General features: G+C 36.5%; 1 protein-coding gene across 2 annotated transcripts; it reads right to left on the reverse strand.

Annotated features, from left to right (window-relative positions):
* Positions 1–14,050: 14,050 nt before the first annotated feature.
* On the reverse strand, positions 14,051–52,868 carry LOC142341617 (uncharacterized). Of its 2 annotated transcripts, none has more exons than XM_075392705.1 (7): positions 52,300–52,868; positions 51,682–52,131; positions 47,467–48,137; positions 46,348–46,658; positions 42,377–42,497; positions 24,652–24,924; positions 14,051–14,482 (listed from the first exon to the last, which is right to left on the reverse strand). In XM_075392705.1, exons 1-7 carry the CDS (start codon positions 52,568–52,570, stop codon positions 14,279–14,281), a joined length of 2,301 nt encoding a protein of 766 aa, XP_075248820.1. In that variant the 5' UTR covers positions 52,571–52,868; the 3' UTR covers positions 14,051–14,278. The 2 variants fall into 2 exon arrangements, 1 of the variants encoding a protein (XP_075248820.1); XR_012759116.1 differs by lacking the exon at positions 14,051–14,482 and adding an exon at positions 38,942–39,062 and having other exon boundaries at positions 24,785–24,924; positions 52,300–52,867.
* Between the last annotated feature and the right edge of the window lie 19,221 nt (positions 52,869–72,089).

The following is a 72,089-nucleotide window of genomic DNA, read 5'->3' on the forward strand; positions in this document are numbered from 1 at the left end:
ATGTTTCCAACAAAAGTTCCATTGGGAAAACATACAAAAATTCAATTATCTCGAGTTACAATAAAAAAATGAAAAATCCGCTTGCATACGATTGTAGCCTAGGGTTTTGTGCAATTAATGAACCTATTCTCATTATCGCAACTTTTATGTGCTAGAAGCGTAAATTATAAAACTTTATAAAAACGTACTTTTATTGAGAAAATTGGTTATTTTCCCGCTGTTGAATTTCAACTCCAGCCCGACAGGTTTGATCTGCAGTCCACATATTCTCTACGCGGTAGAAATTGACTAAATGCAGTTCATTTACTGCTGCACAATCTCTTCCAACACCACGGTGTAACCTCAATTGGAGGTTTTCTAAACAGCATAAAATTGAATTTTCCACCATAATATTCCTATATGCACTTACATATTCCGCTATATCAAATTTTACCCGTTTCTTTATTTCGTTTTTCTTCATATTTGGCTTTCTGACCAGGAAGGAAGAAACTGCGTTTACGATTTTTGCTTGGGCCCGCAGGGCGGCCGCGTTTACTTGTACTAGTGGTAATAACTACATTTTGGCCAGACGAAGCATAAGATTGTAAATGTTCAGTTATTCCACTGTTCTTTCCATGTTGTTTATCTCGAAAGCTACTCCATTCAGTAGCTCCCTTTATGCCATGAATAATAACTAGACTTTTGAAGGCATTGTTCTGCAAACCATTTCCATAATTACTCAGCGTTTCTTGTGCGCGACTAGTATCATTTACGGTATTTGCTTCCCAACCCAAGACAAGTGAAGGACCGGTTGTGAAGGTTAAAACTGCATGCGCGCATAAAGCAGGCTGGCAAAGGAAATGAGATTTGTTTGGAATGTAATAGTACATGGAATGTTTGTATGTATCTGGTCCACTCTTTACAAATTGAATGAAATTCTTGACACTTCTAAGTTGCCTTTCTAACAATACACTTTCTTTACCATGGTTAGAAATTATGAATAACTTTTCACCAACAGGGGTATATGAAATTGAATCCTTACCACCAGTTTCAACGTGACCATCTGTATAATACGGATTAAATTGAAACAAAGCATCAAAATTAGTAAAAGTTAACGATTCAGGAATAGAAAAAGTACATAAATTCAACATAGAAAAACTTACAGAAAACGAATGTTCATTTAAATCAAAATCGGGACATGAATGAGTCTGATAAATTCGTGATTCACGGCAATTGTTTATCACAGTTGAAGGTAGGGTGTAATAATTATCAACAATTTCACGGAATTGATTAGCATTGCTAATGTTCTCCACATCGTTTAGAAAGCAAGTATCAATTTTAAATAACTCGTGATTTGTTATTGCAACGGGTAATTTCATCCAGCCGTTATTTATTAATTTATTGACACCTTGCTCATTAAACTCGGTCATAACATCAGACCAATTTGAAGCACCTTGAACATCAATAATTGGCACAGGTTTCCAGCCGATTGATTGTAAAGTTGATTCATTATAAAAATTGTCCTTAAATAATTTGATTTCTTCGTACAAGGACAGCGAAAAAGTTCGTGTATTTGGCATAGTTTATCTTAAAGAAAGTTATTCATTAAAACAAAAAAAAATATTGCTGTTTACCACTAAACCTCTAGAAAATTTGAGTTCCACTGAAAGATTAAATTTCATAGGTACTTAGCAAAAGTACAACAAAAGGGCAGCAATTAAACATGGCCAGCAGCAGACACACAGAACACAGGCCAGAGAAAGCAACCACAAATACTGCCAGACAGAAGACTCCACTTCCTCTGACACGCAGGGATACTCCACGCTATTCGCGGTGAAGACAACCACCCCAGACTCCAAGACTATAGTTGCATCTTTGCAACACAAAACTTTTGTTTCTTTATCAACGTTAATCTCATTACAGGCCGAAGCCAACATAAAGAAGAACACAAAGAAACGAAACATATTTCAACTGAAAACATACTTACCCTTAGTGATGAATTCAAAATAATTCCATATTTTACGTTACAACACAGAAGACACTGAAAAGAGACGTATTATTCATCAATTAACAAAATATTTGGATTTTTGTGCAAACTACATGTTACAAGGTGAGGTCTTGTCTAGACCAACACTATTCTTAGAATACTACAAAAACAAACACTAAAATTCGCTGATTAAACATCTTCGACGAAACAGCAAAGTTACACGCTACGCTTAAACAAGAGGGCTTTTGGCAAATGGAATGCGAAAAACTAATCCTAGAGCTATTTTGGAAACAAAATTAATACTGCAGGATATTTATTCAAAAAGTCTGATCACCTACAGATGTTATTAACAGAGCCCAGAGATATTTTCTTGAAAGTCTCATAGTTTGAGGTCATTATTTCTAATTAAAATGGCTTGATGAAAACTCAGTAGGTCATAAACTTTTCTTAGCCTGGCCACCTAAGGATCAAATTTAAATCCTACCAAAACACTGTCATAATCTCTCAAAATGGTTTCCATAGTTTACCTGAGTCTAATAGTTACAGCAAATATTTTATCAAGTCATTGCGAATATCAGAACAACGGCATAGAATTTGTTTATCAACAAAAACTTTTGTTAGCTGAAAAATTTATTAACGTTCAATTTTTGGTTCCCTTGCCAAAACTAAATGAAACAATTGACGAGCAAATTAAATATCTAACAACAACATTATCAAATGCTTGGAGCAAATACGAATTCGGTTGCGACTTGTCAAATATGTCAACGAACGATCCCATGGACCACTGAAACGCTATCTAAGGATTTATGAAAATCAATTACAACACGATTGGCATAAGCACATAGATCTAGCAGTATTCCAACATAATACTAGTTACCATACAACTATTGGTTGCCCACCAACTCTACTTTTTCATGGTCGAATACCAATAAACCCAATAGATATTAGGTTTAACAACAGAACATTGTATCATCACAGTAGCAAATATGACTACATATCAGATTTACAGAGCAAAATGATGACACTTTTCGGGCAAACAAAAGAATTACTTGTGAAATCTTTTAATAAGTATAAGGAATACTATGACAGAAAAGCAGCAGCTGTGCCACTCAAATTAAATGACTATTGTGTTATGCTAAGCCCAAAACTGTCTAACGAACACGAGAAAATCAGCAACTTACAATGTAAATGGAATGGATTATACCGCATTGAGAAAGTTTTTTCCAGAAGCAATTATGTAGTCAGAAAAGTTAATACCAACCATACGCAAATAGTCCATAGAGTTCGATTAAAACCTATTATACCACAGTATGAAGTAAAAGACCTTACTAATATTGACAGTAAACAATTTATTCCAGATCCATTAGTGCCTGAAGCATTACGAGAACCAGAACTTTTCGACAATAGTTTAGAAGATATGCTTTATAATCCATGGGATTTAAATAGAGTAACCAAAGTCGAAACAAAAATACCACAACTTAAATTGAATGAGCAACAAAACGAAAACACTCCAGAAAGAAGAACAACTGAATCAAGTGTTTCTAATAGCGCAACACAATCAAGTACTCAATCATCAAATTTAATCTTTAAGACTCCAGAATCAATTGGAAACGATCAAGTTCATTCAACACCAAATTCAGAAATTTCAAGTCCAAAATCGACCAATATTAGAAATATTGTTCCCCCATCTGAACCAAAAGCACCTGTATCGAATTTGTCTAAAATAATTGCAGAAAAAAGAGCTGAAAGAGCAGCGCAGTCGAGTAGTAGTAATTCAACTGTACTTACAACAGCCCAAAAACCAGTTCAAACAACTGTATCAGTACAAGTTCAACAACCATCACCACAAGTTGCAAACACAGTTTCACAATATGGTCGTGTCAGGAAGCAGACACAACATTTTCAATCTAGTTAAGACGTTTTTCTTACAAATACTTATCCTATTTTCATTACTATAACATTATTTCTATAAAACACTGAATAATTTGAAAACGACTATGTTCATATATTCCTTTCCTCAATTAACTATTTTGCACACTGAATGAACACCAACCATTCCAAACTTGCCTCCGGCAAAACTATGCATTTAACACTTTGAAAGGAAAGTTATCGACATTATTATCCCTGATTATTCATGTTTCCAACAAAAGTTCCATTGGGAAAACATACAAAAATTCAATTATCTCGAGTTACAATAAAAAAAATGAAAAATCCGCCTGCATACGATTGTAGCCTAGGGTTTTGTGCAATTAATGAACCTATTCTCATTATCGCAACTTTTATGTGCTAGAAGCGTAAATTATAAAACTTTATAAAAACGTACTTTTATTGAGAAAATTGGTTATTTTCCCGCTGTTGAATTTCAACTCCAGCCCGACAGGTTTGATCTGCAGTCCACATATTCTCTACGCGGTAGAAATTGACTAAATGCAGTTCATTTACTGCTGCACAATCTCTTCCAACACCACGGTGTAACCTCAATTGGAGGTTTTCTAAACAGCATAAAATTGAATTTTCCACCATAATATTCCTATATGCACTTACATATTCCGCTATATCAAATTTTACCCGTTTCTTTATTTCGTTTTTCTTCATATTTGGCTTTCTGACCAGGAAGGAAGAAACTGCGTTTACGATTTTTGCTTGGGCCCGCAGGGCGGCCGCGTTTACTTGTACTAGTGGTAATAACTACATTTTGGCCAGACGAAGCATAAGATTGTAAATGTTCAGTTATTCCACTGTTCTTTCCATGTTGTTTATCTCGAAAGCTACTCCATTCAGCAGCTCCCTTTATGCCATGAATAATAACTAGACTTTTGAAGGCATTGTTCTGCAAACCATTTCCATAATTACTCAGCGTTTCTTGTGCGCGACTAGTATCATTTACGTTATTTGCTTCCCAACCCAAGACAAGTGAAGGACCGGTTGTGAAGGTTAAAACTGCATGCGCGCATAAAGCAGGCTGGCAAAGGAAATGAGATTTGTTTGGAATGTAATAGTACATGGAATGTTTGTATGTATCTGGTCCACTCTTTACAAATTGAATGAAATTCTTGACACTTCTAAGTTGCCTTTCTAACAATACACTTTCTTTACCATGGTTAGAAATTATGAATAACTTTTCACCAACAGGGGTATATGAAATTGAATCCTTACCACCAGTTTCAACGTGACTATCTGTATAATACGGATTAAATTGAAACAAAGCATCAAAATTAGTAAAAGTTAACGATTCAGGAATAGAAAAAGTACATAAATTCAACATAGAAAAACTTACAGAAAACGAATGTTCATTTAAATCAAAATCGGGACATGAATGAGTCTGATAAATTCGTGATTCACGGCAATTGTTTATCACAGTTGAAGGTAGGGTGTAATAATTATCAACAATTTCACGGAATTGATTAGCATTGCTAATGTTCTCCACATCGTTTAGAAAGCAATTATCAATTTTAAATAACTCGTGATTTGTTATTGCAACGGGTAATTTCATCCAGCCGTTATTTATTAAATTATTGACACCTTGCTCATTAAACTCGGTCATAACATCAGACCAATTTGAAGCACCTTGAACATCAATAATTGGCACAGGTTTCCAGCAGATTGATTGTAAAGTTGATTCATTATAAAAATTGTCCTTAAATAATTTGATTTCTTCGTACGAGGACAGCGAAAAAGTTCGTGTATTTGGCATAGTTTATCTTAAAGAAAATTATTCATTAATACAAAAAAAATATTGCTGTTTACCACTAAACCTCTAGAAATTTTGAGTTCCACTGAAAGATTAAATTTCATAGGTACTTAGCAAAAATACAACAAAAGGGCAGCAATTAAACATGGCCAGCAGCAGACACACAGAACACAGGCCAGAGAAAGCAACCACAAATACTGCCAGACAGAAGACTCCACTTCCTCTGACACGCAGGGATACTCCACGCTATTCGCGGTGAAGACAACCACCCCAGACTCCAAGACTATAGTTGCATCTTTGCAACACAAAATTTTTGTTTCTTTATCAACGTTAATCTCATTACAGGCCGAAGCCAACATAAAGAAGAACACAAAGAAACGAAACATATTTCAACTGAAAACATACTTACCCTTAGTGATGAATTCAAAATAATTCCATATTTTACGTTACAACACAGAAGACACTGAAAAGAGACGTATTATTCATCAATTAACAAAATATTTGGATTTTTGTGCAAACTACATGTTACAAGGTGAGGTCTTGTCTAGACCAACACTATTCTTAGAATACTACAAAAACAAACACTAAAATTCGCTGATTAAACATCTTCGACGAAACAGCAAAGTTACACGCTACGCTTAAACAAGAGGGCTTTTGGCAAATGGAATGCGAAAAACTAATCCTAGAGCTATTTTGGAAACAAAATTAATACTGCAGGATATTTATTCAAAAAGTCTGATCACCTACAGATGTTATTAACAGAGCCCAGAGATATTTTCTTGAAAGTCTCATAGTTTGAGGTCATTATTTCTAATTAAAATGGCTTGATGAAAACTCAGTAGGTCATAAACTTTTCTTAGCCTGGCCACCTAAGGATCAAATTTAAATCCTACCAAAACACTGTCATAATCTCTCAAAATGGTTTCCATAGTTTACCTGAGTCTAATAGTTACAGCAAATATTTTATCAAGTCATTGCGAATATCAGAACAACGGCATAGAATTTGTTTATCAACAAAAACTTTTGTTAGCTGAAAAACTATTAACGTTCAATTTTTGGTTCCCTTGCCAAAACTAAATGAAACAATTGACGAGCAAATTAAATATCTAACAACAACATTATCAAATGCTTGGAGCAAATACGAATTCGGTTGCGACTTGTCAAATAGGTCAACGAACGAAACATCGCTCAACTTTGAATTAATTTCAAAACACGTTGAAAAACAATTACTAGCAGCCAAAGTCGACATAAAAGAACTTCAGGAAGAACTTTTCGAAACGATGGGATCAACTAAAACAATGAGGAATTACTCAGCTAATAGAAACAAGAGAGGAGCTGGCTTAATAGCATTTGAAGCATTAACTGCATTATCAGCAGGGGCAGGCATTGCATGTTCATTAGGGTCAATATTTGGAGGTTGCGGAGGATCAAGTCACAGTCAAGATGATATTGACTATGCCTTGCAGGAATTAGAAGAAAATAAATACCGCTGGACTGAGGTCAACTCAAAATTGAACGAAAAATTTTTCATAATTGCTTCGCAAATGAAAGATATACAGAAAACGCAATCACTTCTTATTGAAACACAGAAAAACCATACCATAACTTTAAACAGTGCCATCGATCTACTAAACAACAACACGAGACGCTTAATGGCGTGCAATCAGTATTTCTACGCACGAGACGAGATGCTACAAGTTCAAACAAATTTGGCAGCTTCACTTCTTGCAATTAACAATGAAATTAAAGCTTACAGAGTTGCTGTTTACGCCTACAAACTAAATTTACTGAATTCTGTCATGTCAATGGTTAACAAAGTGATACCGATGTCTTTACTACCGCGATCGATGCTATTTGAAATTCTTCAAAAAGTAGCTTTAACCCAAGTTCACCAAACAGACAGATTGACACTTGCTATTCCAACGAATCAGATTCGCACGTATTACGAGACAAAAATTTTAACAAATGTTGCTGTAGTCAATTCAGGAATGATTTTCACCTTAGCAGTACCTTTGGCATCTGGTTCGACAGCTCTCAACTTATATAGAGCAACCCCAGTGCCAATGCCCAACGGAGGAGAAGATGGTTACGCGTCTCAGTACGAATTGGAATCAAATTACATTGCAATAGCTGAATCTACAAACCGCATAGCATTACTCTCACAGCCACAAATTGACAATTGTGTGGGCTCCAGTAGTTTTCCTGTATGCATAAATGGATTCTCATTGGAAACCGCAGAAAACACGTGTCTAGGTTCACTATTAATTGGCAATCAGTTCTCAGCGTTACAAAACTAATATCTTAACGGTCAAACTCCCTATTAAAGAAAAAGCAAAGAATCTTGGCAATGGTAAATGGCTGATAACATCTTCCAGCAAAAACTTTGATATTTTTCTCAGCGATTTGAAAAATACCAATCATCTTAAACGAACAAAGCTTCCTGGATGTCAACTATGTGTGTTAGAATTGAAATGTGGAACAAAAATCGAGACTAGTTCAATGGAACTGAGAGCAGATATGTTTTCTTGCAAAAACGATAGTGCGATAAAAATCGACATTAAACTAGCAGATCCTCTGCAGCATCTCTTCAGTAAGCTACCAGATTTAACAGAACTTCCACATACTTCATCAATGTCTGAAGCTCGCAAACAAATTATTGAAGAAGTTCAATTAGAAATGTTAATGGTGCCCGAATGTCACAGAAAATCGCTTGTCAAATTAGACGAAATCTCTGAACCTATTATTCAAAACATGAAGAACTTGAGACCAAGTATTCAGAACAAATTTCGAGAAGCTGGAACTTGGAAAAAGTCCTTAGCGATTGGGTTCTGTTCTTTCTGTATTTCATTACTATTGCACTTCGGACTCACGTATGCTTTACAATGTTATCGTCAACGCTATGCTAGAGTTATTACATCGGTGGTTGGTGAAAAGAGAATTGAATCAAAACCGATTTTGGTTGTCTCTGCAGCAGACCATCAGTATTTACAATTACATCCTATGAGTAAACTTGCAAACAACAATATTGTTTTGAGTGAACAACAGTTGAAACAACTCTTTAATCTGACAAATCAAGAGAGTGCTCCAGTAGACTTAGACAATATGCAACTTGCTTGTAAACAAATCGCGCGAAGCCTTAATACGCAATTCTGATTAATAACCGTTAACTTATTAAAAATTATAGATACCCATTGCATGCGAAAATTTTGTACACAAACCATAACACAAAAAGCCGTCCTGTTAATGTGGTTTCAAATTCTTTAATGAAGGAATTTATAAATTAATAAGCAGTGTAACATCAAAATTAAAGAAGCGCAGAGTAATGTCTAAACTTTGATTGGATGTAAAGTTAAGCCATTTCTATTTAAACTTAGTTAAATCTTATTGGTGGAAAAATGCATGAATTATTATTGAATGAAAAGCTTACCATTAGAAGGATTGGATTAGAAGTGAAGTTGTAGAAAGATATTGTTTAATTTGAAAGAAGAAAGTTTAGATGGAATGTAGAAGAGAATTGATTAATAGAATTCGTTGTTTTGGGAAACTGCAGGAACCACATCCGAAGACCTGAAATATATTCTTAATAATATCAGATACTTAACAAAAATTTAGTTTATTATTGCGAATATAAGTGTCGGTCACACACCTTACCTCTCGGCTATCACGCCACTGTTGGCTATCACGCCACTCCCGAAACACTCTTGAACTATAAGATCACAGTCAAGTAACACCTATGATAACCAGGTTTGCAATAATTTTTTAGCAAACTGTTTCAAAATAGCAGTACGTGAACAAGGCTTTGCAGCAGGTAGAAAAAACTGCCTATCCACCAGTTTTTCACTTTCTATTTATAGTCATTCCTTCCAAATACTTAACTTCCAGTTTCCGTTTAATTGGTGTTATCAGTGTTCTCGGTGTGTTATCGGTGTGATCAACATCGCCATTCGGAGATCTCTGCAAAAAGCAACACTAATAATAGAAAATTAGTCAGAAGTCTGGCACGGATTCCCGCCCACCCAAATACCCCTCCCACCACCATTTTCTCCTACACCCCCAATATCAAAAAGCCTAATTGCCTTTACTTTTTTAGGTTCAACACAAAGGCATTGGAATTAAAAATTGAAAAATACTAAGTTTGTATTTAAATCCGTAGTACCTTTGACATGACAGAAACAAAAACTTTTCGACTTTTACTACGTCAGAAGGCTTGTGAAGAGCATTCTATAACAAAATTTGGGAAAAGGCATTTATCTCCTGAAGTACTTCTATATTGCCGAGAGATGTCGTGACCAAGCGTGTCGTCCATTTTAAAAATACAAAGTTGCTTGAACTGCCTACCAAATACCTAACTTGAAAAGAACCCCCTTGGGTTTCATACAAGATAGAAAAGATTTTAAAAGTCGAAGGTGCGAGCTAATTTTATTGATTTTGTATTCAGCCGAACCCTAGTTTCTTAATGAGAGATTGGGGTTTCACAAATGTTGATTCCGTTTCTATGACTGATTGTTTTTTGATATTGACTCCGTTCAGTTGCAAACGCTTCGCTGAGAAACTCTTGTTTAAAAGCACTTTGAGCAGAAGGAGCCATAGCTGACAGATTCTCGGAATATAGCTGCACTAGCTTCCTAGACCTGTAGCCTCAAAAAGCAAATAAAAAGATGAGGCCGAAGAGAAATTTCATTTTTCCTAATTTCCGAAAATTCCTAATTCGTATAATATTTCTTGTATAATGTACCTGCTGTTTCTATTAGATGCCCTCAAATAACATGATATTAGAGTGACAAACACTAAGTTGACCTTATCTCCTTCAATTAAATTTAGCAAAAATCAATTTGAGACAGAATAGGTGATTTTTAGACTAATATATGTCACGAAGATCAGAAAGTTAGTCACGCGAATGAAGAAAACTCTCTTCACTAAAATGCAAAATAACGTCACGAAAGACCAGTCTAACTTTTATGACTGAATTTCAAAAAAAAATTAAAATTGAAGTGATCGTGACGTCACGTGGTCGTAACAAAAATCTTGACGACGAAAGAACATAGCAATACAAAAAAAACTAGAACTGGAAATGCATAGGAATTGATTTAGAAAACTATTTGGAGAACTGTCAGAAAATTTGAAAAATCAGAAGTCAAATTGCCGCGCGTCAACAAATCACAATCAAGGAAGCGAATCTGTGCTCAAACTTAGTCCTATCTCTCTACTTTGAAATAAGAGTGAATTAATTTTACGCCCTATAATTTTACGCCCTATAACTTCCTGCTTTACCACTCCACTTCCTATATCGGCGTAACCAATTCACCACAACTAGCAGGTCTGTACAGACTATCTGAATGCATATCTTGAAACTTAACGATTCATATTTTCATTGAAAACTTATTCGTGATAACTGGTGTACATGAAATCGTTACCAAATTTTTTTTGCAAAACTAATTTAGACGAGAACCAAATATGTCAAAGAAAGGTTTTATGCGACTTAGAGTTATAGACGTTCTCACAGAGCATTAAAAAATCAAAACAGATAGAATGAGGTATAAAATGGGACAGAAAGAGATCGATAGTAGCAGAAATGTATTATGAATCGGAGAGCAAGTAAATTTAATAACACGAAAAAAATCGAAAAAACAGAACAAAAGGCAGCTGAAAGCATAGAAGGAAAACAGAAAAAATAAGAGTTTGGGAGAAAGCCAACGTGAGAGAAAAGCGAAAAAAGGAATTAACGGGAAAAAGAGAAGGTAAAATCAAAATTGATGAGACAGAAGAACAGAGAATACAATGCATCAAAAACCATGAGAACACCAGGACCTGACCGTAAGAAAAACAATAGAAAGCAAAAAATTAAATCAAAAACAGACAAATAGAGAGAAGAAGTTAGTAAAGAACAAAGAAAAGAAAGAGAGAGAAAGCAGGAAAAAGGAAAGTGAGCGAGAGAACGAACGCGAAAAAACAAGAGCGATAGAATGAAGGCAAATGGATCAGCAAAAAGAAAGAAGCCGAAATTATGAGAGAAAGAAAAAACAAAATAGAAGATCGCACAAAAGAAAAGAAGCTAGAGAAACTGAAGAGAGGGAGAGATGCAACAGTTCAAAAAAAGAGAAAACAGATCCTAGGTGAAACAATGAATTCCAGTTCTCAAAAAAGATGAATGTGCTAATGAGAACACGATGGATGTGACTAAGACGAGGAAGAGGCTAATAAAAAAGAATCTCTGGAAGGCCTTTGCGAAAGACTTTAAGAAGTCAACAAACACAGAACTGAGTTAAAGAACTGGTTAAGCCACCAACAATATTTTCTTCGAAAAACTTAAAGAAGGAAAATTATATGCCCATCATGTTTTGTGTGCAGTAATTTATATCAGCCCTTAACATGAAAAAGTCCTCCACTGAGCGCTAAAGAATTTTTACTTAATTCAAGACCTCAGTTTTGTCATATATAATTTTTTGGCACATAACTTTGGTTTTTGCATTGGGACCTATTGGGTCTTTTACGCTTCACGAATTGTAATCGCTGAATTCTTCTGCATTAAAAAACCTTTCGTACAGTGAAACTTTGGCAAAACAAATTACCATCATTCACCTTTTAATCATTGACGGTTTCGGTGACTTTTCCTTCACACATTTTCAAGACAACCTTTTTCGTGAACATTAATTTTTTGACAATTAAGTACGACACAATATCATAAACCCTCTTTGTTTTGACACAATTTTGATAATTTACCTTTTCAGTAACAAAAGCTTTTCGGTCACGGAACGTTTTCTGAAGAAGTTTCTGCTCAGAGACCCTTCTCTTAACAACTAATCGGCCAATGATTTTTCGACACTATTGTTTTTGTTTATTGAAACACCGATTATTGTCTGTTTCTCTAGCAAAAAAAATTACATTAACAGGCTTTATCGCAAAGCATTTTTCAGTAGATGACAACCTCTTGGCAAAATTTTGGGTCAATGACCTTTTGGCAACACTTTTTGGTCAATGACCTTTTTGTAACATCTTTCGGTCAATGAGCTTTTAGAATTATTAATCGATCAATGACCTTAAAGCACACTTTTTCGGTCATTAACCTCCGATTAAGCAACCACTTTACCGTGCTCTTCGGTAGTACTGTTAAAACATGCTGCTCAGTGATGCCCTTAAAACATGCCGCCTTAAGTATTCACACAATTATTATATAGATTTGACTTCAAAAGTCACAAAAATATGTGAATAGATCATAACAAAACGATAGCCGCAAGAATTCCGGAACCGACTTGAGTCTTCTTCCCAAAAACCGGCCAAAGGAAAAAAAACAGATATCCCAGAACAACACAAGACAACTGGAATTTACTTAAAAATTAAGAACAAAGATTTTTTTCGAATAGAAAAAAGGCAGATAACAAACAAAAAGCTTTCCTGCACTCAATCTCAATCAATGATTGACCAACTCAAAAAGCTCTAACAATTGCGAAAAACATTAAATTTTCAAAAAAACTTTTCAAAATTTTTAAAACAATTTACGCAACCCTTGTTTCATAGATTAGTCTTTAAAGCAGAAAACAATGGTTATATCATAACCCACTAACGTCGGCCGAATCGCTCTCCAACGAACGCCCAGCGGTTGGTTTTGTAAGTAGTCAGGTACGGTTTATTGAGGCTAGCTTTGGCTTAATTGAAGGGAGGTGAGGCGAGCGCAGCGGGGGGTGGCACGACCTTAGTATACATCTCCAAAACAGTTACTGTAAATCGCATACTTGCAGACTAGTGAGCTGAAAGGCTCTAAGATAACTTATTGCTCTCTTGGCTACCTATTTATCCCATTTTTGAGGACGTAAAGTCAAATGGGTCAGAGGAAAGATCGTTCAAGCGAAAAATCGCATGAAAAGACCACAGGACTAACATAATTGCTGCAAACTAAGCAATTAAACACAAAAACTGCTGGAAAAAGCCGCACTTGAACAAAATATTTGCCCTCTGGGAAAAGAAAAATTGTTTACATCAATTTCTTGCTCTCTCAAAACAGGAAGTATGAAAAGGAAATCACTTTTTCTCCGCTCTTCACAAATGATCAGCAGTAAAACATCGTTTTTCACCCATTTCAATCCCTATATCAATTTCACTCCAGATTATTTCTTAAAATATATTTTAAAAAGACACTTTTCGAACACTCCTCTTCGAGGCGTAAAAAGACAGCGCCCCAACACTTGAACTGTGAAAATTGAAGAGGCCGATAATAGCCCCATCTATTGCTTTGAGGCTAGTAAAAGACAAACAATATCCAAATAATTGCTAAAAACTCATCGGCGTTGTATCACTTCCGGTTAAAACAATAAGCTCAATTGTTTTGCTGACACCTTTTGGGTTTAAACAAACAGATTTACAGGTAGTTAAAGCTGGGCATCATTATTATGGGAAAACAAGTTTTTATAATTTCAAATTGATAGTGAGCAGTATAAAAACACAATTTTCACATATTTTCAGCATTCAACATCACTAGAAGCGGCAGTACCAATATTTTCTTTGCTTATTGGTTGAAGTGATACATCAAGATACTTGATAGTAGACGACTACCTCAAAATTTCCTTCTTCCAGAAAACAATCAAACAATCAGTCAAGTTCTAATTCAACAACGCAATTATTCTAAATCAGTTCGCACTAATGACGACGTTTCTCAGATAGGGAAACCTCTCGAGGTACTTGTCCAGTTTGAGGAACTTAACTTGGACCTTTTCGCCATTGTACTTCTGCTCGTAAAACACCCTGTAGATATCAGCTGCTTGTGCTTTGTCCATGCAACAGATGTATACAGCTGATTCCTCGCTTTTGTGATCATAGTCAACGCTGTATACCTGAACAAATTAATCGCTGACAAATTATTCTCCGATACTAAGCAAAGTAATGAGCCGCATATTTGTAAAATGACAAACATGACCAACTAACGTCGAGCGAATTGCTCTCAAACGACCGGCGAGCGGTTGGCTTCGTCAGTAGCTAGCCACGGTATAGTGAGGCTAGTTTTAGCTTAATTGAAGGTGCGTGAGGTGAGGGTAATTGAAGATGACATCACGCCGCATAACAGCAGCTGAAGTGCGGCATCAAAAGAGTCAAGGAAAGAGATAGAATGTGCGAGAGATAAGCGTGAACGAGAAAGAGAAAAAAACCCAACCAACACAGAGAGAGAGAGCTGGAAATATTTTCCGTGATGATATTCGATTCTGCAACTTCTATTTTTCTAGCATTGTTAGTAATTAAATCATGGAAAAAAACTGAAGGTGCAAAATTTTAAAAAAAAGTTTCCACATTTCGCAGTTAAAAACATAGCCGGCAGATTGCCGGAAAATAGCCGCGATAGACGCTTGGGTCCTTCCATGAATTCAAACAACTAAAGAGATTAGATAGACAGATCGACCACCAGTCCTTTAATAGACCACTAGACTTTTTGGGTTAGCTTTGGACAGTCATTTTTATGAGACACATAAGCTCTATAAGGAGAAAGCCCTAATAGGGCTTTTCAAAAATAGGATCTTTCAAGTTTGTGCCCCCTCGGCTTGGTGGGCGCATATTATTTGCAAACCTCAGATGCACGTGCAATAATTTTTACAGAATGACTTGCTATGTAATGGCTCGTGATGAGTAACTAGGTGGGGGGGGGGGGGGGGGGGGCGCATAACGTACTGGGGGCACAAACGGAGAAGATCCCAATATTAATATTCGAAATCAAAAACTCAGGACTCTAATAATCAAGACTTAGGGCATATATGTTTGACAATACTTAGATGCACACTATTGACCTTTAACAAGTAAATGTTCATAAAATTTAAAGTTCCATAAGTGAGTTCCGAATTCATTTTTGTGAGTGGGGTAAGTCATTGAAAAAGTCAATTCCAAGAAGTCAGGGTAAGACGAAACACAAATCTGTTAGACGAAGTAAAAAAAAATTGATGAGCGCTATAATAGCCGCCTGGAACTGAGGACGCGGCTGTTAAAATAAAACACAACCATTTTTGTCTCTCGATTGCAGTCATATTTTCCATGATGAGATTCGAATCTGCAACTTCTAGTTTTCTAGCCTTGTTAGAAATTAAACCATATAGAACACAACTGAAAGTGCAAAACTCAAAAAAAAGTTTCCACATTTCGCAGTGAAAAAGAAATCAAAACCTTGGCCAGTAATGATCGATACACCCAGATAAGGACAAAAATTTTAAAAACAATTGCAAATTTAAACAAAATCTTGCTAAAATTCGTGATATTCATTTCTTCAGAAGCATTTGATTGTCTTAAGAGACTATCCATGGTCCCTATTTCAAGCCTCAAACAGTTTCAATGGCTCATAAAGATCCATAAATTGGAACCTGATACTAATTTTTCGAAAAATTAAAAAATTAAATTTTATCAAAAAATTGCTAAACTCGAATCATTAGAATACTGATAACAATTTATTAACTCTAGAAAATATGCAGCAGCTTATTATCAAACCTCGAAGGAGATCTCTGATGCGAGAAAAATAAAAAAAATCCCAAAATTCCGGCAAATATGTTTAAAAATTGTTAACTCGTGATATTAAAATCTTGACAAACAGCAATTACAACTAGAAACTATGCAGTAATCTATTATTAAAACCACCTAAAGGAGATTTTTTGGCTCTGGAGGCTCGAGAAACCTTAAGATGATGAACAAGTTCAAAAAACTTATAAAATTGCAAATATTTTTTTGAAAAAATGCTTAAATTCGGGATATTAAAATCCTGAAAAACATTCCACTACATCTAGAAACTATGCATTAGCCTATTATCAAACCCAGTAGCCGAACAGGTTCCTTGGCTCTCAGGCCGTATAAACTTAAAAAATAACAAAAATTTTTAAACTAAAAAAAATTGGGAAGTGTTATTTTAAAAAATTGCTAAAATTTGTGATATTAAAAAGTTGAAACCAGTTCCATTGCCAATAACAATTTTACAGTAGATTAGTATCAAACCTTCAAGGAGCTTTTCTGAGCCCTAAAGCTGAGAAAACCTGAATAATGACAAAAAACTTAAGAAAAATTGAAAATTGCAAGTTTTATAAATAAAAAATGCTAAAATTCGTGAGCTTAAAATCTTAAAAACCATCAATTACATCTAGAAATATTGCTTAAATTTGTGATATTAAAAAATTTGAAATCTACTTTGTGACCATTAAACATTTTTCAGTAACTTATTGTCAAACCCTTACGGAGGTTTTCTTGCCCCTGAGTCTGGAAAAACTAATGACAACAAATGTCAAAAAAAACGAAAAAAATGCAAGTATTGTCAAAAAAATGCTAAAATTCGTAAAGCTAAAATGTTGAAAACCATTCAATTACCACTAGAAACTGTGCTGCAATCTATTGAAGGAGATTTCTTCACAACTAAAGCTGGAAAAACTTAAAAAAAATGACAAAAATTTACTAAAAAGCTGGAAAAAAATTGTGAAGATTAGTGTAATTTTCGTGTTTTTTGGATTACCAAAACACATAGCTCTTAAAATGGTCATAAAAAGTACTTATGTGTTGCAAAAGACCTTTATCAACTTTAACCAGCCTCAATTTTTGCCCGTTCCAACAAAAAATTTAAAAAAAACGACGATAAAAACAATAAAATTTGCAAGAATTTGGGGTGGAAAAATCCTAAAAATGACCTTTTAACTTTAAACTACGGCCTTCCTAGTAGCTTCACCACAGCAAGCACTTGTATGAATACTAAACAAGGCTAAGGAAGGGCTCTAATGAAACTCAATGCTCGCTGGGCGCTACCTGTTTATCCCATATATAAGGACGAAAATTCAAATGGGTTAAATGGGACGAAAGGTCAAAAATGAATGCACATTGCGGGCAGACTGACAAAAAATAGCCGCGATAGCATCATAGATCTGCAGTGTCAAAATATATTAAAAACATAACTGACTGACGTCGGGCGAATTGCTATCAAACGATTGGCAAGCAGTTCAATTCGTCAGTAACTAGCTTTAGCGTAACTGAGGGGGCGCGTGAAGAGGGTAGGCGAGCGCGGTGGGTTTCGGGTGGAAAGACGTGCAGGGGTGGGGATTGTAGTGGGGGTGAACTGGGGGGACTGGGGGGAAGTGAGGGGATGGGGGTTAAGTGGGGGGAGGGGTCAAACTCAAAGAACCGCCCTTCTCATATTTATGTCTCTCAAACAGTTTCGGTGAACGGCATACCAAGAGATTCTATTGAGCCGAAAAGCTCTAAGAGAACTTAATGACCTCCGGGTGTTACCTGTTTATCCTATTTTGGAAGACAAAAAGTCAAAACAGTCAGGCGGAAAATCGGTCAAGCAAAAAAAAAACTAATAAAAAAGACCACAGGACAATTATAAATGCTTCAGACTTCGTTTGAGAGCAACTAAAAACATAGCCGGCAGATTGCCGGAAAATAGCCACGATAGACCCTTGGGGCCTTCCATGAATTGAAACAACTAAAGAGATTAGATAGACAGATCGACCACCAGCCCTTTAATTGACCACTAGCACTAGACTTTTTGGGTTAGTTTTGGACTGTCATTTTTATGAGACACATAAGCTCTAAGGAGAAAGCGCTAATAGGGCTTTTCAAAATTAGGATCTTTTCCGTTTGTGCCCCCTCAGCTTAGTGGGGGCATATTATTTGCACCCCTGAGATACACGTGCAAAAATATTTACATAATGACTTACTATGTAATGGCACATGCTCTGTAACTGGGGGGGGGGGGGGGGGGGGCGCATAACGTACTGGGGGCACAAACGGAGAAGATCCCAAAATTAAAATTCGAAATCGAAAACTCAAGACCCTAATAATCAAGAATTAGGGCATATAGGTTTGGCACTACTTAGATGCACTTTATTGACCTTTCACAAGTAAATGTTCATAAAAGTTCCATAAGTGAGTTCAGAAGTCATTTTTTTGAGTGAGGTAAGTCATTGAAAAGTCAATTCCAAGAAGTCAGGGTAAGACAAAAAAAAATCCGTTAGACGAAAATAAAAAGTTGGAGCGCTATAATAGCCGCCTGGAATTGAGGACGCGGCAGGACGCGGTTATTAAACAGACCGAAACAGAAATTTCTCTTCTTGTTATTAATTGCTTCTGATTATTAAGAATCCACATTTTGATGAAAAATCTGTATGACTCCTGGAACTCAAAAACTTAATGACGCAAATGAATACAAAAAACACTCCACTAAGAGTGCAAGATGACGTCGTACACTCAATTCAGTCAAACTGCATGAATGACTGAACAAAAAGGTGATTTGAAGTTATGTTGACGTCATATGGTTGTAACAAAAATCTTTCCGATGAATTGAAAAAAAAAAACAACACAGCCAGAAGAATTTCAGAAGCACCTCGAAGCGTCCTATCAACCAAAAACACCCATCAACCATGCATGCAGGGAACGCTCAAATAAATACAACTGAGCTCCAACTATTATTCAAATTAGTTGAACAAAAAACAATCGAGCAAAAGTTGAATTCGAAAAGTAAACGTTATTGCAGTCAAAGCCAAACTTTTTGTCCCCAGAAAACGCCCTCTGCTACACCAATTGCTAAAAGAGGTACTTTTTTGTCAGGCATAAAAAAGCATCAAAGCAGGCCAATACTGAAAATTAAAAAAAAAACATTAACATGGTCGCAAACTCTACAGAAATGAGGTACAAACTAATGAAATTGAAAGAGTTTACAAGGTTAAAGATTCTCCAGAGACCAGATCTCGAAACTCAGATCCCCTAACTCCAGAACACAGTTATGGAACTTCAGAACTGCAACCCGAAAGCTACATAAGAAAAGCAGAGCTTGAGTGAAGTTCAATCGAAGGGAATTTCACTTAAATCAATAGAAAAAACAAACCGACAAAAGGAGAGCGCCTAAATAATAGCCGTTTGATAGGCTGACGGCGGCTATTAATCACTCAAAAATGAAGAACGAAAGCGTGAAAAAGCCACTTGACAAGTCAAAGAAAGTTCTAGAAGAAAAATGCAATTTGGTCAAGCGAAAAATTTGCATACAGAAAAGACCAACACGTTTACAATAATTGCTATGAACTTCGTTCAAGAGCAATTAAACACATTTTTTGGACCAAAACTGCTATTATTGAAAATTTAACAGGAAAAGTATTTCCGTTTTAACTTCAAAACATCTCAAACGCTTTAATAAAAGTTCCCTCTTAGAAGAAAACGTTGATGAAACGATTTCTCTTGCAAAATTCAAATATATCAGCAAAAGATTAAGGACAAAGATTGAAACTCCACATCAAAGAAGTTCCACACCCAAGAAAATTTTCATAATGTAAATCGCCTCCATTTCTTATTAATAAAATCTTGAAAAATGTAACGCATAAAGGCATACCTAAAATAACTGGAAAAAAGGCCACCAATTGTTAAGAGAATTTACTCGGAACAGAAATGTGCCAAAAGCAAGAGTACAATCAGCATGAAGTAACAAAAAAGCACAAAAAAGGTAGCCAATTGGCAAATTCATAATTTAAAAAAAAACATTAATAAAATTCAAAAAAGTACAAAAAAAAATACAAAATTCACTTATTGGCCTCGACAATATCTTAACAACGTCGAGACATTTGCCTTTCTAAGTAAAACCTTGAAGATTAAGTTAAAAAATTGAAAACATAACCGACTAACGTCGGGCGAATTAGTCTCAAACGACCGGCGAGCGGTTGGCTTCGTCAGTAGCTAGCCACGGGGGGGGGGGGGGGGGGTGCACCGGGGGCTGATGGGGGCAACACTGGGTTGGGGTGGGGGCAACAGCGCGGTGGGGGTGGAGGCAATAGTGGGGGTGAGGGTCAACAGGGGGGGGGGTGTCTCAACCTCTAAGAACCGCCCTTCACACCATAAGTATAAGTCTCCAAAACAGTTTGAGCTGAAACAGCTGAAAGGCTCTAAGAGCACTTAATGCCCGCTCGGCGCTACCTGTTTATCCCGTCAGACGTAGAATCGGTCAAGCGAAATATCGCATAAAAAAGACCGACAGGACTAATATAATTGCTACAAAATTCGTTTGAGAGCAATTAAACATCTGAAATCTTTTGCTAAAATATTGAAAATGTTTCAAAATTACAATTTTGAAACAAAATTTTTCTTGAACTTAAAGAACTTGAAGCTATAAAATAATACAATTACCAATAACACAGAATGCATAACCCTAAGTTCTAACAAAAAGATTTATTACATTTAAACATAGCAAAACCTAAAGAAAGAGAAGAATTTGAACAAAACAGCCAAAAATCGAAGCCGTAAATACAGTTTTACAAGAAGAACACAAGAGTCAATTAAAGACCAATATTATAAACAGTGGTCACGACGAGACATTTGCCTTTCTAAGTAAAACCTTGAAGATTAAGTTAAAAAATTGAAAACATAACCGACTAACGTCGGGCGAATTAGTCTCAAACGACCGGCGAGCGGTTGGCTTCGTCAGTAGCTAGCCACGGGGGGGGGGGGGGGGGGTGCACCGGGGGCTGATGGGGGCAACACTGGGTTGGGGTGGGGGCAACAGCGCGGTGGGGGTGGAGGCAATAGTGGGGGTGAGGGTCAACAGGGGGGGGTGTCTCAACCTCTAAGAACCGCCCTTCACACCATAAGTATAAGTCTCCAAAACAGTTTAAGCTGAAACAGCTGAAAGGCTCTAAGAGCACTTAATGCCCGCTCGGCGCTACCTGTTTATCCCGTCAGACGTAGAATCGGTCAAGCGAAATATCGCATAAAAAAGACCGACAGGACTAATATAATTGCTACAAAATTCGTTTGAGAGCAATTAAACATCTGAAATCTTTTGCTAAAATATTGAAAATGTTTCAAAATTACAATTTTGAAACAAAATTTTTCTTGAACTTAAAGAACTTGAAGCTATAAAATAATACAATTACCAATAACACAGAATGCATAACCCTAAGTTCTAACAAAAAGATTTATTACATTTAAACATAGCAAAACCCAAAGAAAGAGAAGAATTTGAACAAAACAGCCAAAATCGAAGCCGTAAATACAGTTTTACAAGAAGAACACAAGAGTCAATTAAAGACCAATATTATAAACAGTGGTCACATGGAAGTCCACTCAAAGCTTCAAAGCAATGCTCTTTTTTGAGACGTTAAAACCAGGAGAAGGTCAATATTAGCCCCAGCTATCACTTCGCAGCTATTAATAAAATTTTGATCTCCAAATAGACATTGTTCAGAGGCACAACGCTTTGAAATCGCGTTTGAAATTACAAAACAAAGATTACCGAAAAAGCCGCCACTGATTCCGAAAAGCCCGATTGAGACTGAAAGAAAAAAATTCCGAATTATTTTAATGTCATTCGGTAGAGGAGTGTTGATTTTAAGATTAAGAACCGCCTTAGACACCGTGATGTTTAAGGGTCGGACAAAAATTGGTTAAGCGAAAAATCGCATTAATAAAGGAGATTATTATGTGCACCAAACTTAAGCATATAAAATATTGATTTTAGTACTAAAATATTTTGAAGCCCGAACTATAGAGATGCAATTCCGTAGTTACACATACTTCTATTCTTTAATGAGGCGAGAGATGAGCTAGTAACAATACCAATAAGCATTAGAGATGTTACTAAGACCTATAAGAAGAGTTCACATAGCGGACGTCTAAAATTGCGCTCTGGGTTTATCGTTTTAACGATTTCGTTCACTTTAGAATGCGCTTTCAACTTTAGATTAACAAAAAAAAACTAGCCTAGAAAATTCAAAAGAATTTACGCAAAAAGTTGAAAGAACTAAGACTTACAGCGAAGCGGAACAAACTTTTATTGGATGAATTAAAAAGAAACAGACAAAAGACTCCAGAATTGCAACGCAAATGATATTCACTTAGGTGCGAGATATCTACCCGCTTAACAAAATTAACCGCTTACTATAATACATTAATAATTTTGAAACAAAACAGAAAATTTAATTTGAGAAAAGCCAAATTTGATAACAAATACTGATAAATAATCTGAAACACTGCCTTCAAGTCTCTACTCAAGATTCTCTAACACATTTTTAGAAGTTGAGTCATAGATTTTTAGAAGTTGAGAAACAAAAATTGTAAAATCGCCTCAAATTTAAAAAAAAAATTTGATTAATCGATGCTAGAACTTTTCTTAGACTTAAAAAAATGCCACGAAATTGAAATACATGCTGTCAAAACGTATTTGACTATCAATATTCACACCTAAATAGTTGACGTCTTTGACAGATTTGATTGACTATGAAGAGTGAATTCTCAAATTCAGAATTACGATGGCCAATACAAAGCATGTTTTTCGTTTTCTGTGCGTTCAAAAGTAACTTGTTCTCTTTTATCCAATTTTTCAGTTATTCTAGTGCTAATTGATGATTACTGACGCTTTTTCTTGTTTCCTGTTACAATCGCTGTGCCATCAGCATTGAAAACCAGTTCTGAGTCCTTGTTTTGATTTCATGTTATAGATGAGAAATAGGATTGCCAAAAATCAACCCTAGAAACATACCTGATTCGACTACATGCAGCAAGGATTTTTTAGTTCCAAATTTGATGCATTGTTCTTGGGTTTTTGAGCTCAAACTAGCTTTTACAATTACTTGCAAAAACAATAACGATAACAAATTTGAGTTCAAACTCCATGATCTACGGTGTCAAATGCTTTCCTTAACTCAAGGAATGTGCACCAAGGCGTATTAATTCTGCTTGTCAAGCTTAACCAGTAGCAATGGCGTCAACCGCGCTCCATATGTTTCGAAAACTGGAATGATATTCACTTCTGAAAAAGATCAAGGAACTGCAATATTGATATATTGATTTTCAAACACTCAAACATTTTCCCAATTGTTAGTAATAGCGAGAACTGCCTATAGTTAGAAGGTTCTTGTTTTCCACCCTCCTTGTGCAGGGGTACCAATTTTGCAATCTTCAAACCATTGGGAAAAATAAGCATTAATAATGCATCTATGAAAGAAGTCTTCCAAATAAATTGCAACAAGAGCTGACATTTTCTTCACGAAGATATAATTCAGGCCGTAGCAATCCAAACAATACTAAGAGCAAGTTGAATGCAAGGCCTCTTCTATTTGTTTCTCGGTAATTTTACAGCAGAATGAAGACGGCTATTAATTACAAGATAAAACTATTTAGCTGAAATCAAATTTGAACTCTTTATTCAATATCTGAGTGATCGCTCGATTGATTATACACTATGGAAACCAAAAAGTCACGTACAGCACAATTTGTGCTCTTTAACTGTTACTTCTGATGAAAACATTTGATTTACGTTAAGGCGCGAAAAAATGCGAGAATTGAGATTTTAAACGAGATTTTAATCTCACTTTTTCCGCTTACACAGAAAAGATAGTTAAGCGGTTCTTTGTTACTTTGTTCTTTTACGCTTGCCACGCTGTTGCGACTTGTAATGTTGGAGTTTATTGAACAAAAAGCAAAATCAACCCAGCTTAAAATCAAAATTTCGTGAACAGTAAGTATGCAAACAAACTATGAAAAAAGTCACAGGATCACGGCGTCTCCAGTGAAGGAATTATGCAAGTTTATCAAAGAAAGGGAACGATTTTTTGACAAAAACAACAAAGCCGAGTTCGGAAAATCCATCACTTATGTTTTGGAGTAAAATACAATAAGATGGGTGAAACTGTGTGAGAGTTTTCAAGATGTTGCTCCTGTGAATAAATTGAAGTTTGTCAGCAATTTTTTCGACGAAAAAGAGGGAGAAGAACCGGAATGGTCAGCAAATAGTCCCGATCTGCTACAATTACGGAAGACAGTTCTTCGGAAAAATTTGAAAATGTCGGAAACTTGACTCAGATGACGTGAGAAACTTGTGCGAAAACTATACAAACCGACTAGTTGAAAGTTAAAACGTAATGAATGGTTGCTAGAGAACGGATACGTGCCGCTTTTTTAAAAATTTTCTAGGTGTACGTAGCTTTTTGGTACCATAGTGTATTACCTTTTACACAATGTTTTTTTGTTTTTGCGGGACTAGTTAACGAAGCATAACTTTGTGGAGTACCTGAAACCCATATTGCTGGAGTCTGGAAATGACACTCTGCTTTGCCGCATCCAACCCAGCATTGCCAGTGCACTCCAGAGCCAAATCCTTCAGTTTAAGACACTGCGTAGGAGGTATGATCTCCACAGTCGATCGCTCGTAGTTGGACCAACCGGAACCTGGGCCCAATTTGATGGACCTCCGGCCACGAGAGTCGGATCTCGATCGAGCCCTGTTACCAGCAGCCGAATCACCTGTCGCGAAACCGTTCTCATCCCGTGAAGGCATTCTTGACTGAAAAACGTCACTTCAACAATCTAACAGAAACACAACCTACTCAGTTTAAAACAAAAATAACTGGCAGATTGCCAGAAAATTGCCGCAATAGCTTCGTAGATCTGCAGTCTCAAAACGATGGTAAGAGAAACAGACTAAAAAAAATTTCATTTAATTATATGATGAGATGTTAGATTTTGATTAACAATCTGTATAACTTACTGCTGCTTCTATTAACTGCCCTCAAACACCCTTCAATTAGAGTGGCAGGCACTCACTTGGCCTTATCTCTTTGAGTTAAAGTAAAAAAAAGTCAATTTCAAAGTGAGGAAGTCGTTTTTGAGAATGAGGCAAGTCACAAGCGACCACAAAGTTAATCACGCGAATGAACAAAAAACTCTCCACTAATAGTGAATAACACTTAAGAGTGAATAACGCAATTCGGATCTTTTCGGTTTGTGCTCCCCAGCTTAGTGGGAGCATATTATTTGCACCCCAAACCCACGTGCCATATTTTAACATAATAATTTACTATGTAATAGCACGTGCTCTGTAACTGGGCGGGCGCATAGCGTACTGTGGGGTGGGGCGCAAACGGAAAAGATCCCGCAATTCAATTGAAGTTGCATGAATGAAAGAAAAAAGCAGATTTGAAGTGGTGATTGTGACGTCATATGTTTGGTCGTAACAAAAATCCTGTCAAAATAAAAAAAAACAGGACAAGTCCTGACCTACAATTCAGAGAATTTTCACGGACTAAACAAGAAAATCTAGTCCTAGAAATGATTATGACAAGATTGGGAAAACCATTTAGATAAAAATCTTACCAAAAAAAACATACCCGGCAGATTGCCGGAAAATAGCCGCCGTTGATTCCAATAAGCATGATTGGGATTGAAATAACAGAAGACATTGAAAAAAAAAGATTTTTGTACAAAAACATTTTTTCAAGTCCGATTTATTTTGATGGCATTTCGTAGTTGAACATACTTCTGTTTCTTAGAGAGAGGCTACAGGGGCTACTATCAATAACAATAAGCATTAGAAATGGTAAATAAGACTTAAAGGAACGACGTTCAAATAGCGGGCATCTAAAACTGGGCTTTATGGGTTTATCCCGTTTCTATTTCTGACATCCATTTTTGTACTAACTCTGTTCATTTTGAATTGCTTTGCTGAGCAACTGATGTTCAAAATCACTTTTAGCAGAATGAGAGAAGAGAGAAACTAGCCTAGAGAAGTCAAAAAGATTTCACGCAAAATGTTGAAACGGCGGCAAAATGGGGTAAAGCAAAACATTTTTTTATTCGACGAAGTAAAAAAATATATAGCAGGACAAGTCCTGACGTACAATTCAAAGAATTTTTATTGACTAAACAGAAAACTAGACATAGAACGGACTATGAATGGATTGGGAAAACCATTTAGAAAAAAATCCGATCCAAAAAATTGAAAAGATAGTAAAAATCAAAGTGAAATTGCCGCATGTGAACAAAAAACCACTATCGAGAAAGCGATATTTTGTTCAAACACCGTTTTCTCACTCCACTTTAAATTTAGAGCAAAAACATTTCACACCGCAACACCACTCACTTTTTCGCTCCACTTCCTGTTTCGGCGTGACCAAAATCACTACTCCAATTTGACTTCAAAAATCATGAAAATGTGTGAACAGATCTTTAAAAAAAAGACAGCTCCCCAATACAATTCAAATTCTTTGAATTGTAAAAAAAATACGAGCGCTAAAATAGCCGGCTGAGAAGAAGATGAGGGCGGCTATTAACCAGTAAAATTCGAAGCGAAAACGCCGCATGCGAACAAAAAACCACTAGCGAGAAAGCGAATATTTCTTCATACACCGTTCTCTCACTCTATTTACAAATTAGATTAAAAACTTTTACGCCGCAAACCAGCACGCTTTTTCGCTCCACTTACTGTTTCGGCGTGACTAAAAATCATCGCTTCAAATTGATTCAAAAATCATAAAAAGGTGTGAACAGATCTTTAAAAAACCTAGCCCGGAGAATTCCGGACGGAAACGACTCTGAATATAAAAGTGACAGTCCTCACTGATCTTAACCTCCTCCTACTTGATTACACTGAACATTTTGAAAACAAAATGACAAAAAAAAACATCTGATAAATTTTTCTTGCTAAAATAAAACTAATCAAATTGATAGACAACCAGGAAGTCTAGAACAACTGGTTTAAACCACAGAACACCTAAAATCTCATTAAAAATTGAAGAAGGATAAAAATTGCTCAAAAAACTTAAAAAACCAAGGCAAAAAGGGAAAAATAGATAAAAATTGACACCAAAAGTGTAAAACTCACTTCAGATCGTCAAAAACGCTTCCAAACGCACTTTTAATAGTTAAGATAATTGAGCGAAACACCTTTGACTGCTAACTTTCAGTTAGAACTATAAAAACTGCTTTCAAAAAGCCGCCCGTGATCAAAAATTTCTTCTCGCTCAGTGAAAATTTTGATACACCTACTTTTCTCGCTCGCTCTCGTCCTCTCTCTCTCTCTCTCTCTCTCTCTCTCAAATAATCCAATAAATCAATCTTTCAGCGAATTGAATTATACGCTTTGTTTTCACGCATTTCACTTCTTGTTTCAATTACACTCCGACAAAAATTACCACTCAAAAAAGACGCTTCAACATTCTCATCTTCGAGTCATAAAAAGACAGCATTCCAATACAATTCAAATTCTTTGAATTGTAAAAAATCAGGAGAAGGCCAATAATAGCCTAAGATGTCGCTTTGCGACTTTTAATCGATCAAAAAAAAAAAACTTCAAAACTACTCCTTATGACATAAGCATGATATATTGACCTTATAATGAGAAATATTGAGCTTCACGCCATTTCCAGTAAGAGTATTTAAGATTATTTGAGGAATTATGCATGCCTCCTATGAACAAACTAAAACTTTCAAACTTTTGAAAACCAAGATTACGCCTATTTCACGTGGCGATGATAACTTGGAAATGCTCTTTTAGGCTCCCGAGAGTTAAAATTCAAAAATCTGATTAGAGCCAATTAACAAAAAACTTTAAAAATGCGGCTGCTCTCTTAACACGGAGCAAAAAAATTCTCATTAGTTAAAACTAAATTACAAAAAATAGCCGACTATCTTTGAAAGAATAGCTGCTCTCAACCAAGGACCGGATGCTAAATTGATCCTGTATCCTCTCACTAAGAAACAAGAGTATGGTCAACAACGAAATGACAGCAAAATAGTTTGCACTTCAAAAATGTAGTACAAAAATCAATTTTTTGCATTATTTTCTTCTGTTCTTTCAATCCAAATCGTGGTTATCAACGGCGGCTATTTTCCGGCAATCTGCATGGTATTTTTTTTTTATTTCTTCACAGTTATTTTTGTTTTGAAATCTGGACGTCATGCTTGCTTCAAATCTGATTTTTTCATTCATTCATGCAATTTTGGGACTGAATTGGGTGGGCGACATCATTTGCAACATTGGATTTTTTCTCTGTTCATTTGCGTGAATATTTTTTTTGTTTTGCTAGACTGGCTTGAATTCTGAATTTGACTTCTCTTTATTAGGTTTTTAGACAATTTTGGGGCGTGTCTTCATTCGCTTCTTGACGTGTATTATCGATTCAATTATTTAATCAGCATTGTAATCAAGCATGACGAAATCTCCTTGACGAAACCTGTTTTATTTATTCGGGGGTTTTATTCAATTGAAATTGAAGATGGACCAAATTTGATAATTATAGGAGTCTCCTCCTTGAAAAACATTGTTTGATTTTGTGTACAATTTCACATAAAAATAAGATCAGAGTTCTATATCTGCATGTTTTATAGAACACTAATTTTGTCTGTGGTCTCCATGGTTCCGTACAACTGAGCATCCGGTCCTTGGTTGAGAGCCATTCTTCCGACAATAATCGGTTATTTTTTAAATTTGGTTATAGCTGACGAGAATTTTTTTGCTCCGAGTTAAGAGAACAGTCGCATTTTTAAAGAGTAAAAAAAATAGCAGAGTAAGAGAAGAGTAAAACTAGCCTGAGGAAGTCAATAAAATTTCATGCAAAATGTCAAAAAATCGGCAAACTGATGTAAAGCGAACAAATTTTTGTTCAACGAAGTAAACAAAATTGAGAGCGCTATAATAGCCGGCTGAGAACATGAGGGCGGCTATTAAAAAACATCAGGAGAAGGCCAAGCATACCTCCGCTCACCTATCGCTATCGCATCTATGAATAAAAAATTATGTCGTTGTTTCAATTCTACATTTTAACACAAAAAATCTCCAGTTCAAATCAATAGGCTGCTTAACAGGAAACAACTTTTTCACTTCAGAAACCAAGGGGTACGAATAATACAAAAAATGACAAAAAAAAGTTATTTTTACATTTTACACGAGACTATTCTGAAAAACTTGGGTTCATAAACCTATAAAATATATAAAGCAAATAACAGATCAAAAACATATTAGACTAATGCCAAACAGAATTACCTTCAATAAACAACAGACAGTCAAAATTTAATTGAAGAACCTAAATGACGCACCCTTCTTTTTAAAAAATGATTTTGCTGTTTCTTGGTTTCAACTTTAAAAAAGGCTATTTTGCGTCGAAAACAAACTGGTTCGTGGACAAGAAGTTGTTGATCAGGAACGAAGAGAAAAATCAATAAAGACAGGACCCAAAATAAACTTCATCATCTTTTTCTTTTGATGATTTCAAATTGAAAACAGCCAAAATCTACAAAAAAGTAGAATTAATAGCTAATACAAAAGCTGTTCAGTGATTCCCCATTAACTGATTAAAATACTGAGTTTTACAACAGAGTAAAAAAAACTGATATTTCTAAAAAAGTAAAAAAAAATCATGAAAAAACATGAAATAAATCTACCAAAAATGAGGCAAAAAGTTTGAGCGGTTTGGAAAAAGAAAACCAACTACATACTTAAAAATCCACTCACGTCTTCCTTTATTCCATCAAAAAAGCGCAAAAATTAACGTAGCTGCTATAACTTCATAGACCTATAGTCTCAAAAAACAATAAAAATTTGAGAGTTAAAACACATTTTTTATAGTTTCAATTGATGTGATAAAGCTGCCCGCAATTAATCTTCAATTGGAGATATCCTTAATCTTCAATAAAATATCCTCACTTGATCTGAAATCTTCAAAAATAGTGGGCAAAATAAGAGGCAAAGACCAAGAGAAGGCCCAAAATAGCTCCGGTCAGCTATGGCCATTCCAGCAATTAAAATACCTGAATAACTAACTCTCAACTAAAAACGTAGCTATATGTTTCTCAATTTGAAAAAAATAATATTGAGCTACAGTTCAAATCAATAATCTGGTTAGTACGGAATGCTTTGCCATCCCCAGAATCCAAGAGATGAAAAGAAGACGAAAATTAGATATTTGACAAGAAAGTTGTTCTTCAGATTTGACGCAAGACCAATATAAGAGCACCCTGAAATTTTCTGCCTCGAATCAGAATAAAAAATAGAAGATTTCTTCCAAATAATGACCTTCAAAAAACTACAGGTCAGAAAAAATTTATTAAAAGAAGCTGCATGACTTCTATTTTAGCAATGAGTTCGCTTTGCCTTGTTTATTATTCAAAAAAGACTTATTTCACCCGAAAGTTGACTGGGTCATAGACAACAATTCGATTATCCTCAGAAACCAAAGGCAAAAACACAAAAATTAAAGACATTACCAATAATTCATTGTTCTAAATTTCATAAATCTTTTACTGTCTATGATTTTCGAAAAGAATTCTGCCAAATCAATTATACAAAAAGTAGAACTAATCGCTAATGTAAAAGCTGTTTATTGATTCCACGACTTGATTCAATAATCAAAAATATCAAGAGATTTATAATCAAGGAAATAAACTTGGAATCAGAAAAAATATAAAAGATCTAACAAACGGAGAAAAATTGAGAAAAGAAAATAGAAAAATTGAAAATATTTACCTCCAAATAGAGGAAAGAAAAGAGAAACATTGAAAACATTTACCTTCGTAACAATATATTTTTGTGCACGTTAATTCCAGTTAATTCCAGTAGCTGCTGCAGCTTCATAAATCTGTTAAAAATACGACCGAAAAATGAGACTTAGAACGAAACTTTTTGTAGGACTTAAGTAATGTAGGACTTTAAAAAACTATTCACGCCAATAGACAATAGAAACTCGCTCCAATAAGCGCTCTAATAAAGTCATCAATGCAACTCAGTCCAAAAATGGCAGGAATGAATGAAAAAATCTGATTACAAGAGAGCTTGACGTCATGGTTTTAAAAATCTTTATCACAAAAAAACCAGAAACCATCTTTATCACAAAACCAGGATCGCTATTGCAGCTGTTTGAAAACTTGGGTCACGCACCTCAAACATGGAGTTCTTTGATTCATGTCTACAAAAAGAAAAAGCAGCAGTTCAACTCAATGGGCCGGTTAGGGAACCTTTTCATTCCCAAAAACAAACATAGACCGACTGATGTCAGAAGAATTGCTCTTGAACGAAAGGCGAGGAATTTTAATTCAGGGGCTGTAGCCCAGATTAACTTTTCTTTATGGGTGTAAAAAACCTTTCCCCCACCGGATTCGAACCACTGACCTCCGGATCCACAATCACACGCACTAACCACTGGGCTACGAATCACTTACCTCTGCTATTCTGCAACCGATATTAAATTAGCAACACGCTTTACTTCGGAGCAACAGAGATCACTCAAAAATGAAGAACGAAAGCGTGAAAAAATCACTTGAGAAGTCAAAGATTGTTCTAGAAGAAAAGCGCAAAATTGTCAAGCGAAAAATTTGCATAGAAAAAGGACACGTTTACAATAATTGCTATGAACTTCGTTCAAGAGCAATTAAACAGGTAAAGAGGGCAACAAAAAGAGGTATGACAGAAAATTTTTTCGTCACCTTGACCCCCACTCCGCTCAATACCCTACTTTCTGTACTTTTTTCATATAGCTTTTATACTGATGTTTATACTTCTTTTCTCTTTTTCTGTGTTACCAAAGCCAGCTTGCTACCGCCCTAAGGAACTTTGATAACCAAGTAAATAAAATTACGATCATGGAGAAAATAAAAGATCGAACAAAGAGAAAACTGAGACCAAAGACAAAAAAAATCAATTACTCTCTGTTTAAATTGCATACGAAAGATCATTAACGATTAAAGACAGCCACGTGATATGATGATCTGTCTTCACCATTTTGTCCTTTCTAAAACCTCAAACACACCATAAAGGAGGCCTGGTCGAAATGAAAGAAAACTTACCTAAAGCTGAGAACGGATCACCTAAAACTAATCCTAACACAACCTAATTAGATAACTAATTCCCAAGAAATTCGGCCGATAAATTCAAATCATTGGCAAAAAAGTCAGATTTCCGCACTAAACAGAAAAATTGCTCTCGAACTCTAAATTTGATTCAGCACCACTTCTCGCCAGAAAACGAGAGTGAAAAAAGTCATGTAACCAATCAACTGCTCTACTTCCTACATCGACGTAATCAAAACCACCACCTGAAAATTACTTCAAAAATTCAAAAGACGGACCTGGGAAATATAGCTAAAATTGCAAAAAATCGCATGGCAGTTTGAGATAATTAATTAACAAAACATTGCAAAACAGCTACCATCTAGAATTTCAGCTCATGAGATATACATGAAGTGTCTTAGTGCTTAAAAGTTTCCAATGCAATTTAAATCATTTAAGTACAAAACTGTATTTTTTATGATTCTGATTCCTTTTAATTTTCTGTGAATTCTTTATAATTAAGAGCTTCATTTTAAATAGGTCCTAAAGAGGTCATTTATTGGCATTGAAATGTCATTGAAAAAATCACTAATATTAATGCTAAAAGTCACTTAGAGTGAAGTGAATCAATTTCTGATCACAAGACAAGTGTAAGAAATTACATCAGACAACTACAGTAAACGTTTGAAATGAAAACTGGCGGCTTTAATGTTTGCATGGACAACACAAAACATACCCGACTAACGTCGGAATAATTGCTCCCAAAATACTTGTGGGAGCTCGAAAAAAATATTGTAGGCTACTTCAGTCGCGGGGGAGAAAATCACTAAATTTACTAAATTGTTTCAACTGAAGTCACTGAGAATATTGTATAGCAATGACATACTCGCCAGATTGTCTAAAATAGCTACCAGTGACTCCTATAGCCACGATCGGGACTGAAAGAACCAAAAAACAACAAAAACAAGATGCCTTCTGTAGTAGCCAGCTGAGCTTAGGTATGCTAGCATTAGGGTGCGGTAAACGGAGCGGGTGGTGGGAGGGTGTCAAGCGTTGGGGCTTGTTTGGGAGCAATTGAAAAAAAGATTTTCGTTTTATAAAAATTTTGAAGCGTGAATTATATAGACGTCATTCCGTAGTTGAACATTATACTGTTTCTAAATTAGGGGCGCTAGTATCAATAATCGAAGAAAGAAATTGGCCTAAAGAAGTCAAAACAACTCACTCAAAACGTTGAACAATCTGTGACCTACGGTAGAGCGAAGCCATTTTTTATTCGACGGAGTAAAAAAAAATAGGACAGCTATAATAGCCGACTGCGAAGAGGAGGCCGTTTTTAATTTCTTTAAAATGAATATAGCAAAAATTAAGGAAATTTTTTTAATTTCGCAAAACAAAAATTTAAACTTGTATCATGTAACCCATCTGAAGGACTTCAAAAAGATTCGCTGGCCCCTGGAGACCGTTAAAAATTAGAAAATGACAAAATTTCAAAAACTTAAAAACAATTGCAAGTTTAAACAAAATCTAGCTAAATTTGCGATATTAATACCTTCAGAACCCTTTCCGTGTCTCCAGAGACTATCTATTATCCCTGTTTCAATCCATAAATACTTTCATTGGTTCATAAAGGTCGATAAAATCGAACAAGATGAATAACACTAGTTTTGACGATTTTTTGATAAAATTTATTTTATCAAAAAATAGCCAAAACTAGTGTTATTAAAGCATTTACAATCATTCAATTAAAACTATCTACTATGCAGTAACTTATTATCAAACCCTAGAGGGGATTCCTGTTCCCATGGCAATGGAAAAACTCTGCTGTTGAAAAATATTCAAAAAGCTACCAAAAAAACTCAAGTTTTGTTAAGAAAAACTGCTAATATTAGTGACATTAAAAACTCTTTCATTGTCACTAGAACCTGTGCAGTAACATATGATCAAAACCTAGAGGCGGTTCCTTGGCTCTTGAGGCCGGAAAAGTCTAAAAAATGACAAATTTTCAAAAAAACTCGAAAAAAATTTGTACATGTCATCAGAGACTTTAGGCCACCGCGTTCTGCAGTTGGCGAGCGATCGATGTGTCTAAAACAACAATTATAACCTGGTTCATTAAATGTTGGGTCCTCAATTCAATAGGTTTTCTAAATGCTTAGAGGAACCTTGCAAATAGTTGCTCAAAAAATTTATTGAAATTTTTAGGAAACAGACTACTGTCAATGCAGCTGACGTCTCACATGGTTAAAACAATTCACAAAAATGAATTCAATAAAAAACCCGGCAGATCGCCGGAAAATAGCCGCCGTTGATTCCCATAACCAAGATTGAGTTTGAAAGAAGAGAAAAAACTATTGACAAAATTATTTGTACAAACAATTTCAAAGTGCGAACTATTTTGATGGCCAGTTCGGAGCTGAACAAACCCCTTATTCGTAGTGAGACGACACATTAGCTAGTATCAATACCAATAATCATTAGAGATGGTAACAAAGAACAAAGTTCTAGTAACAGTCAATGAAAATTGGGCCTTTTGGGTTTTCCCGTTTCTATTTCTGATTTCGTTTTTTGATACCGACTCTGTTCATTTTGAATTGCTTTGCTGAGCAACTGCTGTCTATAAACACTTTTAGCAGAATGAGAGAGAAGTATAATTACCCTAGAAGTCAAAAGATTTAACGCAAATTGTTGAACAAGCAGCGAACTAAGGTAAAGCAAAAAAATTTTTTCCGAAGAAGAAAAAACATAGCAGGACAAATCCTGACGTACAATTCAAAGAATTTTCATTGACTAAACAAAAAAATAGACCTAGAACGGACTATTAGTGAATTGGGAAAACCATTTCTAAAAAAAATCAGATCAGAAACACTTAAAAAGAAAATCAATGTCAAAACAACGCATGTGGACAAAAACCACAAGCGAAAAATAGAAATTTGGTTGAAACAAAAAGACTAGTTCTAGATAGAACTATGAATGGATTCGAAAAACCATTTAGAAAACAATCCGATCCAAACAATAGAAAAAACAGTAAAAAACACAACCAACTAACGTCGGGCGAATTGCTCTCAAACGACCGTCGAGCGGTTGCCTTCGTCAGTAGCTAGCCACGGTTTAGTGAGGCTAGTTTTAGCTTAATTGAAGGTGCGTTAGGTGAGGGTAATTGATGATGACATCACGCCACATAACAGCAGCTGAAGTGCGGCATCAAAAGAGTTAAGGAAAGAGATAGAATGTGCGAGAGATAAGCGTGAACGAGAAAGAGAAACATAGCTGGCAGATTGCCAGAAAATAGCCGCAATAGATTCGTAGATCGGCAGTCTAAAAAAAACAGACCAAAAAAATTCGTCTTTTCATTGAAGGCTGATCTGTTATATTTTGATTGAAAATCTGTATAAGTTATTGCTGCCTCTATTAGCTGATCTCAAATAACCTTCATTTAGATTGACACACACCCATTTGACCTTATCTCTTTGAATTAAAGTAAATAAAAGTCAATTTCAAAGTGAGAAAGTCATTTTTGAGAGTGAGGTCAGTCAAGTATGACCAAAAATTTAATCACGCGCATGAACAAAAAAACTCGCTTCACTAAGAGCGAAAAATGACGTCACACATGCAATTCAGTTGAAATTGCATGAACGAATGAACAAAAAGTGGCTGTGACGTCATATGGTCGTAACAAAAATCATGACGACGAAATAAAAAAAACCAAGAGAAGGCCAATAATAGCCCCAGCTATCGCTGTGCGGCTATTAAAAACCCAACCAACAGAGAGAGAGAGAGCTGAAAATATTTTCCGTGATGAGATTCGATTCTGCAACTTCTATTTCTCTAGCATTGTTAGTAATTAAATCATGGAAAAAACTGAAGGTGCAAAATTAAAAAGAAAGTTTCCACATTTCGCAGTTAAAAACATAGCCGGCAGATTGCCGGAAAATAGCCGCGATAGACGCTTGGGGCCTTCCATGAATTCAAACCGCTAAAGAGATTTGATTCGACTATGCAAGTTTTAGTTTTCTAGCCTTGATAGTAAATAAGTCAAATTTTCAAAATTTGTAAAATATTGCAAAATTTAAAAGCTTCCAGATTTTGCAGTGAAAATCATCAAAACTATTTTTTGTCTCTGGAGTTATGTCAAGTAACCCATCTGCAAGACTTGAAAAGCTTCGTTGGCCAGTAATGATCATTAAACTCAGAAAAGGACAAAAATATTCAACTTGGAATATAAAAATTTTCCGAAAGTTTGAAAAATTAAATTTTGTCGGAAAAATTGCTTAGTCGGAGCCATTAAAATATAGACAACCACTCCATTAACTCTAAAAACTATACGACAGCTTATCATCAAACCTTGGAGGAGGTCCCTAGGGCCCTGGTAGAGAAAATAGAAAGAATTCAAAAGATTCAGAGATTCCACAACCACACGCACTAACCACTGCGCTACGAATCACTTACATCTGCTATTCTGCAACCGATTTTATATTACCAACAAGCTTTACATCGGAGCAAAAGAGATCACTCAAAAATAAAGAACCAAATCGTGAAAAAGTCACTTGAGAAGTCAAAGAAACTAGAAAAGCGCAAAATTGTCAAGCGAAAAAGTTGCATAGAAAAAGGACACAAGTTTACAATAATTGCTATGAACTTCGTTTAGGAGGAATTAAACAGGTAAAGAGGGCAACAAATAGAGGTATGATAGAAAATTTTTCGTCACCATGACCCCATTCCGCTCAATACCCTACTTTCTGTACTTTTTTCATATAGCACTTTTATACTGATGTTTAAACTTCTTTTCTCTTTTTCTTTGTTACCAAAGCCAGTTTGCAACCGCACTAATGATCTTTGATAACCAAGTAAATAAAATTACAATGATGAAAAAAAAGATTGAACAAAGAGAAAACTGAGACCAAAGACAAAAAAAATCAATTACTCTCTGTTTAAAATGCATACGAAAGATCATTAACGATTAAAGACAGTCACGTGTTATGATGATCTGTCTTCACCATTTTGTCCTGTTCTAAGACCTCAAACTGACCATAAAGGAGGCCTGGTTGAATTGAAAGAAAACTTACCTAAAACTGAGAACTGATCACCTAAAACTAATCCTAACACAACCTAATTAGATAACTAATTCCCAAGAAATTCGGCCGATGAATTCAAATCATTGGCAAAAAGTCAGATTTCCGCACTGAACAGAAAAATTGCTCTCGAACTCTAATAAATTTGTTTCAACACCATTTCTCGCCTGAAAACGAGAGTGAAAAAAGTCACGTAACAAAACCAATCACCTGCTCTACTTCCTACATCGACGTAATCAAAACCACCACCTGAAAATTACTTCAAAAATTCAAAAGACGGACCTGGGAAATATAGCTAAAAATGCAAAGAATCGCATGGCAGTTTGAGATAATTAATTGCCCAAACATTGCAAAACAGCTACCATCTAGATTTTCAGCTCATGAGATATACATAAAATGACTTAGTGCTTAAAAGTTTCCAATGCAATTTAAATCATTTAAGTACAAAACTGTATTTTTTATGATTCTGATTCCTTTTATTTTTGTGGGATTTCTTTATAATTAAGAGATTCTTTTTAAAGAGGTCCTAAAGAGGTCATTTATTAGCATTGAAATGTTATTGAAAGAATCACTTTAATAATAGTGCTAAAAGTCACTTAGAGAGAAGTGAATCAATTTCTGATCGCAAGACAATTGTAAGAAATTACAGCCGACAAATGCAGTGAACGTTTGAAATGAAAACTGGCGGCTTTAAGGTTTGCATGGACAATGCAAAACATATCCGACTAACGTCGGAAGAATTGCTCCCAAAATACTAGTGGGAGCTCGAATCAAATATTGTAGGCTACTTCAGTCGCGGGGGAGGCGGACATAACTAAATTCCCTAAAGACTGTTTCAACTGAAGTCACTGAGGATATTATATACCACTGACATACTCGCCAGATTGTCAAAATTAGCTACCATTGACTCCTGTAGCCACGACCGGGACTGAAAGAACCAAAAAACCCGACAAAACATAACCAACTCAAGTCGGGCCGAACTGCTCTCAATCAAGCAGATGCCTTCTGCAGTAGCCAGCTGGGGCTTAGGTATGCTAGCAATAGGGTGCGGTAACCGGGGGGGGGGGGTTGGAAGGCTGGACGAGAAACGGGAAGGGGTGGACAAGGGGAGTATTAAAATTGAGAACCGCCCTGAACACAATGAAATATTCTAAGGGTCGGATGAAAAATCGGTCAAGCAAAAACTCGCATAAAATAAAAAATCTAAGGATTAATATATGTGCTCAAAACTTTTTTGGGATCAATTAAAATACTGATTTTCGTTTTATAAAAATTTTGAAGCGCGAACTATATAGACGTGATTCCATAGTTAGACATACTACTGTTTCTCAATTGAGGGTGCTAGTATCAATGAGCCAAGCATAAAATTAGCCTAAAGAAGTCAAAATAACTCACTCAAAACGTTGAACAATCTGTGACCTACGGTAGAGCGAAGCCATTTTTTATTCGACTGAGTAAAAAAACAGGACAGCTATAATAGCCGACTGCGAAGAGGAGGGCGGCTTTTAATTACCACTACTGAAATTTGGTGAAAAAAGTACAATAATTTCGGCTGAATTTCGGCACAATGAGAGAGAAATTTAGATCAAGCAAAACAACGTTACTCGAAAAGTCAAATGTTCTTCGAGAGCAAAAAGAACACCTAGCAGCCAGTGTACGACTTAATTAGACTTTACATTAGATCCAACTGACCTCACGAGAAGGTGCTCTTGAAGATTCCCCACTGTGCACTTCAGCTGACTCTGCCTCAGAACCTGAAGTCATCAGAGACTTTGGTCCACCGCGTTCTGCACTTGGCGAGCGATCGAGGTATCTGAAATAACAATTATGACCTGGTTCATTAAATGTTGGATCCTCAATTCCATAGCTTTTCTAAATACTTAGAGGAACCTTGCAACTAGGCGCTCAAAAATTTTGTTGAAATTTTTAGGAAACAGACTACTGTCAATGCAGCTGACGTCTCACATGGTTAAAAAAATTCACAAAAATGAATTCTAAAACATACCCGGCAGATCGCTTTCGTTTTTTGATACTGACTCTGTTCATTTTGAATTGCTTTGCTGAGCAACTGCTGTCTATAAACACTTTTAGCAGAATGAGAGAGAAGTAAAATTAACCTAGAGAAGTCGAAAAGATTTCACGTAAATTGTTAAACAAGCTGTGAACTAAGGCAAAACAAAAAATTTATATCCGAAGAAGTAAAAAACGTAGCAGGACAAATCCTGACGTACAATTCAAAAAATTTTCATCGACGAAACAAAAAACTAGACCAAGAACGGACTATGAGTGAATTGGGAAAAACATTTCTAAAAAATCAGATCAGAAACACTTAAAAAGAAAATTAATGTCAAAACAACGCATGTGGACAAAAGCTACCGGCGAGAAATAGAAATTTGGTTGAAACAAAAAGACGGCTTAGAATGAACTATGGATGGATTGGAAAAACCATCTAGAAAACAATCAGATCCAAACAATCGAAAAAACAGTAAAAAACACAACCAACTAACGTCGGGCGAATTGCTTTCAAACGAATTGCAGTGAAATACTTCAAAACTATTTTTTGTCTCTGAAGTAATGTCAAGTAACCCATCTGCAAGAATTGCAAAGCTTCGTTGGCCAGTAACGATCGTTAAAACTCAGAGAAGGACAAAAAACATTCAAAAAAAATTGAAAACAATCGCAAATTTCAGCAAAATCTTGCTAAAATTCAAGCTACAAAAAACTACAAAACCATTTCATTGTCTCAGGAGACTATCCAGTATCCCTACTTCAAGCTTTAAATAGTTTCAATGGCTCAAAAAGATCCATAAACTTGAAACATCAAAATTTACCAAAAATTTGAAAAAAAAATTGAAATTTGAAAAAAAAATTGAAAGTCACTTGAGAAGTCAAAGAAACTAGAAGAAAAGCGCAAAATTGTCAAGCAAAAAATTTGCATAGAAAAAGGACACACGTTTACAATAATTGCTATGAACTTCGTTCAGGAGGAATTAAACCAGGTAAAGAGGGCAACAAATAGAGGTATGACAGAAAATTTTTCGTCACCATGACCCCATTCCGCTCAATACCCTACTTTCTGTACTTTTTTCATATAGCACTTTTATACTGATGTTTAAACTTCTTTTCTCTTTTTCTTTGTTACCAAAGCCAGTTTGCAACCGCCCTAATGATCTTTGATAACCAAGTAAATAAAATTACAATCATGAAAAAAAATAAAAGATTGAACAAAGAGAAAACTGAGACCAAAGACAAAAAAAAATCAATTACTCTCTGTTTAAAATGCATACGAAAGATCATTAACGATTAAAGACAGTCACGTGTTATGATGATCTGTCTTCACCATTTTGTCCTGTTCTAAGACCTCAAACTGACCATAAAGGAGGCCTGGTTGAATTGAAAGAAAACTTACCTAAAGCTGAGAACGGATCACCTAAAACTAATCCTAACACAACCTAATTAGATAACTAATTCCCAAGAAATTCGGCCGATGAATTCAAATCATTGGCAAAAAGTCAGATTTCCGCACTGAACAGAAAAATTGCTCTCGAACTCTAATAAATTTGTTTCAACACCATTTCTCGCCTGAAAACGAGAGTGAAAAAAGTCACGTAACAAAACCAATCACCTGCTCTACTTCCTACATCGACGTAATCAAAACCACCACCTGAAAATTACTTCAAAAATTCAAAAGACGGACCTGGGAAATATAGCTAAAAATGCAAAGAATCGCATGGCAGTTTGAGATAATTAATTGCCCAAACATTGCAAAACAGCTACCATCTAGATTTTCAGCTCATGAGATATACATAAAATGACTTAGTGCTTAAAAGTTTCCAATGCAATTTAAATCATTTAAGTACAAAACTGTATTTTTTATGATTCTGATTCCTTTTATTTTTGTGGGATTTCTTTATAATTAAGAGATTCTTTTTAAAGAGGTCCTAAAGAGGTCATTTATTAGCATTGAAATGTTATTGAAAGAATCACTTTAATAATAGTGCTAAAAGTCACTTAGAGAGAAGTGAATCAATTTCTGATCGCAAGACAATTGTAAGAAATTACAGCCGACAAATGCAGTGAACGTTTGAAATGAAAACTGGCGGCTTTAAGGTTTGCATGGACAATGCAAAACATATCCGACTAACGTCGGAAGAATTTCTCCCAAATACTAGTGGGAGCTCGAATCAAATATTGTAGGCTACTTCAGTCGCGGGGGAGGCGGACATAACTAAATTCCCTAAAGACTGTTTCAACTGAAGTCACTGAGGATATTATATACCACTGACATACTCGCCAGATTGTCAAAATTAGCTACCATTGACTCCTGTAGCCACGACCGGGACTGAAAGAACCAAAAAACCCGACAAAACATAACCAACTCAAGTCGGGCCGAACTGCTCTCATCAAGCAGATGCCTTCTGCAGTAGCCAGCTGGGGCTTAGGTATGCTAGCAATAGGGTGCGGTAACCGGGGGGGGGGGGGGGGGGGGGGGGGGGGGGGGGGTTGGAAGGCTGGACGAGAAACGGGAAGGGGTGGACAAGGGGAGTATTAAAATTGAGAACCGCCCTGAACACAATGAAATATTCTAAGGGTCGGATGAAAAATCGGTCAAGCAAAAACTCGCATAAAATAAAAAATCTAAGGATTAATATATGTGCTCAAAACTTTTTTGGGAGCAATTAAAATACTGATTTTCGTTTTATAAAAATTTTGAAGCGCGAACTATATAGACGTAATTCCATAGTTAGACATACTACTGTTTCTCAATTAGGGGTGCTAGTATCAATGAGCCAAGCATAAAATTAGCCTAAAGAAGTCAAAATAACTCACTCAAAACGTTGAACAATCTGTGACCTACGGTAGAGCGAAGCCATTTTTTATTCGACTGAGTAAAAAAACAGGACAGCTATAATAGCCGACTGCGAAGAGGAGGGCGGCTTTTAATTACCACTACTGAAATTTGGTGAAAAAAATACAATAATTTCGGCTTAATTTCGGCACAATGAGAGAGAAATTTAGATCAAGCAAAACAACGTTACTCGAAAAGTCAAATGTTCTTCGAGAGCAAAAAGAACACCTAGCAGCCAGTGTACGACTTAATTAGACTTTACATTAGATCCAACTGACCTCACGAGAAGGTGCTCTTGAAGATTCCCCACTGTGCACTTCAGCTGACTCTGCCTCAGAACCTGATGTCATCAGAGACTTTGGGCCACCGCGTTCTGCACTTGGCGAGCGATCGAGGTGTCTAAAATAACAATTATAACCTGGTTCATTAAATGTTGGATCCTCAATTCAATAGCTTTTCTAAATACTTAGAGGAACCTTGCAACTAGGCGCTCAAAAATTTTGTTGAAATTTTTAGGAAACAGACTACTGTCAATGCAGCTGACGTCTCACATGGTTAAAAAAATTCACAAAAAAGAATCCTAAAACATACCCGGCAGATCGCTTTCGTTTTTTGATACTGACTCTGTTCATTTTGAATTGCTTTGCTGAGCAACTGCTGTCTATAAACACTTTTAGCAGAATGAGAGAGAAGTAAAATTACCCTAGAGAAGTCGAAAAGATTTCACGTAAATTGTTAAACAAGCTGTGAACTAAGGCAAAACAAAAAATTTTTATCCGAAGAAGTAAAAAACGTAGCAGGACAAATCCTGACGTACAATTCAAAGAATTTTCATTGACGAAACAAAAAACTAGACCAAGAACGGACTATGAGTGAATTGGGAAAAACATTTCTAAAAAATCAGATCAGAAACAACGCATGTGGACAAAAGCTACCGGCGAGAAATAGAAAATTGGTTGAAACAAAAAGACGGCTTAGAATGAACTATGGATGGATTGGAAAAACCATTTAGAAAACAATCAGATCCAAACAATCGAGAAAACAGTAAAAAACACAACCAACTAACGTCGGGCGAATTGCTTTCAAACGAATTGCAGTGAAAATCTTCAAAACTATTTTTTGTCTCTGAAGTAATGTCAAGTAACCCATCTGCAAGAATTGCAAAGATTCGTTGGCCAGTAACGATCGTTAACTCAGAAAAGGACAAAAACATTCAAAAAAATTTGAAAACAATCGCAAATTTCAGCAAAATCTTGCTAAAATTCAAGCTATAAAAAACTACAAAACCATTTCATTGTCTCAGGAGACGATCCAGTATCCCTACTTCAAGCTTTAAAAAGTTTCAATGGCTCAAAAAGATCCATAAACTTGAAACATAAAAATTTACCGAAAATTTGAAAAAAAATTGAATTTTATCGTACAAATTGCTTAGAGTTGGAGCCACTAAAATACAGACAACCGCTCCATTAACTCTAAAAACTATACGACAGCTTATCCTCAAACCTTGGAGGAGGTCCCTAGGGCCATGGTGCAGGAAAAAATGATAAAAAAAAATTCAAAAGAATCAGAGATTTTAAAAAATTGCAAAAATGTTTAAAAATTGCTAATATTAAAATACATCCCATCACAAAAAGAAGCTTTGCAGTAAGCTATAATCAATAAGTAACCTTAGATGACGTTATTTGCCTCTCGAGAAAACTAAAAATTGACAAAAACTTGAAAATGCAGGCTGCATGAAAAACTGCTAAAATTTATGATAATAAAAGTTGAAGACTAATCCAGGGCCAAAGAACATTTCCAATAACTTATTAACAAACCCTAACGGAGATTTTCTGTTAGGCCGAAAAACCCTTATACTGACAAAAAAATGTCCAAAAAAATTGAAAGAATTGCAAGTTTTGTAAAAAAAAACTGCTAAAATTCGTGTTGAAATCTTGAAAAACATTCCATTACATTGAACAACTATAAAGTGAATTATCGTCAAACCCTAGAGCAGATTCCTCGAAACTGGAGCCTACCAAAACCTAAAAATCGACAAAAATTTTCAAAAAAAATTGAAAAAAGACTTGTTAAAGGTTTAATCATAAAATTTGCAAAAATTTGTCATATTAAAAAATTGAAAGCTTCTCCATGGCAAATAAAGTTTTTTCAAAAAATTATCATCAAACCCCTAAGGAAGTTTTTTGGCCCCTGCGTCTGGAAAAACGTGAATAATAAAAAAGTCAAAAAATTGCACGTTTTGTCAAAAAAAATGCTAAAACTCGTGATGTTAAAATGTTTAAACCATTCCACTACAAGAAACTATGCAGTAACCTACTATAAAACAGTAGAGGAAGTTCCTTAACATCTAGGGCTGAAAGAACTCAAAAAACGACAAAAAAGTTTCAAAAAGCTAGAAAATTGTGAAAATTAGTATAAAATTGCGTTTTTAGCGATCGGTTGTTCGTGAGTATACACGGGGGGATGGGCAGGGAGAGGGGTGGGCAACAGTGGGGTGGGCGATCAACAGCGAGGTGGGGTGGGGGCAATAGCGCGGGTCAACAAGGGGGGTGTCTTCAACCTCTAACAACCACCCTTCACACCATAAGTGTAAGTCTCCAAAACAGTTCCAGCTGAAACAGAGCTGTAAGGCTTTAAGAGCACTTAACGCCCGCTGGGCGCTACCTGCTTATCCCATTTTTAAGGACGAAAAGTCAAAGCGTCAGACGAAAAATCGGTCAAGTGAAGAATCGCATTAAGAAAAAGACAAACAGGACTAATATAATTGCAACAACCTTTTTTTGAGAGCAATTAATCAAAATGAAATTGCCGCATGTGAACAAAAACCACTAGTGAGAAAGGGAATTTTTGTTCAAACACCGTTTTCTCACTCTACTTTAAAATTAGAGCGAAAAATTGCACGCCGCAAAACCACTCGCTTTTTTGCTCCACTTACTGTTTCGGCGTGACCAAAATCACTACTCCAAATTGAAGTCAATAATCATAAGGATGTGTGAATAGATCTTAAAAAAAGACAGCGCCCCAATACAATTCAAATTCTGTCAATTGTAAAAAAAAACATAGCCGGAAGAATTCCGAAACTACTCGGAGAAAAATGCCTATAAATATGACCAAACAACTAGAACGACTATTGTGAACCGTAAACCACCACAGATGCCATAAAAAATTTCAGGAACGACAGAAATGGAATTCAAAAACAAATTGAACCAAAAAAACTAGAAAAACTTGAGTGTTTTTTTTAACTTGAGTTTTTTTTAATAGTACCAGGAAACATAAAGCCGAATAAAGTTCCTTTGCAATTAGAGCAATGAGAAGCTCGCAAAACAATGGACAAGTCATAATAGGCCAAGAAACTTGTCTAAGAATTAAAAAAAACTGCAAGAAAAAAATAAGAAAAATGGTTTTAAAACTTCTCAATTTTTCTGTCAATTTTCCTAAGAAAAAATGATTTATACCAAGAAAACTTTAGTCAATTGGTATCTGAATATTCTTTAGGTAACAAGCTTCTATTCAAATAAATCCATTTATACCAAGAAAAGTTTAGTCAATTGGTATCTAAATATTCTTTAAGTAACAAGCTTCTATTCAAATCTCCCTCAAAGCAGTAAACCAAAAAAAACAGGTAAAAATCATTAAATTTCGTCTAAAAAATCAGCAAAACTGATCAAGAACCTCCAAATTAGCATTAAACTCAAATTGACTACTTGAAACCTTCAATTCCTATCAAAACAAGCCTAAAACTAATAAAATATCATAATCAAACCTCATAACCATCAAAAGTTGCAAAAAACTGCTTTTAAAAGCCGCACGTGAACAAAATTTTGCTCGCTTCGAGAAAATTTTTTCACATATCAATTTCTTGCTCTCTCAAAAACAGCGGTATGAACAAAACCCACTCTTTTTGCTCCCCTCTTCACTTTTGTTCAGCACCAAAATCACTCCCAATTTTTCACGCGTTTCATTTCCCACTTCAAAAATCACTCCAATAAAATTGATTAAAAAAGACTTCTCCAATACTCCTCTTCGAGTTGTAAAAATTGGGAGCGCCGGCTATAATAGCCGGCTGAAAAGCTGAGGCGACTATTAACAAGGAAAATAAATCCATTTACTTGTAACAATGGTTTCGGTCAACAACTATCAGTTCTCAAAAATAGAGTAAGACGTATTTCATGATACGCTTCATCAAATCTACAGGCATATTCATTTGCATTAGCCTTAAATTTTATCATTAGTCTTAAAACCTATTAACCTCAATCTTGAAGCTGCCGCACTCGGAACATAATTTGAAGATGAAGTTGTCTTTGCAATGATTGTTCCACCAGACATCGGTGAACCACCACAGGCATAGTAAGTTATGGACACCCATCGCCACACCAAATGTTCTTCCCCTTTTATAATCTGGTTCTCAGTTCTCAGTCTGGACTCGGACAGACCCAGCTTGTGCACTGCTTTCTCCCACCTTTTACTGCGCCCTTTGATTCCTCCACTCTTTTGAGAAGGAAGCGAAAGGAGAGAGTCACGTACGTGTGCAATGGGAATATACGGTGGGTTCTTGTGGGCCTGCAAAAGTATATCACAAAATTGACGTCATTCGAATTACGTCATATCAATTATTGTCTTCCAGTAAAATACTGAACGGCAAAAAACTTACCCCTATTTTCACGAGTTAAAAAATCAGTGTTTGAGGTAATATTGCTCCAGCTTAAAATTACATTTTTAAAACAATTTTTGCACCATTGATCCCCTACACTAGTCCTCTGGCCTACCTGTGAAATTCAGATCAAACGCAACGCTCACTCAACAGAAATTCTAATGCAAAGTTGATGAACTTCGTCGAAGTTTCACAGTAAAAAGTAAGTTGTCACAAGATAACAATTTAATAACATCTCTCTCTCTCTCTCTCTCTCTCTCTCTCTCTCTCTCTCTCTAATATTTAAAACAAGTGCAAACCGAGCCATAGTTGAACATACCTGAAAACATATCACATCTTGTGATTACTCTTTTTCTGTGAAACTTGTATGGAGTTCATCAACTTTAAATTGGGGCTTCTGATAAGTGAACGTTTCGTTTTATCTGAATTTCATAGGTAGGCAGGCCAGAGGACTAGTGTAGGGGATCAATGGCGTAAAAATTGTTTTCAAAATGGGATTTAAAGTTAGAGTAATATTACCTCAAAAATTGATTCTTTACTTCGTAAAACCAGGGGGGTGTTAACTTACTTTTGATGTTAAGTATAATAGTTTTAAAAATTAAATAAGATTTTTTGAAATTCATATTGACTTCGTTTAAACAAAATGCTTTAAAATCACCAATCTCTCAACTGAATAGAAATATTTCTCAATTTGATGAGAAAATTAGCGAAAAGTACCTGTTGCTTCACCATCTCCAGAATGCCTTCAACCAACTCGTTCACTAACTTTGCCTCTTTCTTCCTGCTGTACATATAAACTCTCAGCGTGATCAACATTCCAATAATACCAAAAACTCCCATGATAAGATAAAGCAGCGCCTGTGTGACCATTGTTAGAGACTGTTTAATTCTACATGGCAGTGACTTCAGAGCTATTGAGCTCATAACTTTAGATGCTTTTACAATTTCAGATTCAGTAATCACTTCTCGGCCGGAATCGTCTAGAATTTGGAACGAAAGATTGGGTTGTTTAAGACCAAATTTCAAAACTTCTTTCGGATCAGGATCGAAAGTCATGTCAACAACTCTTAGATAGGGACTTTCTACATCACCACACTGGTGTTTGCCAGTAACAATGGCAGCATTTTTTGCCATAACTTTCAAACGGTCTTCTACTTTTGTAAATGTAGCGCAATGATCACCGATACATGGACGATAGAAATAAAGTGCAGATCCAATTGACACAAAAATAACTAGCACACAAACAATTGTTAGCACACGATTCCACCATAAGGGTGACTGTAACGTTGGGCTGCTAGTTCTAACTGACACTTTCTTCGTTGAAGTAGATTTCACGTCTTTCTGGACATCTGTACCGGCATTTTCTCGATAGTTATTGAACTGGGTGCCTGAAAGCAAGCAAAAATGTTAACAAAACTTGCAGGATCGTTGTCAACTTTTCAACAATAATTGCTTTTCCTTCATGAAATTGTGACGGACAACCCTGAACAACCTTCAATGCACACCATAGCTATTGATGTGCAATCCTCAGATTGAATTGACAATTTCTTGTAATTGCAGCCTCTGAAAATGGGATTTTATCCAATTAGATTCCAAAAGTTTCTTCAATTATGTATCGAGCCTAGTACCGCCTTAACCATTAAACTTTGGTGGTGAGAGCGGTGGGCGCGAGGTTTTGGAGTTACACGTGGAATGAGGACAGAGTAGAGGTGGTAGGGCGGAGGATGTGAGGTAGGGGAGTTTAAATGGTAGGTGAGTAAAGAATGAGGGGTCAAAGAACCACCCGTCACATCATAAAATCATGTCTCTTAAATTGCTTCGGTGTATCACATACTTAGAGAATAGTGAGCCATAAAGTTCTAAGAGAACTTAATGCCTCGGGCTTTACCTGTTTATCAGCAAATCCGGTGTTCCGAAAACAGACCACAACACTAATTTATTTGCTAACCTTCGTTTGAGAGCAAGGAAAAACATTGAACTCTGTGCAGACTCAGCGTTCTCTGATTATTCAATGAAAAACCTTGACCACTAACTCTCTGAACCCGAAAACCCTTTTCTACCTGAAGACAGAGAAAACGAACAAGAATGATCTATTCAAATAAGTGCGCCCTTACAGAATCATATCGCTGTAGATGCAGATTTTTCATCAGGAAAGAATCCTTCAGAAAATCAAAGTCAGAAACAAGCGCGAGCGAAAAAAATGGCGCTGAAAGCTCTCATCAATGCAAAAGATGCACATTCTCTAGAGTTGGCTATAGAAAAAGGAGTGTCATGCTGGCTAAACAAACTTCCAGTGGAAACATCTCATTTAAACTTAAGGGAGTGTTTAGAGATGGAATTGCCCTTATATATGGAAAGGATCCCGAAACAGTGCCATCATCAAGCGCATGTGGAGAACATTTTAATAAACTGCACACTCTAAATTGCCCAAAAATTGGCTATACACACATCAGACACAATGACATAAGTGACTCTTTTGCCAACCTGCTCAATGAGGTTTGCGATGATGTCGGAATAGAGCCGTCTTGTCTGTGATGAAGACGCTCGACTAGATATCAAAGTCAATGGCTTTTTCGAATCACGTTTCATCAGAACGTTCTTCGATGTCATTTTATTTTATTCCGTACGCTAAGAGTTGGCCAAGAATTATACCAGATTCCTGCAAGTCATGAGTCCATATAAAGGCTGAAATACGACCGAGGGACAATCGAAGTCGAGAACGCTACCTTCTGTCTATTAATTTTCTTCAGTACAGGAGCTGGTCCGTCCGCATTGAAAGCAGTTGAGACTGGCTGCTGTCCTAGATGTTTCTATAAACTTATTCGAGATATTGATTCAAAATCACATTTTATAACATAGCTGACAGATTGCCAGAAAATAGCCGCAATAGCTTCATAGATCGTAGTCTCAAAAAGAAAGTAAGACAGACCAAAAAAGAAACTTTCCCTTTTCATTAAGGGCTGAGACGTTAAATTTCGATTGAGAATCTGTATAACTTATAGCTGTTTCTATTAGCTACTCTTAAATAACCTTCAATTATAGTGACAAGCACCCCTTTGACCTTTTCTCTTTGAATTAAAGCAAAGAAAATTCAATTTCACAGTGAGGAAAACATTTTTGAGAGTGAGGCAAGTCACGTGTGACCAAAAATTTAATCACGCGAATGAACAAAAAAACTCACTCCACTAAGAGTGAAAAATGACGTCACTCACGCAATTCAGTTGAAATTGCATGAACGAATGAACAAAAAGCAGATTTGAAGTGATTGTGACGTCATATGGTTATAACAAAAATCTTGACGACGAAATAAAAAAACCAAGAGAAGGCCAATAATAGCCTCACTATGGCTTCGCGGCTATTAATAATGATTTCTGATTCTCATATCTATTTTGTTCGTAATTCTGCTGTCTTTCTCGCTTTTGATGCTTTAATTTTTTTACTAATGTCACGAATCATAAATGTATATGTTTACTTGCCGCCCCCGAGATGACCGATACGTGAGGGGCTTTCTTTTAATTGGCCCTTTTTTCTTTTGTGCAAAACACAAATGAACATCCTCCCTAGAATTGAAGATCTCGTATAACGCATTTTTTGTGGCAATTCTGTATGCAACTTTACATAATGCTTTCATCAGATGGGTTGAAGATGATTTGTACGGTGTTAATGATCGTCTATATTCTCACTCATTGAGACCGGATGGACCATGACATCCATTTGTTTTCATTGTGGCCCCCTATATTTCAGGAATTTATTTTATTGGATCAGTTAATGAACCAATTTCTATCTACAAATTTTTGTCCCATTATTTTTATCCTTTAGATGTCTATCTACAAATTTTTGTCCCACTATTTTTATCCTTTAGATGTCACAACCTTGCCCACTTGGTGCATCAGACAAAACCTTAAAAATCGGGAAAAAAATTAATACAGAGTCCAAAAGCGTCAAGTATCTTGGGGTACATATTGACAAAAATTTCAGTTTCCAAGACGAATTAAAGCACCTTTTAAAGAAAATGGCGCGTGGAATAAAAACAATTTATACACTCCGTAATCGGAGAGCAACGTTTCTAATGAAAACGGTTCTGAACGCATTTGTTATCAGCCATCTACACTATTCATTACTGTTAATCCAATCAACAGACAAAAACTTGCTTATATCGCCTGAAAAGCAACAAAATTGGGCCATTCGTGCTTGTTACTCTAGAAATAGAATGGACTCAACAAAAGATCTGAAGACAAAGCATTCTATTCTCCCTGTTGAATATTTAATCAAATTGAAAAGAACCACTTATGTGGAAACTGAGAAACTGTCTTTTACCCGCGTTTAATTCTTTAGGTGTCACAACCTTGCCCACTTGGTGCATCCGACAAAACCTTAGAAGCTGTGACATATTTTTTGATTCTATATGTCACACTCAAAAATTAGAACGTTCAATTATAAAAACTGCATCAAAGGATTGGAACTAAGGGGTTTGGAAAAGAAAAAAACCTTCCCAAAAGAATTGAAAAAATTTTATATTAAATCTTTTTCTGATAGTAAACAATATACAACTTATGGGTCGGTTAGTTGGAAATCTATCAGATTTAAAAAAGTTTACTAAACCACGACTCATGAGTCAACACTACCTGGTCGAGCTAAGAATTAATTTAATTTAATTTAATTACACTCATATACTGAAATAAATAACCACACTCCAGGCAGTATTATAACAATTGTCAAACTCTCTGTTACTTGTTATGACTGCTATGGTTAATAAAGTGTTCTTTTTTATCTCTTTGGAATGCCATGTGCAACTGATCTTGCAGTGCATCAATTATGAGCAGTTCCTTAAGCATATGCAACTGCTACTACAACACGGGAATTGTACAAGAACTAAAAACATATTAGAGCATTTTCTGCCACACAAACCATTAAGAGAAATCTTGCTCCTACCTGAAGTAGCTAAAATACTTCGACTATGTTCGCTATCACCTCTGCTCGCTCTACCAGACTGCATTCGACGTTCACGCACACTAATGCGGCCTGTAGAAGCAACCTCCGGTAGCACATTTGAGGTCTCGAAGCTCAAATCATTATCGATTTCTTTTGGTGTTTTCAGTTCGAACCTGGAAAAGCTACCGCGATCCGTTGTTCTGTCATGTCTACTGTATGTCTCAGGAGGATCAAATACAGTTTCATCTAAATTATAACTCGTATTCGCTCCGAATGATCGTCGGCTTCGATTCAACGAAGAATTGGGGCTCCTTGTTATCGAATGCGGTTCGGAAGTTTCATCTAGGTGGTAACTGGTGTTCACAGCAGCAACTTTCTGTCGAGAACTGCGTCGGTTCCGAGAAGGACTTTTGTCGATATCTGAGTCGGAAAACTCTGTTGTTCCATGAGCTAAAACGATCATATCTTCTTTAAAGGTTATCATGGTCTCACAAAAAGGCGCTAAACTTTTGAACGCTTAGTTTACTGATCAATCGACCAGGCAGAATGCTTAGTTTAAAGAAAGATGCAACACGTCAGGCATACATGTGCATACTGGCCATGAAATAACATACTAACCATTCGAAAAAGATATTTTGGAAAAAGAGCGACTGGGGCTTGCGGGTCTTCCCCTTCGAGGTGATCTAGCTTTCGCAGCAGCCGCAGCCTTTTCCTTTTCCTCTGCCTCTTTCTCTTTTTTCCACTTCCTCGCTAGGTGATGGTTCAATTTCTTTTCCATGATCAACCGATTTTTTGCAGTGACAGCCTTGTAGTTGGTATCACCGAACTCCTTTAGCTTAGCAAGCAGTTGCTCATCACTGAGCAATTTGGTGCTTTCACCATCAATCATTGAATCTGCTATACAAAGAAAACTGTCGGCATAGAAACAGTTGCCAACTTATGAACTGTTATTTGTACGATGGATTTCTCAAAAAAATAACCCGAAAACAAACGTACAGAAAATATGTCTAGAGAAAATGCCATGAAATTCAGAAGAGCGCCAGAAAAGCTATCGAATAGACTGTAGCTTTTTGGACTGGACAAAAAAAGACATCTGAAAAAGCATATTAGACTGTCAGGCGAATGTGGATACATCCCACCCACCCATCAGTCTTTTAGCGTACCACAGAATTCTACTTCGGCTTCTTAGGAATATATATTCGCTGCTGGCAATTTCACGACTGAATTAACGTTTACAGCCCTAAATCGAGAGTAGCTTAGAAATCCCTGGTTTATAAAATCACATGCGTTTTCATCAATTCTAGCCCCACCACATACTAGTTTAAAAGAAAGTAAATTGTAGTTATCCGTTAAAAACATGTGAGTTAAAAGAAAGCCCCACCCCTAAAAGGGTAGTCGGTCAAATCAGGAGCAGCAAGTCAACTCCTATGTATATATATGTTTCCTGACAGTAGTCAATAATGGAAGTACTAGAACCGAAAAATAGTGGAAGCATCAGAAATATAATCAAAATGGATACGATAAATGGCAATAGAAAAAATGTGTAGTGATATTGAATCAGAAAAAATTATCTATAATTATTAAGGACAACAGCTTGCTTCCTCTACAACGGTTCCTAATGACGCTTTTACTACAGTTTTCCGGTGCATGGAGTCTGCGCCACGGAGGCAGAGGATAGAGCTACGCAAAAGCACGGAATTTTTTGTCCGAATATAGTGATCACATCAGAATATGAATCTTCTTTCTTATCAAAGATCCTGGAAGCCAATATCTGTAGGGCTCTTGATGCTGATGAACCGGCTCCTCTTGTACAAGAAAAGATTAACGGACAGAAGACCGTTTTGAGAGAGAGAGAGAGAGAGAGAGAGAGAGAGTTTAGGCTTCTGTGGGTCTTTCCACATGGGTTTGCACCCTTCATATAGCGACTGAGCTGAGCTTCTGCACCGGGTTACAATGTCCACAGCTGCAGTTGAAAGCCCAGTTTTCTCGACTTCGATATTCTTTTGATCGTATCTCACCTTCTTATTGGAATCCGGTATACTTATTGGTCAACTCTTAGCATAAAGATTAGACTTTCACACCAAAGAATGTACTGCTGAAACGTAATTTGAGTAATCGATTAGCTTTGATACCTAGTCGAGCGTCCTTATCAGTAGTAGTACTTCTATTTGCCTGAAAGCTGGCCTATATTTCGACATCATCGCAGACCTCATTGAGCCGTTTGGCTAAAGAATCACGGATTTCATTGTGTCTGATATGCGTAGAGCCATCTTTGTGCAAAAAAAGGCATGCAAAACATTTAAAGGTTCTCCTCATGCGCTTGATGTTGGCAATTTTGAAGAATCCCATCCTTATAAAAGGTCAATTTCGTCTCCAAACTTTCCCCTGCTTAAATCGAAAAGACATCTTTTCATTATGCTCCTTATTCCATAGCCAAATCTAAAGAATAAGCCTCTATTTCAATGATGAGATCTTTCAGCTCCACGTTTTTTGGTCAAGACTCTTCCATATTATCTTTCGTATTTTTCTGAAGAAAGTTTTCTTGATGAAATTCTGCAGCTCTGTTATGGCTCACAAATCCAAGTAGATTTTTCATATTCATCTGCCCTGCTATCCGTTACAATACAGATTTGATGGAGCAGAACTGCTGAAAGCATTATAAAAATAGAATGCACGAGAATAAACACGCTTATGGTTTCAGTTGATGTTGCAGAATATGTCTCAATTGCACAAAAAGAAATTGGCAGGGTTATCTTCTTTCTAAACTCAAGCGTAAGTAGGAAAATCAATGAAGGCCGTTCGGCGCTGCCTGCAGAAAAGGGCGTTCGACATGAAAACGATGGAGATTTGAGTAGTTACGTTTATCGGCAGCAAACCAAAACCTCAATTGACCGTAGCTTATAGATCCTAGGTCTACAGATCCCTAATTGTCATGAACTATAGCTCCAGCACAGTAATTTTAGGAGTAAACGTCTATTGCAGTTATCCGATCTAAAATCACGAGAACTAAAAAAGAGCTCACCCTCTAAAACGATAGTCGTTCAAAACGGGGGAAGCAAGTCAACTCCTATTAATATTTGTGCACCCTGACAGTAGTAGAAAACTTAGGCATCAGAGCCAAAAGAGACAGAAATCGACATCATGAGAAATATACCCAAATTGGATACGATAAGTAGCAATCAAAATATTGTGTAGTTATTTTGAATCACAAAATGTTTAGAAACATTCACGACAACTGTCTTATCACCTCTACAACGGTTCCTATTAACGCTTCTACTGCAGGTCTCAATTGCATGAAGCAAGCGCCACGTGGGTAGAGTGTAGAGTTACGGAAATGCACAATACTTTTTTTCATAATATAAGTGATCACGTCCGAACATGAATCTTCGTTTTATCGCTAATTCTGGAAGCCGATATCTGTGAATTTTTATGGTGCAAATCTGAAAACAGGGCTATTTTTTGAAAGTACTGCAGAGCCCATTTTGCGGCATGGCAAAAGATTTGCGGATGTCCTTGTGTCTGATGTGCAAATAACCACCTTTGGTCAATGAAGGACGTGCCCTAAAATGAATATTTCTCCAATTGCGCAAGTGCATTTAACCAGCATGACGGTTCTTTTTTTTTCATTGTCAACTCTGGATAAAAAGCATTTATTTCAGCGATGAGAGCTTTCAACTCCAAGTTTTTTTGTCAATTCTGTTCCATATTTTTTCGGCTTTTTTTCCGAAGAAATTTTTTCTGATGAAATTCTGCACCTACAGCGTAGTGACTCTGTTATGGCTCACAAGTCCGAATAGAATGTTCATATTCATCTGCCTTGCTATCCGTTACAATACAGATTTGATGGAACAGAGCTGCTGAAAGCATTATAAAAATAGAATGCACCAGAATAAACAGGATTGTGGTTTCAGTTGATTTTGCAGAATATGTCTCAATTGCAAAAAAAATCGGCAGGGTTATCTTTTTTCCAAACTCAAGCGTAAATAGGAAAATCAATAAAGGCCGTTCAGCGTTGCCTGCAGAAAAGGGCGTTCGACATGAAAACGATGGAGATTTGAGTAGGTACGTTTATCGGCAGCAAACAAATCCTCAATTGACCGTAGCTTATAGAATCTTAGTTTATTGATCCCTCGTTGTCATCAAATATAACTTTAGCCCAGCTAATTTTAAGAGTAAACGTCCTTTGTCGTTATCCGTTCTAAAAAGACGTGATTTAAAACAGAGCCCATCCCCTAAAACGATAGACGTTCACAACTGGGGAAGCCAGTCAACACGTATGAATATTTATGTACTCTGACAGTAGTAAAAAATTTATGCATCAGAGCCGAAAGATACAGAAAGCGACATCATGAGAAATATAACCAAATTGGATACAATAAATGGCAATCAAAACATTGTGTAGTTCTTTTTTCATTGTCAAATTTGGAGAATAAGCATCTATTTCATCGATGAGATCATTCAACTCAAAGTTTTTTGGTCAATTCTGTTCCATATTTTTTTTGTTTCTTTGAAGAAGTTTTTTCTGATGAAATTCTGCGTCTACAACGTAGTGACTCTGTTATGGCTCACAAATCCAATCAGATTTTTCATATTCATCTGCCCTGCTATCCGTTACAATACAGATTTGATGGAGCAGAACTGCTGAAAGCATTATAAAAATAGAATGCACGAGAATAAACACGCTTATGGTTTCAGTTGATGTTGCAGAATATGTCTCAATTGCACAAAAAGAAATTGGCAGGGTTATCTTCTTTCTAAACTCAAGCGTAAGTAGGAAAATCAATGAAGGCCGTTCGGCGTTGCCTGCAGAAAAGGGCGTTCGACATGAAAACGATGGAGATTTGAGTAGTTACGTTTATCGGCAGCAAACCAAATCCTCAATTGACCGTAGCTTATAGGTCCTTGGTTTATAGATCCCTAGTTGTCGACAACTATAGCTCCAGCCCAGCTAATTTTGGAAGCCAATATCTGTAGGGCTCTTTATGCTGATGAACCGGCTCCTCTTGTACAAGAAAAGATTAACGGACAGAAGACTGTTTTCTCGAATTCGATATTCTTTTTCTCGTATCTCACCTTCTTATTGGACTCGGGATATTTGTAGGAATCTGGTATACTTATTGGTCAACTCTTAGTATAAAAATTAGACTTTCACACCAAAGAATGTATTGCTGAAACGTGATTTGAGTAATCGATTAGCTTTGATACCTAGTCGAGCGTCCTTATCATTAGTAGTTTTTCTATTTGCCTGAAAACTTGCCTATATTTCGACATCATCGCAGACCTCATTGAGCCGTTTGGCTAAAGAATCACGGATTTCATTGTGTCTGATATGCGTAGAGCCATCTTTGTGCAAAAAAAGGCATGTAAAACATTTAAAGTTTCTACTCATGCGCATGATGTTGGCAATTTTGAAGGATACCATCCTTATAAAACGTCAATTCAGTCTCCAAACTTTCCCTTGCTTAAATCAAAAAAATATCTTTTTATTATGCTCCTCATTCCATAGCCAAATCTAAAAAAAGTCTCTATTTCAATGATGAGATCTTTCAGCTCCACGTTTTTTAGTCAAGACTCTTCCATATTATCTTTCGTATTTTTCTGAAGAAAGTTTTCTTGATGAAATTCTGCAGCTAGAGCGCAGTGACTCTGTAACGGCTCACAAACCCCAATAGATTGTTGATATTCATCTGCCTTGTTATCCGTTGCAATACAGATTTGATGGAACAGAACTGATGAAGGCAGTTTAAAAATAGAACGCACCAGAGCAAACCCGCTTGTGGTTTCAGCTGATGTTGCCGAATGTCTCAGTTGCAAAAAAAGAAATTGGAAGCGGTATATTATGTCTAAGCTCAAGCGTAAGTAGAAAAATGAAGAGGGCGTTCAGCCTTGCCTGGAGAAAATGACGGTGGAAAAGAAAATTGTGGAGGACGAGTTTTGACTAGGTTCGTTTATCGGCAGCAACCTATATATCCTCAATTGACCGTAGCTAAGTGTTCCCTGGTTTATGAAATTAGATGTGGTGTCATCAATTATAGTGCCACCCCAGATTAGTTAGGAATTAAAAGTCAATTGAAGGTATTCGTTCTAAAAAGACTTGAATTAAAAAAGAGCTCATCCCCTAAAGGGATGGTTGTGGTCAATCAAAACGAGGGGAGCAAGTCAACTCCTATTTATATTTAAGTGCACTGGCAGTAGTAGAAAATTTGAGCACCAGTGCCGAAATATACAAAAAGCAAAAACTTGAGAGATATAAACAAAGTGGATACAATAAATAGCAATCAAAACGTATTGTTTTGCTATTTTGAATCAAAAAATGAATAGGAACATTCACGACAAATGTCTGCCCTCCTTTAAAACGGTTCCTATTGACGCTTCTACTGCAGGGTTTATATGCATGAAGTAAACGCCACGTGGGTGGAGTACAGAGCTTTGGAAAACCACAAAAAAATTTGTCATAATATACGTGATCACGTTCGAACACGAATATTCTTTTTTAACGCTGATCCTGGAAGCCAATATCTGTAAATTTTCACCCTGCAAATCTGAAAGCAGGACAGTTTTTGAATATTACTACAGAGCCCATTTAGCAGGATGGCAAAAGATTTGCGGGTGTCCTTGGGGCTGATGTGCGAATAACCACCTTTTGTTCAATGGAGGACGTGCCTTACAATGAAAATTTCTCCACTTGCGCATGTGCATTTAATCAGCATGACGGTTCTTTTTCCATTGTCAAATTTGGAGAATAAGCATCTATTTCATCGATGAGATCATTCAACTCCAAGTTTTTTGGTCAATTCTGTTCCATATTTTTTTTGTTTCTTTGAAGAAGTTTTTTCTGATGAAATTCTGCGTCTACAACGTAGTGACTCTGTTATGGCTCACAAGTCCAAGTAGATTTTTCATATTCATCTGCCCTGCTATCCGTTACAATACAGATTCGATGGAACAGAACTGTTGAAAGCATTATAAAAATAGAATGCACGAGAATAAACACATTTGTGGTTTCAGTTGATGTTGCAGAATATGTCTCAATTGCACAAAAAGAAATTGGCAGGGTTATTTTCTTTCCAAACTCAAGCGTAAGTAGGAAAATCAATGAAGGCCGTTCAGCGTTGCCTGCAGAAAAGGGCGTTCGACATGAAAACGATGGAGATTTGAGTAGTTACGTTTATCGGCAGCAAACCAAATCCTCAATTGACCGTAGTTTATAGATCCTTGGTCTACAGATTCCTAATTGTCAAGAACTATAGCTCGAGCCCAGTAATTTTAAGAGTAAACGTCTATTGTAGTTATCCGATCTAAAATCACGAGAACTAAAAGAGAGCTCACCCTCTAAAACGATAGTCGTTCAAAACGGGGGAAGCAAGTCAACTCCTATTAATATTTGTGCACCCTGACAGTAGTAGAAAACTTAGGCATCAGAGCCAAAAGAGACAGAAATCGACATCATGAGAAATAGACCCAAATTGGATACGATAAATAGCAATCAAAATAGTGTGTAGTTATTTTGAATCACAAAATGTATAGAAACATTCACGACAACTGTCTTATCACCTCTACAACGGTTCCTATTAACGCTTCTACTGCAGGTCTCAATTGCATGAAGCAAGCGCCACGTGGGTAGAGTGTAGAGTTACGGAAATGCACAAAACTTTTTTTTCATAATATAAGTGATCACGTTCGAACATGAATCTTCTTTTTATCGCTGATTCTGGAAGCCGATATCTGTGAATTTTCGTGGTACAAATCTGAAAACAAGGCTATTTTTTGAAAGTACTGCAGAGCCCATTTAGCGGCATGGCAAAAGATTTGCGGATGTCCTTGTGTCTGATGTGCAAATAACCACCTTTTGGTCAATGAAGGACGTGCCCTAAAATGAAAATTTCTTCAATTGCGCAAGTGCTTTTAACCAGCATGACGGTTCTTTTTTTTCATTGTCAACTCTGGAAAAGAAGCATCTATTTCAGCGATGAGAGCTTTTAACTCCAATTTTTTTGTCAATTCTGTTCCATATTTTTTTGTTTTTTTTCAGAAGAAATTTTTTCTGATGAAATTCTGCACCTACAGCGTAGTGACTCCGTTATGGCTCACAAATCCGAATAGAGTGTTCATATTCATCTGCCCTGCTATCCGTTACAATACAGATTTGATGCAACAGAGCTGCTGAAAGCATTATAAAAATAGAATGCACCAGAATAAACAGGATTGTGGTTTCAGTTGATGATGCAGAATATGTCTCAATTGCAAAAAAAATTGGCAGGGTTATCTTTTTTCCAAACTCAAGCGTAAACAGGAAAATCAATCAATGCCGTTCAGCGTTGCCTGCAGAAAAGGGCGTTGGACATGAAAACGATGGAGATTTGAGTAGGTACGTTTATCGGCAGCAAACAAATCCTCAATTGACCGTAGCTTATAGAATCTTAGTTTATTGATCCCTCGTTGTCATCAAATATAACTTTAGCCCAGCTAATTTTAAGAGTAAACGTCTATTGTCGTTATCCGTTCTAAAAAGAAGTTATTTAAAACAGAGCCCATCTCCTAAAACGATAGACGTTCACAACAGGGGAAGCCAGTCAACACGTATGAAAATTTATGTACTCTGACAGTAGTAAAAAATTTAGGCATCAGAGCCGAAAGATACAGAAAGCGACATCATGCGAAATGGAACCAAATTGGATACGATAAATGGCAATCAAAACATTGTGTAGTTATTTTGAACCACAAAATGTATAGAAATATTCACGACAATTGTCTTACCACCTCTACAACGGTTCCTATTAACGCTTCTACTGCAGGGCTCAATTGCATGAAGCAAGCGCCACGTGGGTAGAGTGAAGAGTTACGGAAAAAAACAAAACTTTTTGTCATAATATACGTGATCACGTCCAAACATGAGTCTTCTTTTTTGTCGCTGATCCTGTTAGCTAATATCTGTGAATTTTCACCGTGCAAATCTGAGCAACAGGGCAATTTTTTGACAGAAATGCAGAGCCAATACAGCAGGATGGCAAAAGATTTGCGGATGTCCTTGTTGCTGATGTGCGAATAGCCACCTTTTGGTCAATGAAGGACGTGCCCAACAATGAATATCTCTCCACTTGCGCATTTGCATTTAACCAGCATAGCGGTCCATTGTCAAATCTGGAAAATAGGCATCTATTTCATCGATGAGAGCTTTCAACTCTAAATTTTTTGGTGAATTCTGTTCCATGTTTTTTTGTTTTTTTCTCGAAGAAATTTTTTCTGATGAAGTTCTGCACCTACAGCGTAGTGACTCTGTAACGGCTCACAAATCCCAATAGATTGTTGATATTCATCTGCCCTGTTATCCGTTGCAATACAGATTTGATGGAACAGAACTGATGAAGGCAGTTTAAAAATAGAACGCACCAGAGCAAACCCGCTTGTGGTTTCAGCTGATGTTGCCGAATGTCTCAGTTGCAAAAAAAGAAATTGGAAGCGGTATATTATGTCTAAGCTCAAGCGTAAGTAGAAAAATGAAGAGGGCGTTCAGCCTTGCCTGGAGAAAATGACGGTGGAAAAGAAAATTGTGGAGGACGAGTTTTGACTAGGTTCGTTTATCGGCAGCAACCTATATATCCTCAATTGACCGTAGCTAAGAGTTCCCTGGTTTATGAAATTAGATGTGCTGTCATCAATTATAGATTAGTTGCCACCTCAGATTAGTTAGGAATTAAAAGTCAATTGAAGGTATTCGTTCTAAAAAGACTTGAACTAAAAAAGAGCTCATCCCCTAAAGGGATGGTTGTGGTCAATCAAAACGAGGGGAGCAAGTCAACTCCTATTTATATTTAAGTGCACTGGCAGTAGTAGAAAATTTGAGCACCAGTGCCGAAACATACAAAAAGCAAAAACATGAGAGATATAATCAAAGTGGATACAATAAATAGCAATCAAAACATTCTGTTTTGCTATTTTGAATCAAAAAATGATTAGAAACATTCACGACAAATGTCTGCCCTCCTTTAAAACGGTTCCTATTGACGCTTCTACTGCAGGGTTTATATGCATGAAGTTAACGCCACGTGGGTGGAGTACAGAGCTATGGAAAACCACAAAAAATTTTGTCATAATATACGTGATCACGTTCGAACACGAATATTTTTTTTTAACGCTGATCTTGGAAACGAATATCTGTGAATGGATTTTTCACCCTGCAAATCTAAAAACAGGGCAATTTTGGGACAATACTGCAGAGCCCGTTCAGCAGAATGGCAAAAGGTTTGCGGATGTCCTTGGGGCTGAGGTGCGAATAGCCACTTTTGGTCAATGGAGGACATGCCCTACAATGAATATTTCTCCACTTGCGCATGTGCATTTAACCAGCATGACGGTTCTTTTTCCATGGTCAAAATTGGAGAATAAGCATCTATTTCATCGATGAGATCTTTCGTCTCCATGTTTTTTGGTCAAATCTGTTCCATATTTTTGAAGAAGTTTTTTGTGATGAAATTCTGCACCTACAACGTAGTGACTCTGTTATGGCTCACAAATTCAAATAGATTGTTGATATTCATCTGCCCTGCTATCCGTTACAATACAGATTTGATGGAACAGAACTGCTGAAAGCTTTATAAAAATAGAATGCACCAGAAAAAACACGCTTGTGGATTCAGTTGATGTTACAGAATATGTTTCAATTGCACAAAAAGAAATTGGCAGGGTTATCTTCTTTCCAAACTCAAGCGTAAGTAGGAAAATCAATAAAGGCCGTTCAGGTTGGCCTGCAGAAAAGGGCAGTGGACATGAAAACGATGGAGATTTGAGTAGTTACGTTTATCGGCAGCAAACCTAATCCTCAATTGACCGTAGCTTATAGATCCTTAGTTTACAGATCCCTAGTTGTCATGGACTATAGCTCCAGCCCAGCTAATTTTAAGAGTAAACGTCTATTGTAGTTATCCGATCTAAAATAACGAGAATTAAAAAAGAGCTCACCCCCTAAAACGATAGTAGTTCAAAATGGGGGAAGCAATTCAACTCCTATTAATATTTGTGCACCCTGACAGTAGTAGAAAAATTAGGCATCAGAGCCAAAAGAGACAGAAATCGACATCATGAGAAATAGACCCAAATTGGATACAATAAATAGCAATCAAAATAGTGTGTACTTATTTTGAATCACAAATTGTATAGAAACATTCACGACAACTGTCTTATCACCTCTACAACGGTTCCTATTAACGCTTCTACTGCAGGTCTCAATTGCATGAAGCAAGCGCCACGTGGGTAGAGTGTAGAGTTACGGAAAAAAACAAAACTTTTTGTCATAATATACGTGATCACGTCCAAACATGAGTCTTCTTTTTTGTCGCTGATCCTGTTAGCTAATATCTGTGAATTTTCACCGTGCAAATCTGAACAACAGGGCAATTTTTTGACAGAAGTGCAGAGCCCATACAGCAGGATGGCTAAAGATTTGCGGATGTCCTTGTTGCTGATGTGCGAATAGCCACCTTTTGGTCAATGAAGGACGTGCCCAACAATGAATATCTCTCCACTTGCGCATTTGCATTTAACCAGCATAGCGGTCCATTGTCAAACCTGGAAAATAGGCATCTATTTCATCGATGAGAGCTTTCAACTCTAAATTTTTTGGTGAATTCTGTTCCATGTTTTTTGTTTTTTTTTTCGAAGAAATTTTTTCTGATGAAGTTCTGCACCTACAGCGTAGTGACTCTGTAACGGCTCACAAATCCCAATAGATTGTTGATATTCATCTGCCCTGTTATCCGTTGCAATACAGATTTGATGGAACAAAACTGATGAAGGCAGTTTAAAAATAGAACGCACCAGAGCAAACCCGCTTGTGGTTTCAGCTGATGTTGCCGAATGTCTCATTTGCAAAAAAAAGAAATTGGAAGCGGTATCTTATGTCTAAGCTCAAGCGTAAGTAGAAAAATGAAGAGGGCGTTCAGCCTTGCCTGGAGAAAATGACGTTGGAAAAGAAAATTGTGGAGGACGAGTTTTGACTAGGTTCGTTTATCGGCAGCAACCTATATATCCTCAATTGACCGTAGCTAAGAGTTCCCTGGTTTATGAAATTAGATGTGCTGTCATCAATTATAGTGCCACCCCAGATTAGTTAGGAATTAAAAGTCAATTGAAGGTATTCGTTCTAAAAAGACTTGAATTAAAAAAGAGCTCATCCCTTAAAGGGATGGTTGTGGTCAATCAAAACGAGGGGAGCAAGTCAACTCCTATTTATATTTAAGTGCACTGGCAGTAGTAGAAAATTTGAGCACCAGTGCCGAAACATACAAAAAGCAAAAACATGAGAGATATAATCAAAGTGGATACAATAAATAGCAATCAAAACATATTGTTTTGCTATTTTGAATCAAAAAATGATTAGAAACATTCACGACAAATGTCCGCCCTCCTTTAAAACGGTTCCTATTGACGCTTCTACTGCAGGGTTTATATGCATGAAGTTAACGCCACGTGGGTGGAGTACAGAGCTATGGAAAACCACAAAAAATTTTGTCATAATATACGTGATCACGTTCGAACACGAATATTTTTTTTTAACGCTGATCCTGGAAGCGAATATCTGTTGAGGGATTTTTCACCCTGCAAATCTAAAAGCAGGGCAATTTTGGGACAAAACTGCAGAGCCCGTTCAGCAGAATGGCAAAAGATTTGCGGATGTCCTTGGGGCTGAGGTGCGAATAGCCACCTTTTGGTCAACGGAGGACATGCCCTACAATGAATATTTCTCCACTTGCGCATGTGCATTTAACCTGCATGACGGTTCTTTTTCCATGGTCAAAATTGGAGAATAAGCATCTATTTCATCGATGAGATCTTTCGTCTCCATGTTTTTTGGTCAATTCTGTTCCATATTTTTGAAGAAGTTTTTTGTGATGAAATTCTGCACCTACAACGTAGTGACTCTGTTATGGCTCACAAATCCAAGTAGATTGTTGATATTCATCTGCCCTGCTATCCGTTACAATACAGATTTGATGGAATAGAACTGCTGAGAGCTTTATAAAAATAGAATGCGCCAGAAAAAACACGCTTGTGGATTCAGTTGATGTTACAGAATATGTTTCAATTGCACAAAAAGAAATTGGCAGGGTTATCTTCTTTCCAAACTCAAGCGTAAGTAGGAAAATCAATAAAGGCCGTTCAGGTTGGCCTGCAGAAAAGGGCAGTGGACATGAAAACGATGGAGATTTGAGTAGTTACGTTTATCGGCAGCAAACCTAATCCTCAATTGACCGTAGCTTATAGATCCTTAGTTTACAGATCCCTAGTTGTCATGGACTATAGCTCCAGCCCAGCTAATTTTAAGAGTAAACGTCTATTGTTGTTATCCGATCTAAAATAACGAGAATTAAAAAAGAGCTCACCCCCTAAAACGATAGTAGTTCAAAATGGGGGAAGCAATTCAACTCCTATTAATATTTATGTACCTTGACAGTAGTAAAAAAAACTTAGGCATCAGAACAAAAGATACAGAAATCGACATCATGAGAAATATAACCAAATTGGATTCAAAATATAACAATCAAAACATTGTGTAGTTATTTTGAATCACAAAATGTATAAAAACATTCACGACAACTGTCTTATCACCTCTACAACGGTTCCTATTAACGCTTCTACTGCAGGTCTCAATTGCATGAAGCAAGCGCCACGTGGGTAGAGTGTAGAGTTACGGAAAAAAACAAAACTTTTTGTCATAATATACGTGATCACGTCCAAACATGAGTCTTCTTTTTTGTCGCTGATCCTGTTAGCTAATATCTGTGAATTTTCACCGTGCAAATCTGAACAACAGGGCAATTTTTTGACAGAAGTGCAGAGCCCATACAGCAGGATGGCTAAAGATTTGCGGATGTCCTTGTTGCTGATGTGCGAATAGCCACCTTTTGGTCAATGGAAGACATGCCCTACAATGAATATTTCTCCACTTGCGCATGTGCATTTAACCAGCATGACGGCTCTTTTTCCATGGTCAAATTTGGAGAATAAGCATCTATTTCATCGATGAGATCTTTCAACTCCAAGTTTTTTGGTCAATTCTGTTCCATATTTTTTTTGTTTTTGAAGAAATTTTTTGTGATGAAATTCTGCACCTACAACGTAGTGACTCTGTTATGGCTCACAAATCCAAGTAGATTGTTGATATTCATCTGCCCTGCTATCCGTTACAATACAGATTTGATGGAATAGAACTGCTGAAAGCTTTATAAAAAATAGAAGGCACCAGAAAAAACACGCTTGTGGATTAAGTTGATGATACAGAATATGTTTCATTTGCACAAAAAGAAATTGGCAGGGTTATCTTCTTTCCAAACTCAAGCGTAAGTAGGAAAATCAATAAAGGCCGTTCAGCTTTGCCTGCAGAAAAGGGCAGTGGACATGAAAACGATGGAGATTTGAGTAGTTACGTTTATCGGCAGCAAAGCAAATCCTCAATTGACCGTAGCTTATAGATCCTTGGTCTACAGATCCCTAGTTGTCATTGACTATAGCTCCAGCCCAGCTAATTTTAAGAGTAAACGTCTATTGTAGTTATCCGATCTAAAATAACAAGAATTAAAAAAGAGCTCACCCCCTAAAACGATAGTAGTTCAAAATGGGGGAAGCAATTTAACTCCTATTAATGTTTATGTACCCTGACAGTAGTAAAAAAACTTAGGCATCAGACCAAAAGATACAGAAATCGACATCATGAGAAAAATAACCAAAGTGGATTCAAAATATAACAATCAAAACATTGTGTAGTTATTTTGAATCACCATATGTATAGCAACATTCACGACAACTGTCTTATCACCTCTACAGCGGTTCCTATTAACGCTTCTACTGCAGGGCTCAATTGCATGAAGCGAGCGCCACGTGGGTAGAATGTAGAGTTACGGAAAAACACAACACTTTATTTCATAATATACGTGATCACGTCCGAATATGAATCTTCTTTTTTAACGCTGATCCTGGAAGCCAATATCTGTGAATTTTCACCCTGCAAATCTGAAAGCAGGGCAATTTTTGGACATTACTGCAGAGCCCGTTCAGCAGAATGGCAAAAAATTTGCGGATGTCCTTGGGGCTGAGGTGCGAATAGCCAACTTTTGGTCAATGGAAGACATGCCCTACAATGAATATTTCTCCACTTGCGCATGTGCATTTAACCAGCATGACGGCTCTTTTTCCATGGTCAAATTTGGAAAATAAGCATCTATTTCATCGATGAGATCTTTCAACTCCAAGTTTTTTGGTCAATTCTGTTCCATATTTTTTTTGTTTTTGAAGAAATTTTTTGTGATGAAATTCTGCACCTACAACGTAGTGACTCTGTTATGGCTCACAAATCCAAGTAGATTGTTGATATTCATCTGCCCTGCTATCCGTTACAATACAGATTTGATGGAATAGAACTGCTGAAAGCTTTATAAAAAATAGAAGGCACCAGAAAAAACACGCTTGTGGATTAAGTTGATGATACAGAATATGTTTCATTTGCACAAAAAGAAATTGGCAGGGTTATCTTCTTTCCAAACTCAAGCGTAAGTAGGAAAATCAATAAAGGCCGTTCAGCTTTGCCTGCAGAAAAGGGCAGTGGACATGAAAACGATGGAGATTTGAGTAGTTACGTTTATCGGCAGCAAAGCAAATCCTCAATTGACCGTAGCTTATAGATCCTTGGTCTACAGATCCCTAGTTGTCATTGACTATAGCTCCAGCCCAGCTAATTTTAAGAGTAAACGTCTATTGTAGTTATCCGATCTAAAATAACAAGAATTAAAAAAGAGCTCACCCCCTAAAACGATAGTAGTTCAAAATGGGGGAAGCAATTTAACTCCTATTAATGTTTATGTACCCTGACAGTAGTAAAAAAACTTAGGCATCAGACCAAAAGATACAGAAATCGACATCATGAGAAAAATAACCAAAGTGGATTCAAAATATAACAATCAAAACATTGTGTAGTTATTTTGAATCACCATATGTATAGCAACATTCACGACAACTGTCTTATCACCTCTACAGCGGTTCCTATTAACGCTTCTACTGCAGGGCTCAATTGCATGAAGCGAGCGCCACGTGGGTAGAATGTAGAGTTACGGAAAAACACAACACTTTATTTCATAATATACGTGATCACGTCCGAATATGAATCTTCTTTTTTAACGCTGATCCTGGAAGCCAATATCTGTGAATTTTCACCCTGCAAATCTAAAAGCAGGGCAATTTTTGGACATTATTGCAGAGCCCGTTCAGCAGAATAGCAAAAAATTTGCGGATGTCCTTGGGGCTGAGGTGCGAATAGCTACCTTTTGGTCAAAGGAGGACATGCCCTACAATGAATATTTCTCCACTTGCGCATGTGCATTTAACCAGCATGACGGTTCTTTTTCCATGGTCAAATTTGGAGAATAAGCATCTATTTCATCGATGAGATCTTTCAATTCCAAGTTTTTTGGTCAATTCTGTTACATATTTTTTTAATTTTTGAAGAAGTTTTTTGTGATGAAATTCTGCACCTACAACGTAGTGACTCTGTTATGGCTCACAAATTCAAGTAGATTGTTGATATTCATCTGCCCTGCTATCCGTTACAATACAGATTTGATGGAACAGAACTGCTGAAAGCTTTATAAAAATAGAATGCACCAGAAAAAACACGCTTGTGGATTCAGTTGATGTTACAGAATATGTTTCAATTGCACAAAAAGAAATTGGCAGGGTTATCTTCTTTCCAAACTCAAGCGTAAGTAGGAAAATCAATAAAGGCCGTTCAGGTTTGCCTGCAGAAAAGGGCAGTGGACATGAAAACGATGGAGATTTGAGTAGTTACGTTTATCGGCAGCAAACCAAATACTCAATTGACCGTAGCTTATAGATCCTTGGTTTACAGATCCCTAGTTGTCATGGACTATAGCTCCAGCCCAGTAATTTCAAGAGTAAACGTCTATTGTAGTTTTCCGATCTAAAATAACGAGAATTAAAAAAGAGCTCACCCCCTAAAACGATAGTAGTTCGAAATGGGGGAAGCAATTCAACTCCTATTAATATTTATGTACCCTGACAGTAGTAAAAGAACTTAGGCATCAGAACCAAAAGATACAGAAATTGACATCATGAGAAAAATAACCAAATTGGATTCAAAATATAACAATCAAAACTTTGTGTAGTTATTTTGAATCACCATATGTATAGCAACATTCACGACAACTGTCTTATCACCTCTACAGCGGTTCCTATTAACGCTTCTACTGCAGGGCTCAATTGCATGAAGCGAGCGCCACGTGGGTAGAATGTAGAGTTACGGAAAAACACAACACTTTATTTCATAATATACGTGATCACGTCCGAACATGAATCTTCTTTTTTAACGCTGATCCTGGAAGCCAATATCTGTGAATTTTCACCCTGCAAATCTGAAAGCAGGGCAATTTTTGGACATTACTGCGGAGCCCGTTCAGCAGAATGGCAAAAAATTTGCGGATGTCCTTGGGGCTGAGGTGCGAATAGCTACCTTCTGGTCAATGGAGGACATGCCTTTCAGTGAATATTTCTCCACTTGCGCATGTGCATTTAACCAGCATGACGGTTCTTTTTCCATGGTCAAATTTGGAGAATAAGCATCTATTTCATCGATGAGATCTTTCAATTCCAAGTTTTTTGGTCAATTCTGTTACATATTTTTTTAATTTTTGAAGAAGTTTTTTGTGATGAAATTCTGCACCTACAACGTAGTGACTCTGTTATGGCTCACAAATTCAAGTAGATTGTTGATATTCATCTGCCCTGCTATCCGTTACAATACAGATTTGATGGAACAGAACTGCTGAAAGCTTTATTAAAATAGAATGCACCAGAAAAAACACGCTTGTGGATTCAGTTGATGTTACAGAATATGTTTCAATTGCACAAAAAGAAATTGGCAGGGTTATCTTCTTTCCAAACTCAAGCGTAAGTAGGAAAATCAATAAAGGCCGTTCAGGTTTTTCTGCAGAAAAAGGCAGTTGACATGAAAACGATGGAGCTTTGAGTAGTTACGTTTATTGGCAGCAAACCAAATACTCAATTGACCGTAGCTTATAGATCCTTGGTTTACAGATCCCTAGTTGTCATGGACTATAGCTCCAGCCCAGTAATTTCAAGAGTAAACGTCTATTGTAGTTTTCCGATCTAAAATAACGAGAATTAAAAAAGAGCTCACCCCCTAAAACGATAGTAGTTCGAAATGGGGGAAGCAATTCAACTCCTATTAATATTTATGTACCCTGACAGTAGTAAAAGAACTTAGGCATCAGAACCAAAAGATACAGAAATTGACATCATGAGAAAAATAACCAAATTGGATTCAAAATATAACAATCAAAACATTGTGTAGTTATTTTTAATCACAAAATGTATAGAAACATTCACGACAACTGTCTTATCACCTCTACAACGGTTCCTATTAACGCTTCTACTGCAGGGCTCAATTGCTTGAAGCAAGCGCCACGTGGGTAGAATGTAGAGTTACGGAAAAACACAACAATTTATTTCATAATATACGTGATCACGTCCGAACATGGATCTTCTTTTTTATCGCTGATTCTGGAAGCCGATATCTGTGAATTTTCATGGTGCAAATCTGAAAACAGGGCTATTTTTTGAAAGTACTGCAGAGCTTATTTTGCGGTATGGCAAAAGATTTGCGGATGTCCTTGTGTCTGATGTGCAAATAACCCCTTTTGGTCAATGAAGGAGGTGCCATACAATGAATATTTCTCCAATGGCGCAAGTGCACTTAACCAGCATGACGGTTCTTTTTTTCATTGTCAACTCTGGAAAAAAGCATCTATTTCAACGATGAGAGCTTTCAACTCCAATTTTTTGGTCAATTCCGTTCAATATTTCTTTGGTTTTTACCGAAGAAATTTTTCTGATGAAATTCTGCACCTACAGCGTAGTGACTCCGTTGTGGCTCACAAATCCGAATATAGTGTTCATATTCATCTGCCCTGCTATCCGTTACAATACAGATTTGATGGAACAGAATTGCTGAAAGCATTATAAAAACAGAATGCACCAGAATAAACACGCTTACGGTTTCAGTTGATGATGCAGAATATGTCTCAATTGAAAAAAAATTGGCAGGGTTATCTTTTTTCCAAACTCAAGCGTAAACAGGAAAATCAATCAATGCCGTTCAGCGTTGCCTGCAGAAAAGGGCGTTGGACATGAAAACGATGGAGATTTGAGTAGGTACGTTTATCGGCAGCAAACAAAATCTTCAATTGACCGTAGCTTATAGAATCTTAGTTTATTGATCCCTAGTTGTCATCAACTATAACTTTAGCCCAAATAATTTTAAGAGTAAACGTCTATTGTAGTGATCCGTTCTAAAAAGACGGATTTAAAACAGAGCTCATTCCCTAAAACGATAGTCGTTCACAACTGCGGTTGCAAGTCAACTCGTATGAATTTTTATGTACCCTGACAGTAGTAAAAAAATATAAGCATCAGAGCCGAAAGATACAGAAAGCGACATCATGAGAAATATAACCAAATTGGATACAATAAATGGCAATCAAAACATTGTGTAGTTATTTTGAATCACAAAATGTATAGAAATATTCACGACAAATGTCTTACCACCTCTACAACGGTTCCTATTAACGCTTCTACTGCAGGGCTCAATTGCATGAAGCAAGCGCCACGTGGGTAGTTTGTAGAGTTACGGAAAAACACAAAACTTTTTTTCATAATGTACGTGATCACGTCCGAACATGAATCTTTTTTTTTAACGCTGATCCTGGAAGCCAATATCTGTGAATTTTCACCCTGCAAATCTGAAAGCAGGGCAATTTTTTGACAGAACTGCAGAGCACAAACAGCAGGATAGCAAAAGATATGCGGATGTCCATGTTGCTGATGTGCGAATAGCCACCTTTATGTCAATGAACGACGTGCCCTACATTGAATATTTCTCCACTTGCACTTTTGCATTTAACCAGCATGACGATCCTTTTTCCATTGTCAACTCTGGAGAATAAGCATCTATTTCATCGATGTGATCTTTCAACTCCGAGTTTTTGGGTCAATTCTGTTCCATTTTTTTTCCGACCAAAACTTTTTCTGATGAAATTCTGGACCTACAGCTTAGTGACTCTGTTATGGCTCACAAATCCAAGTAGACAATACAGATTTGATGGAAGAGAACTGCTGAAAGCATTATAAAAATAGAATGCCCCAGAATAAAAACGCTTGTGGATTCAGTTGATGTTACAGAATATGTTTCAATTGCACAAAAAGAAATTGACAGGGTTATCTTCTTTCGAAACTCAAGCGTAAGTAGGAAAATCAATAAATGCCGTTCAGCTTTTCCTGCAGAAAAGGGCAGTGGACATGAAAACGATGGAGATTTGAGTAGTTAC

Source organism: Convolutriloba macropyga, chromosome 6, assembly GCF_964194025.1.
Source record: "Convolutriloba macropyga chromosome 6, txConMacr16.3, whole genome shotgun sequence".
In the NCBI taxonomy this organism is placed as follows: domain Eukaryota; kingdom Metazoa; phylum Xenacoelomorpha; order Acoela; family Convolutidae; genus Convolutriloba; species Convolutriloba macropyga.

What these genes read in the sequence shown, in the direction of transcription:
- LOC142341617 (XM_075392705.1), bottom strand. Translation starts at nt 52,570, where the DNA reads ATGATTGATGGTGAAAGCACCAAATTGCTCAGTGATGAGCAACTGCTT. An exon ending in CAAAATATCTTTTTCGAATG is followed by an intron (nt 52,132 to 52,299) that starts GTTAGTATGTTA and finishes TGATCGTTTTAG; the next exon opens with CTCATGGAACAACAGAGTTT. An exon ending in AAGTATTTTAGCTACTTCAG is followed by an intron (nt 48,138 to 51,681) that starts GTAGGAGCAAGA and finishes GCTTGCTTTCAG; the next exon opens with GCACCCAGTTCAATAACTAT.